Here is a 72,089-nt window from a genome sequence, read left to right as displayed (position 1 = left end):
AGTTGGAGGCTAATTACTCTACAATATTGTAGTGGTTTTTGCAATACATTGACATGAATCAGCCATGGATTTACATGTGTTCCCCATCCCAATCCCCCCTCCCATCTTCCTCCCCATCTGATCCTTCTGGGTCTTCCCAGTGCACCAGCCCTGAGCACTTGTCTCATGCATCCAACCTGGGCTGGTGATCTGTTTCACCCTAGATAGTATACTTGTTTCAATGTTATTCTCTCAGAACATCCCACCCTCGCCTTCTCCCACAGAGTCCAAAAGTCTGTTCTGTACATCTGTGTCTCTTTTCCTGTTTTGCATATAGGGTTATGGTTACCATCTTTTTAAATTCCATATATATTCATTAGTATACTGTATTGGTCTTTATCTTTCTGACTTACTTCACTCTATATAATGGGCTCCAGTTTCATCCATCTCATTAGAACTGATTCAAATGAATTCTTTTGAATGGCTGAGTAATATTCCATGGTGTATATGTACCACAGCTTCCTTATCCATTCGTCTGCTGATGGGCATCTAGGTTGCTCCCATGTCCTGGCAATTATAAATAGTGCCCAATGAACATTGGGGTGCACGTGTCTCTTTCAGATCTGGTTTCCTCGGTGTGTATGCCCAAGAGTGGGATTGCTGGGTCATATGGCAGTTCTATTTCCAGTTTTTTAAGGAATCTCCATACTGTTCTCCATAGTGGCTGTACTAGTCTGCATTCCCACCAACAGTGTAAGAGGGTTCCCTTTTCTCCACACCCACTCCAGCATTACTATAAAACTCCTAGAGAAGAACATAGGCAAAACACTCTCCGACATAAATCATAGCAAGATCCTCTATGACCCACCTCCCAGAATATTGGAAATAAAAGCAAAAATAAACAAATGGGACCTAATGAAACTTAAAAGCTTTTGCACAACAAAGGAAACTATAAGCAAGGTGAAAAGACCGCCCTCAAAATGGGAGAAAATAATAGCAAACAAAGCAACAGACAAAGGATTAATCTCAAAAATATACAAGCAACTCCTGCAGCCCAATTCCAGAAAAATAAACAACCCAATCAAAAAATGGGCCAAAGAGCTAAACAGACATTTCTCCAAACAAGACATACAGATGGCTAACAAACATATGAAAAGACTCTCAACATCACTCATTATCAGAGAAATGCAAGTCAAAACCACAACGAGGTACCATTACACGCCAGTCAGGATGGCTGCTATTCAAAAGTCAGGCTGTAATTTCTACAGCTGCTCATTTAAAGTTATCATCCATTACTGTTGATGCAAGTGTAGTAGCACTATATTTATTCATGATAATGAAGATTAATTATCCCTAGTGTGATAGAAACTTGTTTCTTTGTCTGATGACCTACTAACACAAGAAAATCAAAATGACCAGAGAACTACCAAAATTTTAGGTTTATTGGAATGCTTACTCTATCCTCAGAAGGAGCACTTTCCCAACCCCATAGAGGTCAAAGTTGTAGGTCCAGAGAGCTCAAGTGCTCCAATGAAGTGATGGTGAATGAAGCCACTCACCATTTACCCTTGGCTCCCAAACCTATGCACTCTGGGGCACAATACTTTATAATATCTAATGGTTGAAAGTTAAAACACAGAGTGCCATTTCCAAACTGGGACTAACTTGCATCTTAATCTATACCTTTAAAAAGCTATTCCCACATTCTATGAGCTGACAACTCCTGTTCACTGAAGCACCAGTGGATCACTTGATTGTGTGCTCGTCTCTACTTTCTTTCTTGTCAACGTATTCCTTTGTCCTAAGCAATGTCATGAAGGACATTAAGCATTCTATGTGTGTTCGGATCACCTAATGGCCAAGGTACTGCTGTAAGAGTAGTCAAAGCCATACCTGGAAAATAAATGCATCCCAGAAAAACAATCTGTTGTTCTTCCAACATGGAAGGGATTCAATGTAAATAACTTGCCATTAAGTTGCTGATAAAATGACTAAATAGATGGAACCACTTCAAGCATTGAGCATTCATCCATGTGCTTCTGAAAGGTCAAACATTTAAAGGTGGCTATAGCTAGAACTAGCTTTCTGAGAAGCAACCATGCTGAAAGAACTCAGAAAGACTTCATTCTCACCATTTATAACTATTTCATTCATGGGCCCATTGTACAAGAAAAAAACCACAGAAAGACTTCATCCTTGTCTTTTAAAACTTCTTCATTCATGGGCCATTATGTAAGCACTGGAGTGCCTAATCCAGGTTGCCAACTCTGCTATTTAACACTATTCTTGGGCTACAATAAGATAAGGAACATAAAATAAGATGTATACAAGTCTTTCTTCCTGTCTTCTGGCTAAAGGAGAAATTATATCACATCTCAATATGGCCCAAGTATAACTATCACTATCCATTTTAAGTGACAATGTCACAGTTATACAGAAATGATAAAATTGACTCACACTTCTGAGGATAAATATTATAGACAAGAATCACTTGACAATTTCTAGCAAAGTGCTAGGTTGACTCCTATTTTTGCTTTCCCTAAACACACAAAATAGAAAGATTCAGTTCAGTTCAGTCACTCAGTCATGTCCGACTCTTTGCAATCCCAGGGACTGCAGCACACCAGGCCTCCCTGTCCACCAACTCCTGGTGTTTACCCAAACTCATGTCCATTGAGTCGGTGATGACATCCAACCATCTCATCCCCTGTTATCCCCTTATCCTCCGGCCTTTAACCTTTCCCAGCATCAGGGTCTTTTCCAATGAGTCAGGTCTTTGCATGAGGTGGCCAAGGTATTGAAGTTTCAGCTTCAGCATCAGTCCTTCCAATGAATATTCAGGACTGATTTCCTTTAGGATGGACTGGTTGGGTCTCCTTGCAGTCCAAGGGACTCTCAAGAGTCTTCTCCAACACCACAGTTCAAAAGCATCAATTATTCGGTTCTCAGCTTTCTTTAAGTCCAACTTTCACATCCATACACGACTACTGGAAAAACCATAGCCTTGACTAGACAGACCTTTGTTGGCAAAGTAATGTCTCTGCTTTTTAATATGCTGTCTAGGTTGGTCATAACTTTCCTTCCAAGGAGTAAGCATCTTTTAATTCAAGGCTGCAATCCCCATCTGCAGTGACTTTGGAGCCCAAAAAATAAAGTCTGCTATTGCTACCACTGTTTCCCCATCTATTTGTCATGAAGTGATGGGACCAGATGCCATGATCTCAGTTTTCTGAATATTGAGCTCTAAGCCAACTTTTTCACTCTCCTCTTTCACTTTCATCAAGAGGCTCTTTAGTTCTTCTTCACTTTCTGCCATCAAGCTGGTGTCATCTGCATATCTGAGGTTATTGATATTTCTCCCAGCAATCTTGATTCCAGCATGTGCTTCTTCCAGCCCAGCGTTTCTCATGATGTACTCTGCATATAAGTTAAATAAGCAGGGTGACAATATACAGCCTTGACGTACTCCTTTTCCTATTTGGAACCAGTCTGTTGTTCCATGTCCAGTTCTAACTGTTGCTTCCTGACCTGCATACAGGTTTCTCAAGAGGCAGGTCAGGTAGTCTGGTATTCCCATCTGTTTAAGAATTTTCCACAGCTTATTGTGATCCACACAGTCAAAGGCTTTGACATAGTCAATAAAGCAGAAATAGATGTTTTTCTGAAACTCTCTTGCTTTTTCGATGATCCAGAGAATGTTGGCAATTAGATCTCTGGTTCCTCTGTCTTTTCTAAAACCAGTTTGAACATCTGGAAGTTCATGGTTCACGTATTGTTGAAGCCTGGCATGGAGAATTTTGAGCATTACCTTACTAGCGTGTGAGATGACTCAATTGTGTGGTAGTTTGAGCATTCTTTGGCATTGCCTTTCTTTGGGATTGGAATGAAAACTGACCTTTTCCAGTCCTGTGGCCACTGCTGAGTTTTCCAAATTTGCTGGCATATTGAGTGCACCACTTTCACAGCATCATCTTTGAGGATTTGAAATAGCTCAACAAGAATCCCATCACCTTCACTAGCTTTGTTCATGGGATGCTTCCCAAGGCCCACTTGACTTCACATTCCAGGATGTCTGGCTCTAGGTGAGTGATCACACCATCATGATTATCTGGGTCATGAAGATCTTTTTTTGTACAGTTCTTCTGTGTGTTCTTGCCACCTCTTCTTAATATCTTCTGCTTCTGTTAGGTCCATACCATTTCTGTCCTTTATTGAGCCCATCTTTGCATGAAATGTTCCCTTAGTATCTAATTTTCTTGAAACGATCTCTAGTCTTTCCCTTCTATTGTTTTCTTCTATTTCTTTGCACTGATCACTGAGCAAGGCTTTCTTATCTCTCCTTGCTAGTCTTTGGAACTCTGCATTCAAATGGGTATATCTCTCCTTTTCTCCTTTGCCTTTAGCTTCTCTTCTTTTCACAGCTATTTGTAAGGCCTCCTAAGACAGCCATTTTGCTTTTTTGCATTTCTTTTCCTCGGGGATGATCTTGATCCCTGTCTCCTGTACAATGTCATGAACTTCGGTCCATAGTTCATCAGGCACTCTGTTTATCAGATCTAGTCCCTTAAATCTTTTTCTCACTTCCACTGTATAATCAAAAGGGATTTGATTTAGGTCATACCTGAATGATCTAGTGGTTCTCCCTACTTTGTTCAGTGTCAGGAAGCATTTAACAAAAGGCTTCCTGTGTGCTGTTTTGGATCTGTCAGGAACCCTCTGGCCCTTATTGATTCCTGAATATTCAGGAATTAAGAGGAGAGGCACGCCTTTCCCGGGGCTGAGGAATCCAGGCATTTCTCATTACAGTGATAAGTACCCTCTTCCTTTTTATGAGCCATACGGTAAAAGTTGATTGTTTGCAGCTCTCACTTTGATAGGGATCATCTTATGTTTTGTAAGTCTGGAATTTTAATCTTTATCTTTGCTGAGAATAACTACAGTATATATGCCCACACCATGTTGATTAAAACACCTTTGCTCCATCAGAGCTTTGGTCCCCTTGTCTGTCTGCCTGTCTTTCTTTCTTTCTTTCTTTCTATTCCTTCTCTCTTTCTCCCTCTCTCTATCTCTGGCTAATTTCTTGGAGCGCGGAGGCCCGCTGAGCTCACTTTCTTGCCCAGGGTTCTAAGACCCTCTGGAGAAGGCGCACTGTGCCTTCACCCACTTGAGAGGGCGCCTGGTGCCTACGTGCAGCAGCGCGAGCCCTAAGAACAGGGCTGGATTGGCTTTCCGCGTAAACCAGGGGATATCAGCCTCTTTCTCTCTCTTACTCTCCGGACCGCCAGGTTCCGGTCCATTAAAGGACCATCAAGCGCTATCAGCCTCTTTCTCTCTCTTACTTTCTTATCGTCGACTCCGGACCACCAGGTTCCGGTCCATTAAAGGACCAAAAGTTCAATTTAAGTCTGAATTTGGCAATAAGGAAGAAAATAATGAGATGGAGGAAATAAATGGAATATCAGTTCCAGAAACAAGAAAGAAAGAAAGAAAGCGCTAAGTCAAGTCCAACTCTTTTGATCCCATGAACTGTAACCTGCCAGGCTCCTCTGTCCATGTGATTCTCCAGGCAAATACTGGAGTGGGTTGCCATTTTCTTCTCCAGGGAATCTTCTTGACCCAGGAATTGAACCCAGGTCTCCCGCATTGCAAGCTAATGCTTTACCAACTGAGCTACATAGGAAGCTCCAAAAGAAAGTCTTCCCTGACCAGGAATTGAACCCCATCCATGGCAGTGAGAGCACCGAATCCTAACCACTAGACCACCAGTGACAGTTATACAGAAATGATAAAACAGACTCACACTTCTGAGGACAAATACTATTGACAAGAGTCATTTGACAATTCCCAGCAAAGTGCTAGATTGATTGCTATATTTGCTTTCCCTAAACACATAAAACAGAAAGATTAACCAATATGATATGAGATGGAGGAAATAAATGAAATATCAGTTCCAGAAACAAACAAATTAGCAATTCCCTAGTGGCTCAGACTAGGAAATTTCCTAGTGGCTCAGACTAGGTAAAGAATCTGCCTGCAATGCAGGAGAACTGGGTTCAATCCCTGTGTCAGTAAGATCCCCTGGAGAAGGGAATGGCAACCCACTCCAGTATTCTTGCCTGGAGAATTCCATGAACAGAGGAGCCTGGTGGGCTAGAGTCAATGCGGTCGCCAAGAGTCGAACATGACTGAGCACTAACACTTTCATTAGGTAGGAAATCTGTGCTGTTGAATATATATTCATGATAATAAAGATACAGTCATTATAATATTTTTTAAAGCCTCAAAGGGATCTAACTTTTATCCCATAATAAAGCTGGATTCTCAAAACAAAGATGGATAAATACATATAATTACAAATAGTTAAACATTTGAACAAGCAAGAAAGTTTGGTTTTTCACCTCACAATCAAAATTACATACATATACAGTATTTCAAACTAATTTGTATCAAAATATTTTAAAATTACCTTATAAATCAACTTTTTAAATGGAGGTGAAATTCATATAACTGTAGCATTTATATGAAATTACTTCATTTTAGCAACAAGTAAAAAATAGAACAGATTGCAAAATAGTTTTTCTTGGATCCATAAGAGAGGGGAGGACAAAGGGAAAATCACTATTCTTAAGATTAGAGATAAGGAAAAATATAAGTTATCACAGTTTATTGGAGCACAGAAAAACAGAAACTGCTGCAGAAATCAGTGCCAGGGTAGGAAAACCTGAACCATAATGGATGAATTGCTGGAGGCTCAGTGTAGACAACTTTGAGAGTTAAAAATTGTCTGGGAGACCCAGCCATACAAGATCCCAACAATATTTAGTTTGAGGAGTTTGAACATATTCCCACAGAAAATATTTTAGAAAAATACCCTCAGATTTCTAGCAGAGGGAGGGGATAGGAACCATTTTGAAATATATCAGCACACTCTGTTGTGTGTGTGTGTGTGTGTGTGTGTGTGTGTGTGTGTGTGTGTGTGTGTGTTTAACAAGCCCTTCCCTCAACAGAAAACAGTTAACTAAAACCTAAGCTATTGAAGTATTATCTGAGCCTAACTGATCTGGGAAAGAGAAATACCCAGCTCCAGCCCACTCTAGCCAATTTGTTTCATCAAAGGAAGGAGAAACAAAACTGAGAAACACTTGTGAAGCTTACAGTCCAGAGGCATGGGGACACTAAAAGACTAAGACCTAATCATAGGACTATTGAACACTTCCCCTTTGCCCACACCTCATCACCAATTAACCAACGCCCTATTTACTGCAGTTTCTTTTCCCCAGTACATCATGTCTAGCCATCAGAGAAAAATTATAAGGCATACCCAATGTAAAAAACATAATTTGAAGAGGTAGAGAAAGCATTAGAACTAGACACTGCAGGGACATCAGAATTATCAGGACTCCACAATGAATAAAGTGAAGGAGAAATAGAGACTTTCTCAGACAAAAAAGTAAAGGAATTTGTTGCATTAGATATGCCATGAAAAATGTTAAAAGGCGTTCTTCAAAGAAAAAGAAAATAATGTAGGTCAGAAACTCAGATCAACATACCAAAATGAAGAGCAGAGAAGAAAGAGGTAAAGGTAAAATAAAATCTTGCATTTTCCTTATTCTTAATTAATCTAATAGATAACAGCTTAAAATGATAGCAACAATGTATTCAATTACATATATGTTTATATGCTTATATCTTATGTTTATATCTTATGCTTATATGTATGCTTACATATAAGAATAATGATTGACAACAATGAGACAAGAAGTGAGAGGAAGGAATTGGGATTATTTGTTATTAATATTATAAGGTATTCACACTATCCACAAGTGATATAATGTTATTTGAAAGTGGACTTAGATTAATTATAAATGTATATTCCAAACTTTAACAATCAAAAAAAGTAAAAGAGAAAAGAAGTATAAATGATATACTAAGAAAGAAGGAGAAGGGGATGACAGAGGATGAGATGGTTGGATGACATCACCAACTCAATGGACATGGGTTTGGGTAGACTCCAGCAGTTGGTGATGGATAGGGAGGCCTGGCATGCTGCGGTTCATGGGGTCACAAAGAGTCAGACAGGACTGAGCGACTGAACTGAGTTGAAGAAAGAAGAGAAAATGGAATCAAGTAAAATGCTCAATTAAAACCACAGAAGGTAGAAACAAGGGTGGAAGACAAAAGTAAAAACAAGGAATCAGGACAAAAAATAGAAAACTATAATAAATATGGTAGATATTAATCCAAATTTTAAATAATCACTTTGAATGTCAGTAGTCTAAGTGTACCAATTAAAAGACAGAGATTATCAAAGTGGATCAAAAAACACAATCCAACTACATGTTGTCTATAAGAAATCCACTTTAAATATAAAAACATCCACTTAAAAGTAAATGGATGGAGGAAAACATACTATGATAACATACATCAAAAGAAAACAGAATGGCTATATTAATTTCATAAAGAACAAACTTCAAAGTAAGGAAAATTATCAGGGATAAAGAAGGATATTACATAATGATTAAGAGGTTCATTCTCAAAGATTACATAGCAATTTTTAAAATATGTTTAACTAAAAACAGAGCATTAAACTACATGAGGCAAAAACTGATAGAACTACAAGGAGGAATAGTGAAATAACAGAGAAGGGCAAATACCATATGATTTCACTCATATGTAGAATATATAAAAAATAAATAAATAAATGAACAAAGCAAACTGAATAAAAACAAACACCCAAAGACAGAGAACAAAATAGTGATTACCAAAAAGGAAGGGCCAGTGGGGAGGGCAAAATGGGTAAATAGGATCAACTTTATGGTAATGGATGAAAACTAAATTTTTAGTAGTTAGCATGCTGCAGGGTATACAAAAGTAGAAACACAATTTATCCACATGAAATTTACATGATGTTATAAACCAACACTGTCTGAATAAAAAATAAAATATACATATCACTAAAATTAAAAATACAATAGATCTTCCAGTTTTATGGAGAAATAAGCATCACTAAGCATAGCATGATGATGTGATTTACTTATATTGTGGAATGATTACCACAATAGGTTTAGTTTCTATCATTTCATATAGATACAATAAAAAGAAAAAAGTAATTTCTCCTTGAACTCAGGATTTATTCTTAATGACTTTTCTATGCACCTTTTAACCATCTTCCTCCAATTCCCCCACCTCCCTAATACCTAGTAACTACAAATATGATTATCTTTTACTATTAATCCAGTGTTTGTTAGATTCCATATATAAGTGAGATGACACAGTGTTTTTCTCTGACTTATTTCACTCAGCATCATGTCTTTAAAGTCCACCCACGTGTGTTTGCGTGTGTATTACACTGGAGTACAGCTGACTGATGATGCTGTGTTACTCTCAGGTGTACAACAAAATGATTCAGTCACAAATACACATTTATCTATTCTTTTTTAAAGTCTTTTCCCATGTAGGTTGGGAATATTGAGCAAATTCCCATGTCCTACACAGTAGTACAGGAAAATCTTTGTTGGTTTCCAGGTTGGTTATTCATTTTAAATACAGTAGTATGTATCTGCCAATCACAAACTTCCAATTTATCCCTCCCCACCACTTTTTTTCATTGGTAACCATAAGTATGGGCTTCCCTGGTGGCTCAATGGTAAAAATCTGCCAGCCAATGCAGGCCCCACAGGAGATCTGAATTTGATCCTTGGATCAGGAAGATCCTCTGTCTGGAGGAGGAAATGGTAATCTGCTAGACTATTCTTGCTGGGATAATTGTATGGACAGAAGAGCCAGGTGGGCTATCCAAGAATGCTCAAATTCCTTATACAAAATGGTGTAGTTTTGCATATAACTTACACATATCCTTCCACATACTTTGAATCTTCTAGATTTAAATTTTCTAGATTTTTTTATCATACCTAATAGAATATATATGCTATGTAAATAGAGGACAGCATGTGGCAAATTGGAAGTTTTGCTTTATGGAACTTTCTGGAATTTTTTTCAATATTTTTGATCCATTGTTTGTTGAATCTTCAGATGAGGAAACATAGATGTGGAAGGCCAATTGTATGTACGACATCTTCTATATCCATTCATCCTTCAGTGCACACTTAGTAACTTAGTCCATGTCTTGACTACTGTAAAAAATTCTGCCATGAACTTGAGGGTGCATATATCGTTTTTGAATTAGTATTTTTGTTTACTTTGTTATATCCCCCAAAATTAAATTTATGGATTATATGATAGTTCTTGGTTATTTTTTTGAGGAACCTCTATAATGTTGCATAGGGGTTCCACCAATTTATATTTCTACAAAACAGTTCCCAAGGTTTTCCTTTCCTCCACATTCATTTCAAAACATGCTATGGAATGCTTTTTGATGATAGCCATTCTGACAGGTGCAAGGTGATGTCTTTGTGATTTTGATTTGCAATTCCCTGATGATTAGTGATAGTGAGTATCTTTTCAGGTTATTGTTGGCCATCTACATGTCAGTTAATAGATTAAAAGTACTAAATGGGAATAAATCAAGAATGGTTATGGGGAGACTCCCCTTACATAAAGCCTTTTGCTTGTTTCTGGAAAAAAATATTGATACATAGGGCTCATTCTCTCCCATTCCATGAATAAGAGCACCAGCAAGAACTGTATATGACTTCTCACTCTTTCCCACCTCAGTAACTCTAAGTGAGTTCATGATTCTACATTTTTTGTTTTAAATGGTACTTAAGTCTCACCTACCCAGTACATTATCTTTCTCAATATTGAAGATATTCTTACATTTTCTTTCTTTTCTCATTTCTCATCACCAAGTATCTCTTCTGATTTTTTTTCTCTTGGGAAAATCAACATGACTTATAGACCTGGTTCCCAGGGGAAATCAATAAAATGTTTGTTGTTAGGGATCTCAGAAGTGTCATTGGGTCACCAATACTTAGTGTTACTAATTAACTGTATTCCCACTGGGGAAAAATTATATATATATTTTTCCTGGAGGTGATTACACTACAAAGCAGAAATCAAAATTACTAAATTTCTACAAATGCTGCTGTGCAACCTAGAACAGAAGAGGTAGGTCATTAAAATGCTCCTAATATTGAGCAATACCACAGCAATCTCTCTCTCATATTTCTCTTCCCCTTTCTGTCTTTATTTCCTCCTGTCTCCAGTTATTCCAATCCTTTGGACACTATTTCACTAAATTATGCAATGCCTGAAGAAGGGACTGACATTTATGATGCCTCTCTTTGGTGATGAGATACTATAATTTAAGGTTATAATTTGGGGTTATAATTTGTCTTTGCTCCTTATGCTAAGTCACTTCAGTCGTGTCTGACTCTCCGCAACCCCCGGGATTGCAGCCCACCAGCCTCCTCTGTCCATGGGATTCTCCAGGCAAGAAAACTGGAGTGGGTTGCCAGTTCCTTCTCTGTGCTCCTTACAGGAGAGGGAATTTTCAGTCACTAAAGTCTGAATACCAACATTCTGATTTTTCGCTTGAAAAAAATCTACTTTAAAATGTTCCTGTGATCAGAATGTTAAAGCCAAAATATCCAGCAGAGATAGCAACCAACTCTTATGAGAGTCTTCCTCTGGAGATTTCTGAGTCTTTAATGTTTTATAAAAAAGCAAAAGAACTAAATATTTTTAACTGGTTAGAATACAGTCTTTCCTCATGTGCTAAGCAAGAATTCAGTATTTCATGATTAACTAACTAAACACTAGAATTGCTGATAACTTCTGAACAGAAGATGTTTTAAAGTTTTAAATAGATTAATCAGTACAACATAGTGTATGCAGTTATAAGTAAGTCTGATTTCACTATATATTTTTAGCATTTCTTTTTAGATATATTTCTTCAGTCAGTCTTATCTGTTTTAGAAAATAATAAGAGTCTATTAGAAAGAATAAAATAAATTGACAAGATAAAGTACAGGAGTTATTAGTGCTTTCCCTCTGTTTTTAGTGTATGATTTATCTATTCCAAATAATGGACATACCAGGATTCTATAATGTGTCATATACATGAACATTTCTCTAGAAAAGGAAGCATGTACATATCTGGGCCAAATTTGACATAAAACATCCAGGGTTTTCATCATAGTATACTCAGTAATTGTCAATCACCAACCAAGAAATGGTGGTTTAACCAAGGCTAATAAAACTAGTAAACTAGTGCCAAAAATCATAGTAACACTCTACCTCTAATATCACATATATGCATAGTCCATTCCCTCCATAAATCTGTGTTCTTGTTCATTTTCTTGGCCCTCTTTCTCCTCTGTTGCTCTCCCTTCATTTTCTTTTCATCTTGATTGCAAACATGTGGCCAATTTAGAAAAATATAAAATATCTTCAAAATTTTAATATTAAAATTACATTCATTATCCAAAGTTATCAAGAGACGTTATTGTATATGTGAACATATTTTTGCAATGTAAATATATCAAGAGCACATTACAAAAAACACTCATTTGTAACCAATTTTTGTCACAATAATTTAGTGGACATGACAACAAAACTATATTTGCATCTGTGATAATGGTCATATTTATTTTGGTACCAATCTTATCAACTTCCTCTTTCTGTATACCTTTTTGTAACTTATCTCTTTTTAATATACTTCTATTTTTTCTCTATAGATTGGATAATGAATGAATTCAAATATGTCTTATAGATAGACATCTTTGATCATTCTGTTTATACGAAGTGATGATAGATACTCTCCTTTATTTAAAAGTTGTTGGTAGCAATTTCACTTACCTTCAAACAGCATTTTAGCAGAACAAACCTTCAAATACTTGAAGACAATCTGTCATGACCTTTATGGTCTGTAGTTTTTACATTTTCTTAGTTTATCATGACTAAATATTTTGTTTCAGTGAAGACATCATTATTTCTCAGTTTCATATTTGAATTGCCAGTCATTAATCCTATCACACAATGCTCAAAGCACAAAATCTCTCTCAATCCTAATAAAGTACTGAAATATTCTCTTTTTGAGTCTTTTGAAAATCCTTCTTTGCAGTTTGGAATTTCCCTTGACTTAAAGTGTGTTGTAATTCTCCAAGTGTCAGAAACAATCAGAGAAGTAAACCTTTTAATTTCATGCTACCATCCTATGTGCAACATTCATGCCCTCATTAGTTAGTAACTATTCTATGTATGATTAAAGCCTGAGATTCCTCAAGTGTGAAGTAAAAGAAAAATGGAGATTACATTCCCCTAGAGTGTGTGTGAACAAATATGATTCACTTGAACACTAAAAATATACCTGATTATTCATGATATGTAAGATGCTATGTTAAATAAACATGAATAACATGGAAGAAGTCAGAATTATTGCACAATAAGATTGGTAAAGTAGCTCTCTGCTAGGAATATGTTACCCATTGTTCCTAATTCCTCCACCTTACCTTCCATGTTTCCACATAATTTCTTTCTTTGTTGCCCTGGCCTAACTTTTGATTATCTCATTTCTCCTATTCAGTTATCATCATTCTTTCATCTCCCCTATCTGTAAGCCTTCTCACTTCATATTTTGGTATTTACAATATGTTTTCCACAGATTCATTGATGAACAAATAATGTATTAATTTTGGTACTCACATTTCTCATTTCTTATTTTCTACCTTCAGAATATTTTAGCTTCTTCTCTACTGATTGAGTCAATGGATGGAGTAAATGACTCTGTGGTATCTGAATTTGTACTAATCGGACTTTCAAATTCATGGAAAATGCATCTTTTTCTTTTTTGGTTCTTCTTTGTGTTCTACATGGGAATTATTCTGGGAAACTTCTTTGTTGTGTTCACAGTAATTATTGACTCTCATTTACACTCCCCCATGTACTTCCTGTTGGCCAATCTCTCCCTACTTGATCTAGGTCTTTCCTCTACCACAGTACCCAAAATGATCTCTGATCTTTTCACTAACTGCAACATCATTTCTTTTCCAAAATGTATGACACAGATATTTTTCATTCATGTCATGGGTGGAGTTGAGATGGTACTGCTCATAGCCATGGCATTTGACAGGTATACTGCAATCTGTAAGCCTCTCCACTACCTGACAATTATGAGCTCCAAAATGTGTGTTTCCTTTGTAGTGGTTGCCTGGATAGTGGGGATAATCCATGCTGTATCTCAGTTTGTTTTTGTCATAAACTTGCCCTTTTGTGGTCCCAATAAAGTAGACAGCTTTTACTGTGACTTTCCTCGGGTCATGAAACTTGCTTGTGTAGACACTTACAAGCTAGAGTTTGTAATTATTGCTAACAGTGGATTTATATCCATGGCTACCTTCTTCTCTTTAATTATATCCTACATTTTCATTTTGGTCACTGTCTGGAAACGTTCTTCAGGAGATTTATCCAAAGCGTTTGTCACACTGTCGGCTCACATCACTGTAGTAATTTTGTTTTTTATGCCATGTATGTTTCTCTATGTGTGGCCTTTCCCTACAACATCACCGGATAAGTATTTGTTTATTGCTGTCTTTGCCATCACCCCTATCTTGAATCCTACCATCTATACATTGAGAAACAAAGACATGAGAATTGCCATGAGAAGACTGGGCAAACAGATTGTAGGGTCTAGTGGGATCTCATAATGAATGGAGCAGATCTAGAGCAGAAGATGCTTCAGGCTCACCAAAAACACTGCGAGTCTTTGAAATGATAGTTCAACAAAGGTACACCTGCAGAAATTGATGTGTCAAGTCAGAGTTGACTTTATTTTGCCAATCACAGGGAATAAATTGACTGTATCTACTTTCATGGAGAAGAGAGATGAGAAGAGAAAAGTGAGCTGATTTCCAGGTGTAAACTTAATATTTAAATACCACTTTCTGTGTGACATTTCTTAGGTCTTTCTTCACTAGGTGTGATTACTGTCAATTACAAATAAATATCTCAAAAAGTGCTAGAAATTTCTCATAGCAATATAATGGATTAAATAGATAAAAGGTAAGTTTAATTATGGGGAAATAATAGAAACAGCGACAGGAGTTGTGATTGACAGGGAAGCCTGGCATGCTGCAGTCCACAGGGTCACAAAGAGTTGGACACAACTGAGTGACTGAACTTAACTGAAGTTTAATTATAAATAAAGTATATTTTTAAAATTTTCTATCTCAATTTTAGTTTGATTTAAAATAAGAATAAAATCAGCTACGTATTTCCTGTGTTAAGCCTTGAACTCAACACTTGACTATAGTTTGAGCTTTTTTAGTTTAGGATGTTATTTCAGTTTTGAGTTGAGATTTGAATGACTGCAGGTAGAAAATTTTTTTAAAACTATGAATACTTTAGATAAATACAGACCAAAGATTTTTGGACTCTTACTTTTCTGCCATTCTGAAAATGACTGTCTTCTAATATTCAATCAGCTTAGTTTATTCTTTTTAAAAAGCAAAGCCATAATAGCTGTTTGACAAGATAATAATCACCCAAAGATGGCATTTAGAGGTCCTGGTTTCCTTGAATATGTTTTCTTATCTATCAGACTATCCCTTCCCACAAGAGTTTATGCATCTGAGTTTGATAACCTTGGATAAATGGAAAGCCAAAACTGTTGAGGCATAAGCAATTTAAATGAGGATTTCTACATCTGGAATATAAAGGCTTTGTTGAAGGTACACATAACTTTTTTTTCATTTGTTTCTATTGCTCTGGAAATAAAATCTGCTCAATTAAAAGAATCAAAAGCTTATCTTTTGTCCTGTGTTTTTTCAGGAATCTACAATTACATCTCTGACTTTCTCTGTATAAATAGATCAATAATACTTCTTTTTAATTTTTTCTTATTCATCTGGACAGGAATTTTTTTTTTTACTTAATTATTGCTGACAACTCCTTCCTTTAAATACTCTACTGGGCCTCTGAAACACTACAATCTCCTGGTTTTCCTCCTACACCTTGGGTAATTCCTTCCCAGTATCTGTTTGTTGTGTTTACCTCACCTGCTCAACCAACAAACTTCGGATTCCTCAGAATTGCATCTTTGGCCTATTCTCACTTTGTATTCTGTCCCTAGATGACATCCATTCCCACAGTTTTAATTACTGTGCCTAGCTTTTAGCTTAGGGCTCTCAAAGTCAGGTTACTAGTTCTTGAATTCCTAATACACAAATCTACCTTCTTACTTGGATGCTTCACAGGCAATGCCCACTCAGCAGGTCTATAACTAAACTGTCTCCTTTTTCTCATACCCCTTCTTCTTTCAAAGTCACAGTAAATGGGTCAAACACCCAGTTGCTCAACTCAAAATTTGGTGTAATAATGGACAGTCTATAAAAGAGACATGTGGACTCACTTATAGAAGAAAGCAAAGTGGTTTAAGAGGCTTTACAAATAGCTGAGGAAAGAAGAGAATCAAAAGGCAAGGCAGAAAGGCAAAGATAAACCCAACTGAATGTAGATTTCCAGAGAATGGCAAGGAGAGATAAGAAGGCCTTCTTAAGTGAAGATTGCAAATAAATAGAGGAAAACTGTAGAATAGGAAAGAGTAGAGATCTCTGTAAGAAAACTAGAATATCAAAGGGAACATTTCATGCAAGGATGTATATAATATAGGACAGAAACAGTAAGGACTTAACAGAAGCAGAAGAGATTAAGAAGAGGTGCCAAGTATACACAGAAAAACTAGATAAGAAAGATCTTAATGACCCAGATAAGTATGAAAATGTGGTCACTCACCTATAGCCAGACATCCTAGAGTATGAAGTCAAGTGGGCCTTAGGAAGCATCACTATGAACAAAGCTAGTGGAGGTGACAGAATTCCAGCTGAGCTATTTCAAATCCTAAAAGATGATGATGTTAAAGTGCTGCACTCAATATGCCAGCCAGTTTGGAAAACTCAGTAGTGGACATAGGGCTGAAAAAGGTCAGTTTTCAATCCAATCTCAAAGAAGGGCAATGCCAAAGAATGTCCAAACTACCATACAATTGCACTTATATCACATGCTAGCAAAGTAATGTTCAAAATCTTTCAAACTAGACTTCAGCATTATGTGAACTGAGGTGCACAAGCTGGGTTTTGAAGAGACAGAGGAATCAAAAATCAAATTGCCAATATTTCTTGGATCATGACAAAATCAAGGGAGTTCCAGAAAAGCATCTACTTCTGCTTCATTGACCACAGCCTTTGACCCTGTGGATCACAACAAACTGAAAAATGCTTAAAGAGATAGAGTACCAGACCACCTTACCTGTCTCCTGAGGAACCTGTATGAAGGTCAAGAAACAAGTGTTAGAACCAGACATGGAACAATGAACAGGTTCCAAATTGGGATAGGAGTATATAGTCACCTTTTAGTCCCAAATTGGGACAAGACTGTATATTGTCATCCTATTTATTTAACTTACATTCAGAATAAATCATGTGAAATACCAGCCTGGGTGAATCACAAGCTGGAATAAAGATTACCAGGAGAAATATCAACAACATCAGATATACAGATGATACACTCTAATGACAGAAAGTGAAGAGGAAGTGAAGACCCTCCTGATGAGGGTGAAAGAGGAGAGTGAAAAAGTTGGCCTAAAACTCAACATTGAAAAGACTCAGATCATGGCATCCAGTCCCATCACTTCATGGCAAACAGAAGAGGGGAAAGTGGAAGCAGTAACAGATTTTATTTCTTGGGTTCAAAAATCACTATGGACAGAGACTGCAGACATGAAATTAAAAGATGTCATGTCTTCTTAGAAGAAAAGCTATGACAAACATAGACAGTGTTTTAAAAAGTAGAGACATCACTGAGCCAACAGAGGTCCATATAGTCAAAACCATGGCTTTTCTAGTAGTCATGCATAGTGTGTGAGTTGGATCATGAAGAAGGTTGAACACCAAAGAAAAGATGTTTTTGAACTGTAGTGCTAGAGAAGGCACTTGAGTGTCCCTTGGACTTCAAGGAGATCAAACCAGTCAATCCTAAAGAAAATCAACACTGAATATTCGTTAAAATAACTTCAGCTGAGGTTGAAGCTCCAGTACTTTCACCACCTGATACGAAGATCTAATTCATTGGAAAAGACCATGATGCTAGGAAAGACTGAAGACAAAAGAAGGGGGAAACAGAGGATGAGATGATTAGATAGCATCACCAACTCAAAGAACATGAATTTGAGCAGACACCGGGCAATAGTGGAGGGCAGAGGAGCCTGATGTGCTACAGGCCATGGGGATGCAGTCAGACATGACTTAGTGACTCAACAACAGCCTTGTAATCCACAGTGTCCAGGATTCCCCCACAGATAAAAAAACCTGAAGATGCTCAAATTCCTTAAATAAAGTCATATAGTTGTTTAAGGGATTTGCATACAACCTACACAAGTGTGGGAAAGCCTTCTGAGATAAGAAAAGTATCCTATGACATCACATCATCCACATGGGAGAGAAGCCCTTAGAGTGCATGGAATGTGGGAAAGCCTTCCACCGCAGGTCACAGCTCATGACACACCAGTGGATACATACCGGTAAGAAGCCCTATGAGGGCAGCGAGTATGGGAAGGCCTTCCAACACAAGACAGGTTTCCTGTGACACCACATCATCCACATGGGAGAGAAGCCCTTTGAGTGCATGGAGTATGGGAAGGTCTTCCACCACAGGTCACAGCTCACGACGCACCAGCAGATCCACACCAGGGAGAGGCAAGTGTGGGAAGGGCTTCTGTCACAGCACCAGACTCATTCAACACTCCATCATCCATACCGGGGAGAAGCCCTACAAGTGCCTCAAGTGTGGGAAGGTCTTCTACCACAAGCCATACTTCAACAAGCACCAGCGGATCCACAGAGGGGAGAAGCCCTGTGTATGCATTGAGTGTGGAAAGGCCTTCATCTACTGCTCCACTTTTATCTTACATAAAAGGGCCCACACTGGAGAGAAACCCTAGGAATGCAAAGAATGTGGGAAGGCCTTTAGCAATCAGTCAGGACTCAGTTGGCGCTTCACCATCCACAGTGAAGAGAAGCCCTACCAGGGCACAGAATGTGGGAAAGCCTTCAACCGCAGGTCACACCTCACCAGCCACCAGCAGATTCACAGTGGAGAGAAGCCCTACAAATGCGTGGAGTGTGGGAAGGTCTTCTAGTGGAGCACAAGCCATATTCAACACTCCATCAGCCACACCAGCGAGAAGCTCTATGAGTGTAATGAGTGTGGAAAGGCCTTCAGTTGCAGCTCATCCCTTACTGAGAATCAAAGGGTTCATAATGGGAGAAACCCTGTCAATGTGACAGATGTGGGTTGACTCAGAAAACTTACGTAGTTCCACACTTAAGAGTTCAACCTCTAAGAACTCCTTCTGGGGAAAGACTTCTGCATGTAACCCCTGAGGAAAATCTTCTGCGGAGGAAACAGCTTACTCAGAATCTGATCATTCATACCCAAAAGAAATCCCCTCATTTTTCTTCCCTGTGAAAAAACCTATTGCAGGATATCAGTTTTCATCTAGAGTCATGTTAGAAATGGACTCAGTCCAGAAACTTATTCTGTATCTGAAAACTCACACAGGAGACTGGTCCAATCTTTATTGTGCATTTAGCAGAGACTTCAGGCACATCTTCCTCCTCAGTTTACACTGCAAAATTATCTCAGGGATATTTAAACAAAAGAGGGGGAGACACAGAAGAGAAAAGAGAGAAATACAAAGAGCTTTCAGACTTCCATGATGAGCCTATGGCAACTTGTCATCCCTTAGTTTATCTGCAGTAAGAGGAGTGTTGTTGCAGAGATCAGAGGACCTTGTTCCTTTTATTTATCTTATATATATGTGCGTTGTTGTCCATTGCCAGGAGAGTTAAACAGTTGAGGGTATATCTGAAAAGATTTACTGAAAGCTACCTTTGCTTCCTAGCAGCTCAGATGGTAAAGCATCTGCCTGCAATGCAGGAGACCAGGGTTCTGTCCTTGGGTCAGGAAGATCCTCTGGAGCAGGAAATGACAACTCACTCCAGTATTCTTGCCTGGAGAATTTCATGGAAAGAGGAGCCTTGTGGGCTACAGCCCATGGGGTCGCAGGAGTCAGACACAACTGAGTGACTAACAAATACACTACATACACTCTTCCTTATACTTGAAATCTTCTAGACTACTTATAACATCTAATAGAATATAAATGCTATGTAAATATATGCCTGCATTTGGAAAATTAAAATTTTGCTTAATTGAACTTTCTGGAAATTTTTTCAACATTTTTGATCTGTAGTTGGTTGAACCTTCACATATGGAACTGGAGATATGGAGGGCCAGCTGTGTGTACCACAATTTCTTTATCTACCCATCCATCAGTGGACATTTAAGTTGTTTCCATATCTTGACTATCGTGAAAACTTCGGCTATGCACATGAAGGTGCAGATATCGTTTTCATTAGTGTTTTTGTTTCTTCTGGTTTTGATTTATCATTGTATTTGAAGTCATATATGGATTATATGACAGTTTTAATTTTTAGGAACCTCTATAGAGTTTGCATAATTTACATTCCCACAAAAGAGTACACATGGGTTCCCTTTTCTTCAAATTAATGTCATCACTTTTTTATTTCATATCTTTATAATAATAGTCATTCTGACAGATGTGAGGTGATACCATTGTGGTTTTGATTCACATTTCCTTAGTGATGGCTAACATCTTTTCATGTATCTGTTGGACAATGATATGTCAGTTAATAGACAAAAAGCACTGAATGGGAATAAATCAGGAATGGTTATGAGAATATGCCCCATGCATAAAGCCTAAGGCTTGTCTCTTGAAAAAAATATTGATAAATGAACCTCATTCTCTCCCGGTCAATGAACAAGAGTGTCAGGAAGAATTGTGAATGACTTCTTACCCTTCCCCATCTCAGTAACTGTAAGTGAGTTTGTGGTTTCACATTTTCTGTTCTAAATGGTACTTATTTCTTAGCCATTCAGCATATTATATCTCTCAATATGAGGGAAATATTCTTATATCTTTTTTCTTTTCTTACTTCTCATCACCAAGTAACACTTCTGATATTTTTTCTCTTGGGAAAATTAACATCACTTGCAGGCCTGGTTCCCAGGAGAAATCAATAAAACACTGGTTACTAGGGATCTCAGAATGTCAATGGGTCCCCAAAACCTAGTGCTACTAATTAACTATAATCTCATTGGGAAAAAACATATATTTTTGTCCTAGAGGTGATTATACTACAAAGCAGAAATCAAAATTATTGTGTTTCAACAAGCGCATCTGTACATCCTAGAAAAGAAGAGGTAGGTCATAAAAATTTACCTAATACTGAACCATATCACAGCAATCTCATATTTCTCTAGCACTTTCTTTCTTTTCTCCAGTTCCAATTATTCCCAATCCTTTCGACACCATTCTTCACTAGATTATATTATGCCTGAAGAAGGGACCAATATTTATGATGGCTCTTTGGTGAGTTAGTATCTCAAGGTTCTTGTATCTCTCAAGATCTTCTTCATCATCTTATATGATGAAGTCCCCACGTTTCCCATTGTGGAGGCTGAAAATGCCCATATCTTGCCCATTCCATTCCCGTCCATGCTTCAAACAGATTACACCATTTGAAGTGAATATTTGCCCTCATATGAAAAAGTTGATTCAGTGAGTTCCCTCCATTTGGCATATTTGATAAACCACTCAATGATATTAGTGATGAGTGGATTACGAATTAGAGAAAGAATGATAAGAATGAACATGGCTTTATAGAACTTGTGTCCATTAGTTCTTTAAGTATTCTATAACCAGTGAGCTAAGGTGGTTAAGGGTAGAAATTAAAAGAAAAAATAATCAATATGGTATATCAGTGAAGAACTGAGTTCTGAACAGCTTTCCTTCTTTATCTTCTCAGTCTTAAGGTGGTTATAATTTCTCTTGGCTCCTTAGAGGAGAGGGAATTTTTAATTACTAAAGTCAGAATACCTACATTCTACCTGACTTTTTGCTTGAAAAAAATATTTTGAAAAGGTTTCCATGTACTAAATGTTAAAGCCAAAATATCCAACAGAGATTGCAACCAACTCATGAGACGCTGCCTCTGGAGAAGTTCTGAGTCTTTAACGCTTTCTAAGAAAGCAAAAGAAATAAATATTTTTAAACTTGTTTGGATATACTCTTCCCTATAAGCAAGAACTCAGTATTTCAGAATTAAATAGCTAAATGTTAGAACCAATTGCTGATAAGTTTTAAACAGATAAATCAATATAGCATAGTATATGTAGAGTTATGAGAAAGTTTGATTTCACTATGCACTTTGCCTTTTTACCTTTTCTTTTTAGACATATTTCTTCACTCAATCTTATCTGCTCTGGAAAATATAAGGGACTATTGCAAAGAATAAATTTTAATTGACAAGCAAAAGTGGGAGAGTTATTAGTGCTGTCCCACTGTTTTCAGTGCATGACTTATCTATTCCAAATAATGAACAAACCAGGATTCTATAGAATGTCACATATATTAGCATTTCTCTAGAGAAGCAATCATGTTCATATCTGGTCCAAATTTGACACAGAACATCCAGAGTTTTCTTCATGTACTTCCAGTAATTGTCATTCACCAACCAAGAAATGGTGGTTTAACCAAGGCTAATAAAACTATAAAACTAGTGTCAAAAATCATAATAATACTCTAACCACCACATATAGGCACACTTCACTACCTCCATAAATCTCAGTGTTCTTCTTTTTCATTTTATTGCCCCTCTTCCTCCCCTGTTGCTTTCATTTTCTTTTCATTTTTTACCACAATTAGAAAAATATAAAATATAGATATTCAAATTTTTAAAATTACCTGAAGTGTCATTATCCAAAGTTATCTTCTTGAGACATTATTGTATATGTGAACATATGTCTGTAATGTATAATATTAATAGCACATCACATAAGACACTCATTTGTAACCATTTTTTGTCAATAATTTAGTGGACATAACAAAAAATAATTTTTCATCATTTATAATGGCCACATTCATTTTGGTAACAGTCTTATCAATTTCCTGTTTCTGTATGCCTTTTCATAGCTTCAGTTCAGTTTAGTTGTTCAGTCATGTCCAACTCTTTGAGACCCCATGGACTGCAGCTCTCCAGGCCTCCCTGTCCATCACCAACTCCTGGAGTTTACTCATACTCATGTCCATTGAGTTGGTGATGCCATCCTACCATCTCACCCTCTGTTATCCCCTTCTCCTCCTGCCTTCAATCTTTACCAGCATCAGGGTCTTCTCAAATGAGTCAGTTTTTCGCATCAGGTGGTCAAAGTATTGGAGTTTCAGCTTCAACATCCATCCTTCCAATGAATATTCAGGACTGATTTCCTTTAGAATGGACTGGTTGGATCTCCTTGTAGTCCAAGGGACTCTCAACAGTCTTCTCCAACACCACAGTTCAAAAGCATCAATTCTCCGGCACTCAGTTTTCTTTGTAGTCCAACTCTTACATCCATACACGACTACTGGAAAAACAATAGCTTTGACTAGACGGACCTTTGTCAGCAAAGTAATGCCTCTGCTTTTTAATATGCTGTCTAGTTTGGTCATAACTTTTCTTCCAAGGAGCAAGTGTCTTTTAATTTCATGGCTGCAGTCACCATCTGCAGTGATTTGGAGCCAAAAAGAATTAATCTGTTTCCCCTGTTTCATAGCTTATCTCCTTTAATATACTTCTATTTTGTCTCTTTAGATTGGATAATAAATGGATTTAAATATGTGTTATACATGGATGTCATCAATGTTTCCATTTATTTGTAGTGATAATAGATATTTTCTATTAAAAAGTTGTTGGTAACAGTTTCATTCACCTTCAGATAGCATTTTAGCAGACCTAAGCTTCAAATACTTGAAAGACAAGCTATTGTTACCTTCATGGTCTGCAGTTTTTACATTTTCTTAGTGTATCATGACTAAATATTTTGTTTCAGTGAAGACATCATTGTTTCTCAGTTTCACATGTGAATTGCCAATCACTACCGTCTGAGTCACCAGGGAAAACCAATCCTAGAGCACAACTCTCAAAGCACAAAATCTCTCTCAAGCTTATCAACGTACTCAAAAGCCCTCTTTTGGGGTTTTTAGACACTCCTTCTTTGGAGTTTCCTTTGATTTAAACTGTACCTTAATTCTCCAAGTGTAAATGATTAGGGAAGTAAACCTTTTCATTTTATGCTACCATCTTAAGTTCAACATTGATGCCCTCATTGGTTGGTAACTATTCTGTGTGTGATTAATGCCCGTGTGGACAAATGTGATTAAGAGTTTGCACACTTCAGATATGCTGATTATTCATGACATGGAAGATGTTATGCTAAATATGTATGAACAAGACTGAAGAAGCCAGAACTGGGTTTCCCTGGTAGATTAGATGGTAAAGAATCTGCCTGCAATGCAGGAGACCTAGATTCAATGCCTGGGTTGGGAAGATTCTCTGGAGGAGGGCATGACAACTCACTCCAGTGTTCTTGCCTGGAGAATCCCCATGGACAGAGGAGGCTGGCGGGCTACAGTCCATGGGGTCACAAAGAGTTGGACACGACTGAGCAACTAAGCACAGCACAAGCTTGGGAAAGCTCTGCCCTATGAAAATGTTACTCTTTATTCCTAATTCCTCCATTTTACCTGTCATATTCCCACATGATTTCTTTCCTTGTCTTTATGGTCTTACTTTTGTTATCTCTTTTCCCCTATTCATATTCAATTATCTTCCTTTAACCGGCCCCTCTCTGTATTTCTTCTCACTTCATATTTTGGCATTTACAACATGTTTTCCACATAATCATTGATGGATAAATAAGGCATTAATCTTTGGTACCCATGTTTCTCAATTCTTTCTTATTTTCTACCTTCAGAATACTTCAGCTTCTTCCCTGATTGAGTCAATGGATGGAGTAAATGACTCTGTGGTATCTGAATTTGTACTAATCGGACTTTCAAATTCATGGAAAATGCATCTTTTTCTTTTTTGGTTCTTCTTTGTGTTCTACATGGGAATTATCCTGGGAAACCTCTTCATTGTGTTCACAGTAATTATTGACTCTCATTTACACTCCCCCATGTACTTCCTGTTGGCCAATCTCTCCCTACTTGATCTAGGTCTTTCCTCTACCACGGTGCCCAAAATGATCTCCGATCTTTTCACTAACTGCAACATCATTTCTTTTCCAAAATGTATGACACAGATATTTTTCATTCATGTCATGGGTGGAGTTGAGATGGTACTGCTCATAGCCATGGCATTTGACAGGTATACTGCAATCTGTAAGCCTCTCCACTACCTGACAATTATGAGCTCCAAAATGTGTGTTTCCTTTGTAGTGGTTGCCTGGATAGTGGGGATAATCCATGCTGTATCTCAGTTTGTTTTTGTCATAAACTTGCCCTTTTGTGGTCCCAATAAAGTAGACAGCTTTTACTGTGACTTTCCTCGGGTCATGAAACTTGCTTGTGTAGACACTTACAAGCTAGAGTTTGTAATTATTGCTAACAGTGGATTTATATCCATGGCTACCTTCTTCTCTTTAATTATATCCTACATTTTCATTTTGGTCACTGTCTGGAAACGTTCTTCAGGAGATTTATCCAAAGCGTTTGTCACACTGTCGGCTCACATCACTGTAGTAATTTTGTTTTTTATGCCATGTATGTTTCTCTATGTGTGGCCTTTCCCTACAACATCACTGGATAAGTATTTGTTTATTGCTGTCTTTGCCATCACCCCTATCTTGAATCCTGCCATTTATACACTGAGAAACAAAGACATGAGAATTGCCATGAGGAGACTGGGCAAACGGATTGTAGGTTCCAGTAGGATCTCATAATGAATGGAGCAGATCTAGAGCACAAGATGCTTCAAGCTCACCAAAAACAGAATCATGTGACTATCATCATTACTATGGTTAAGAATTATTATTTTGAATGACAGTTCAACAAAGATGCACCTGTAGAAATTGACTGTCAAGTTTGAGTTGACTTTATTTTGCCAATCACAGGGAATAAGTTGACTGTATCTACTTTCATGGAGAAGAGAGATAAGAAGAGAAAACTAAGCTGACCTCCAGGTTTAAACTTAACTTTCAAATACCATTTTCTGGTGCCATTTCCTAGTACTTGCTGGGTATAATTACTCTCAAATATAAATAAATACCTCAAAAATTGACAAATATATCTCATGGTAAGCTAATAGATTAAGTATCTAAAATGTATGTTTGGGTAAATTATAAAGTATATACTTTTAATTTTCTATTTTAATTTTATCTTAATTTACAGTAAGAATAAAATCAACTGTTATTATTTATGTTTAGCCCTGAATTCAAGACTTGACTATACCATGAGTTTTTTCAGTTTAGGATGCCATTTCAATTTTCTGTTTAGATTTCAGTGATTGCATGTACAGAATTTCCTTAACACTATCAATATTTTAGATGAATTCAGACCAAATATTTTTACACTATTTTTCTGCTTCTCTGTTATTCTGAATATGAAGACGTTCTAATATTCAACCAGTTCAGTTTATTCTTTCAAAAAGACATATAATTAATAGTTGCTTCACAGGATAACAATCACCCAAGAATGTGTATTTAGAGGTCCTTGAATATGGTTTCCTGATCTGTCAAACCACCACCCCACCACCACCACAAGCGCCGTCCCCCCCTCCACCCCACGGCCCCATGCAAGAGTTTATGTATCTGTGTTTGATAGCCTTGAAATAATAGAAAGCCAAAAAGTTTGAGGCATAATCAATTTAATTGAGGATTTCTACACCCAGAATAAAGACTTTGTTAAAGTTACAGGAATGGACAGTAACATCTCTGTCTCCTCTGTATAAATAAGACAATAATACTTCTTTTAAATATTTTCTTATTCATCTGGACAGGAATTTATTTTTAACTTAATTATTACTGATAACTCCTTCCTTCAAATATCCTACTGGGCCTCTAAATCACTATAATCTCCTGGTTTTCCTCCTACCTCTTGGGTAATTTCTTCCCAGCATCTGTTTGCTGAATTTCCCTCATTTGTTCAACCGACAAACTTAAGATTCCTCAGAACTGCATCTTTAACCTGTTCTCACTTTATATTCTGTCCCTAGGTTGCATCCATTCCCATGGCTCCACCTCAAATCTCCTGTTCTTTCAAAGTCACAATAAATGGCTCAAACACTTGCCCAGTAGCAATAACGAACTCCTCCTTCACTCTGATCCTCAATATTCAATAAATCAACAAGTCTATAAATTCCACCTTATAAACATTTTTATATACCTCCCCTTATTTTCTTCTACAATGTCACCATTCTTGTTGAAACCATCACATATTATTTTTTAGAATAGAATTTTAAGTCAACTATGTGGTCTTCATGCTTCAAATCTATCCCATTATCTTCATTTCAGTAGAGAGATTTTTAAAAATATAAATCTAAGCATGTAGTTGTTTTGCTCAATGACTTTAACATAACTGTCACAGAACTTAAATTAAAACATCACCTCTCTTTCAAAGTTTATCAGGCCACCAGAGACCTGGTTCCCACCATGTCTCCTGCCTCTGAGAACAACATGCTCTTTCCCTTTAATTTCAGAGCCAATTTGGTGGTTTTTTTAACTTGCCTGGAAATGTCAAACTCTCTCATCTCTGAGGCTTTGCACTGATGAATCATACTATCTGAAACACTTGTCTTTCATGCTTCACCTAGTAACATCTACTTATTCTTCAAATCTCAGTTTCAGCAACATTTTACCAGGGAATAATTCCCAGGACCTGGGTCCAAGAACTCTCTTCTCATTATGTATTATTATAGCGCTCCCTATTACCACTTTTGTAACATTAGCGACACTCATGATTTCTTATTCAATGTAAGTCTTCCTCATTACACTTAAGTTTCATGAGAGGAGGAGCTATTTAATGCTGCCATCATATTCACTGCCAAACATCAGTATCAGTAGCAGCAGTATAGAAAACAATCAATAAACACTTGTCATTAAATACAGAGTGAGGTTAGAATGAGAAAAACAAAAATCCTATATTAACGCATATATGTGGAATTTACTGAGCATGGCCTCACCCATCAGAAGTCTCTCCCATCAGAAAGATTCCATAAACCTCTTATCCTTATCCCTCAGAGGGGAGACAGAATGAAAACGATAGTCACAGAAAACTAATCAAACTGATCACATGGACCACAGCCTTGCCTAACTCAATGAAACTATGAGCCATGCCATGTAGGACCACCCAAGACAGACGGGTCATGGTGGAGAGTTTTGACAAAACATGGTCCACTGAAGAAGGGAATGGCAAGCCACTTCAGTTTTCTTGCCTTGAGAACCCCATAAACAGTATGAAAAGGCAAAAAGATAGGACACTGAAAGATGAACTCCCAGGTCGGTAGGTTCCCAATATGCTACTGGAGAAGAGTGGAGAAATAACTCCAAAAAGAATGAAGAGACGGAGCCAAAGCAAACACAACACGCAGTTGTGGATGTGACTGGTAATGGAAGTAAAGTCTGATGCGGTAAAGAGCAACATTGCATGGGAACCTGGGTTAGTTAGGTCTTTGAATCAAGGTAAATTAGAAGTGGTCAAACAAGAGATGGCAAGAGTGAACATTGACATTTTAGGAATCAGTGAAATAAAATGGACTGGAATGGGCGAATTTAATTCAGATGACCACTGTATCTACTACTGTAGGTAAGAATCCCTTACAAGAAAAGGAGTAACCATCCATAGTCAACAGAAGAGTCCAAAATGCAGTACTTGGGTGCAATTTTAAAAACAACAGAATGATCTCTGTTCGTTTCCAAGGCAAACCATTCAATATCACAATAATCCAAGTCTATGCCCCAACCAGTAATGCTAAAGAAGCTGGAATTGAATGGTTCTATGAAGACCTACAAGACCTTCTAGAACTAACACCCAAAAAAAGATGTCCTTTTCATTATAGGGGACTGGAATGCAAAAGTAGGAAGTCAAGAGATACCTGAAGTAACAGGTAAATTTGACCTTGGAGTACAAAATGAAGAAGGACAAAGCCTAACAAAGTTTTGCCAAGAGAACGCACTGGTCACAGCAAATACCCTCTTCCAACAACACAAAAGAGAACTCTACACATGGACATCACCAGCTGGCCAACACTGAAATCAGATTGATTATATTATTTGCAGCCAAAGATGGAGAAGCTCTGTACACAGCCAGCCAAAACAAGACTGGGAGCTGACTATGGCTCAGATCATGAACTTTTTGTTGCCAAATTCAGACTTAAACTGAAGAAAGTAGGGGAAACCACTAGACTATTCAGGTATGACCTAAATCAAACCCCTTTTGATTATACAGTGGAAGTGACAAATAGATTCAAGAGACTAGATCTGATATACAGAGTGCCTGAAGAACTATGGACAGAGGTTCATGACATTGTACAGGAGACAAGAATCAAAATCATCCCCAAGAAAAAGAAATGCAAAAAGGCAAAATGGTTTTCTGAGAAGGCCTTACAGATAGCTGAGAAAAGAAGAGAAGCTAAAGGCAAAGGAGAAAAGGAAAGATATACCCATTTGAATGCAGAGTTCTGAAGGATAGCAAAGAGAAATAAGAAAACCTTCTTCAGTGATCAACGCAAAGAAATAAAGAAAATAATAGAATGGGAAAGACTAGAGATCTCTTCAAGAAAATCAGAGATATCAAGGGAAAATTTCAAGCAAAGATGGGCTCAATAAAGGACAGAAATGGTATGGACCTAACAGAAGCAGAAGATATTAAGAAGAGATGGCAAGAATGCAGAGAAGAACTATACCAAAAAAATCTTAATGACCCTGATAATCACGATGCTGTGATCAGTCACCTAGAATCCGACACCTTGGAATGCAAAGTCAAGTGGGCTTTAGGAAGCATCACCATGAACAAAGCTAGTGGAGGTGATAGAATTCCAGTTGAGCTATTTCAGATCCTACAAGATGATGCCGTGAACGTGCTGCACTCAAAAGGCAGCAAATTTGGAAAACTCAGCAGTGGCCACAGGACTGGAAAAGGTGAGTTTTCATTCCAATCCCAAAGAAGGGCAATGCCAAAGAATGTTCAAACTACCATACAATTGCACATATCTCACACACTAGCAAAGTAATGCTCAAGATTCTCCAAGCTAGGCTTCAACAGTATGTGATCTGAGAACTTCCAGATGTTGAAGTTGGATTTAGAAAAGGCAGAGGAACCAGAGATCAAATTGCCAACATCTTTTGGATCATCAAAAAAGCAAGAGAGTTCCAAGAAAACATCTACTTCGGCTTTACTGATTACACCAAAGCCTTTGACTGTGTGGATCACAACAAACTGTGGAAAATTCTTAAACAGATGGGAATACCATACAACCCACCTTACCTACCTCCTGAGAAATCTGTATATAGATCAAGAAGCAACAGTTAGAACCAGACATGGAACAACAGACTGGTCCCAAATTGGAAAGGAGTATGTCAAGGCTATATACTGTCACCCTGCACATATTATTTAATTTTTATGCAGAGTACATCATGCAAAATGCCAGCCTGGATGAAGCATAAACTGGAATCAAGATTTCCAGGAAATATATCAATAACCTCAGATATTCAGATGACACCACCATATGGCAGAAAGTGAAGAAGGACTTAATAGCCTCTTGAGGAAAGTGAAAGAGGAGAGTGAAAAAGCTGGCTTAAAACTCAACATTCAAAAAACAAAGATCATGGCATCTGGTTCCATCACTCCATGGCAAATAGATGGAGAAACAATGGAAACAGTAAGAGACTTTATTTTCTTGGGCTCCTAAATCACTGCAAATGGTGACTGCAGCCATGAAATTAAAAGATGCTTGCTCCTTGGAAGAAAAGCTATGACCAACCTAGACAGCATATTAAAAAGCAGAGACATTACTTTGCCAAAAAAGGCCCATCTAGTCAAAAGCTATGGTTTTCCCAGTTCATGTATGGATGTGAGAGTTGGACTACAAAGCAAGCTGAGTGCCGAGGAATTGATGCTTTTGAACTGTGGTGTTGGAGGAGACTGTTGAGAGTCCCTTAGACTGCAAGGAGATCAAATCCTAAAGGAAATCAGTCCTGAATATTCATTCAAAGGACTGATGCTGAAGCTGAAGCTCCAATACTTTGGCCACCTGACGCGAAGTATTAGCTCATTTGAAAAGTCTGACTTGTCTCATGCATCCGGAGGTGAATTACTTTACAATATTGTAGTGGTTTAATATTGTAAAGTAATTAGCCTCCAAATACTAAAAAAAAATGGAAAAAAAAAAGAAAAATCTGACTTCAGGCTCTACAACAAAACCACAGTCATCAAGACAGTATGGTACTGGCACAAAGACAGAAATATAGATCAATGGAACAGAATAGAAAGCCCAGAGATAAATCCACGTCCCTATGGACACCTTATCTTCGACAAAGGAGGCAAGGATATACAATGGAAAAAAGACAACCTGTTTAAAAAGTGGTGCTGGGCTATGACTGATTCATATCAATGTATGACAAAACCCACTGAAATGTTGTGAAGTAATTAGCCTCCAACTAATAAAAAAAAAAAAAAAGTGGTGCTGGGAAAACTGGTCCACCACTTGCAAAAGAATGAAACTAGAACACTTTCTAACACCATACACAAAAATAAACTCAAAATGGATTAAAGATCTAAATGTAAGACCAGAAACTACAAAACTCCTAGAGGAGAACATAGGCAAAACACTCTCCGACATAAATCACAGCAGGATCCTCTATGACACACCTCCCAGAATATTGGAAACAAAAGCAAAACTAAACAAATGGGACCTAATGACACTTAAAAGCTTTTGCACTACAAAGGAAACTATAAGCAAGGTGAAAAGACAGCCTTCAGAATGGGAGAAAATAATAGAAAACGAAGCAACAGACAAAGGATTAATCTCAAAAATATACAAGCAACTCCTGCAGCTCAATTCCAGAAAAATAAATGACCCAATCAAAAAATGGACCAAAGAACTAAACAGACATTTCTCCAAAGAAGACATACAGATGGCTAACAAACACATGAAAAGATGCTCAACATCACTCATTATCAGAGAAATGCAAATCCAAACCACAACGAGGTACCATTACATGCCAGTCAGGATGGCTCCTATCCAAAAGTCTATAAGCAATAAATGCTGGAGAGGGTGTGGACAAAAGGGAACCCTCTTACACTGTTGGTGGGAATGCAAACTAGTAGAGCCACTATGGAGAATCTATGGCTGATTCATATCAATGTATGACAAAACCCACTGAAATGTTGTGAAGTAATTAGCCTCCAACTAATAAAAAAAAATAAAAATAAAAATAAAAATAAAATAAAATAAAAAAGTAAAAAAAAAAAAAAAAAAAACGAAATAGAACTGCCATATGACCCAAAAATCCCACTCTTGGGCATACACACCGAGGAAACCAGAACTGAAAGAGACACGTGCACCCCAATGTTCATCACAGCACTGTTTATAATAGCCAGGACATGGAAGCAACCTAGATGCCCATCAGCAGACGAATGGATAAGGAAGGTGTAGTACATAGACACCATGGAATATTACTCAGCCATTAAAAAGAATACATTTGAATCAGTTCTAATGAGATGGATAAAACTGGAGCCCATTATACAGAGTGAAGTAAGCCAGAAAGATAAAGACCAATACAGTATACTAATGCATATATATGGAATTTTAAAAGATGGTAACGATAACCCTATATGCAAAACAGAAAAAGAGACACAGATGTACAGAACAGACTTTTGGACTCTGTGGGAGAAGGTGAGGGTGGGATGTTCTGAGAGAACAGCATTGAAATAAGTATACTCTCAAGGGTGAAACAGATCACCAGCCCAGGTTGGATGCATGAGACAAGTGCTCAGGGCTGGTGCACTGGGAAGACCCAGAGGGATGGGGTGGGGAGGGTGGTGGGAGCAGGAATTGGGATGGGGAACACATGTAAATCCATGGCTGATTCATGTCAATGTATGGCAAAAACCAGTACAGTATTGTAGAGTAATTAGCCTCCAACTAATAAAAATAAATGAAAATAAATAAAGAAAGAAAAAAGAAAAAGAAAAGAAAAGACTCTGATGCTGGGAAAGATTTAAGGCAGGAGGAAAAGGTGATGACAGAGGATGAGATGGTTAGATAGCATCACTGACTCTGTGGACGTGAGTTTTAGCAAGCTTTGGGAGTTGGCGATGGACAGGGAAAGTCTGGCGTGCTGCAGTCCATGGGGTCACAAAGAGTCGGACACAACTGTGTGACTGAACTGAACTATGGAATCTAAACAAAATGGTACAGGTGAACCTATTAGCAAAGCAGAAACAGAGACGCAGACATATAAAACAAATGTATGGAAACGAAGGGGGCAAGGAGGGTGGGATGAATTGGGAGATTGGGAATGACATATATACATTACTATGTATAACATAGATAACTAATGAGAGCCTACTATATAGCACAAGGAACTCAACTCAGTGCTCTGTGTTGATACAAATGAGAAGGGAATCCAAAAAAGAGGGGATATATGCATATGGATAGCTGATTCACTTCACTGTACAGTAGAAACTAACACAAGATTATACAGCAACTATACTACAAAAAAAATTTATTTAAAAAATAAAAATTAATTAATTTATAAACCCCAACAAAGAATAAAAATTAACAACGTGAATAATTTGTTGCATAGCAATTGGGATTTCTTTTTACTTTTGGTCAAAGATCACAGATTTAAAGAAATCCTCCCCCTTTTTTTTTTTCACTCTTCTCTCCTTAATTAATTTTTTTCTGCCTCTATCTCCTGAAGTAGAACTGAAATCTATTGTGAAACATACCACTGAGTTCTTTTTACAGGCTTGGTCGAGTCAAATCTTGAGCCAATCTCAGCCTGTGAATCACTGGTCTCAGGCCTCTCTGATACTCCCAGGTCTCAAGAACTCTACATTAACAATTTCCGATCTTCTACTGGGACTGAGGTTTCTCCACTGCCAACTAACCTGCGATGCATGCCCCAGGAGAGAACCTCACATAGCCCCAAGAGATGCTCTGTGCCTAGCTGCCAGCTCCCTAGGACTCTGTTCTGCCTATATTCTCCCTCATTCATCTTAATATGCTGTTTTCCCTGGCACCCCAATCTCCTCCCTTAGAACAAAAGCACAGTCGTTCCAGGGGCATGGTAGAAAGATTTAATTTATGGAGTTCTACACTGCTCACAGCGCTTCTCTGGAGGCTCAGATGGTAAAGAATCCGCCTGCAGTGCAGAGAGACCCGGGTTCGATCCCTGGGTTGGGAAGGTCGCCTGAAGGAGGGCATGGTAACCCCCTCCAGTATTCTTGCCTGGAGAATCCCCACGGACAGAGGAGCCTGGCGGGCTACAGTCCATGGGGTCGCAGAGTCAGACACGACTGAGCAAGCAGGCACAGCACACACACATACTGCTCACAGTGTTACCGGCAAGCCCTGGGTGTGGGGGGAGATCAGGAGAAATTTTCCACTAATTTGAAATGTCACTATTTTACAGAAATTAATTTAGACAAGCCATAACTCTGCTGCTCTTCTAAAGTATACAGTTTCTGAGCAGGAGAAAATGATATACAACTCAAAACAAAAATAGAGCTTTGAAACCTTGAGGCCACCATGGTAACCTGGAGATCAAATTTTTTCAGTACATATCAAAGATAAAGTCAGTCTTTTTCAGAGAAATCTGCTAGGCTAATCTTGATGATTGTTACAGGTCGTCTGAATAATTATCTCCTTCTCAGGTAAACATGCTCCTCTTACAGACAACTCAGAATAACTCCCTACATTTTTTTCTCTTCAGACATTGATCCAACAAACCCAAAATTTACTTGTATCCAGTCAAGTCAGGAAAAATAAAGTTTAAAACCATTTAAGACCTTCATCCCCAGTAGTCTGCAGTTCATGAGCACAAGCAGAGTCACAGGTAAACATCTGCCATAATTAAAAATAGGAAAATTATTCTATTATGAATTATGAGAATTATCTTTACCTATCAAGGGTTTAGATTTATTTCTTCAAGTCTGGTGCTATGAATATCTCGTTTCTCAGGATATATTTTCACACCTTCATCTCAGTCACTCAAAGCAAGACCATCCACCATAAAGAGGAATTTTTTTACACAATCCAATATGTTATATCAAAACCTTCCTGTAAAACAGGTTCACTGTGCTGTACAGCTGAAACTAATATAACACTGTAACTCAACTATATCCCAATAATATTTTTTTTTAAAAATCTTTCTTCTTTCCCTCTGTTTCATCACCAGAAAACTTTTTCAATATTTCTCTCTTGGGGAAACCAATGTGACTCAAAGATTTAGTTCCCAAGAGAATCTAATAATGGGCTGAGTATTGGCCATCTTTGCAGCAGCAGCGGGTCACTCTCTTATGCAGCTAATTAGGTTATTTCTCATTATGGAGAAACTTATATATAGCTTTGTCTTTGAGTGGGGTGGGAGTGCTTATTTACAGATAAAGAGTACACTCTCTGACTTTCTCTTCTCCTAAAAATATCCACCCTGTGACTGAACAGGCAAGTAAGAAAGACACTTTTAAATTACAAAACTGCCCCTGTCACTGTTGCTTCCCTCTCCCGATAACCATCAACGTTCCTTCCATTTCTGCTCCCCTGTAAAATATTGTGTCATTTTCTCCTTTGAAATGTGTTTGTCCTTTCATCCTATACCTTCTCTTTTCTATGATCAAATTTCAATCATTGAATTGCATTGTCTTGTAAAATTAATTACACACACACATATACCTTTTGATATTTTTAACTCCTCTTCTTAATGTGAAGATTTTTCAAGATTCACGTTTCTGGCTTTTGTGCTTTCCAATTCATTTTAAACTTCTTTTTCCATTGTGCAAGACAGACTTCTGGACTCACGTATTCCTACCCTATTTAAGGACCAAATTCTGTTTTTAAACAAAAGGAAATCTCAGTCCTCAGCCTCCAGGATTCTACTGTGATTCCCTCTCCTTCATTATTACTTTCCTCTGAATTTGAAGGCTCCAGCCAATGCGTAGGCTGAGAGCATATGCTCAGATTCAAAGAAGATTCTGGTGTTGTGCCAGAGGATGGTACAGAGGAGATGCTGGTTGCAAATTCTGAAAGAGAACTGTTCAAGAACTGGCCACGTTGTTTGAAGAAATAGGAGAGGGGATAAGGAAGAGCAATACCCAACAGGGTAAAAAAAAATAGTCTTTCAGAAAGGGATGGCTCAATTTATTTTAAAAGGAAAGAAAACTCAGGGATGAATAGGACCCTTCCAATTTGGTGTGATACTATCAAATATAAACAGTCTAGCTTTTTAATGACTTTTTCTACAAGCAGGTGTAGATCGTAACTGAGGAGGTCATTGGACTGAGTTAGGCTGACTTCTAGTGCTGGCTCTGAATGTATTGCTGCAAATACACTGGGCATTTAACCTCACTGGGTTGTTTTCCATCTGTAGAATGAAATAACTGGGCAAAATAATCTCAGAGTTCTTTCCCACTTTTATAAAGATGTATCATTCTAATAATCTTCTTTTGTTTAAAGATTTGTCCCTCCAGGCATTGGATAACTGATAAATTTTAAATCTCTAATAGGAGAGATAGCAAGTTCTAAGGGGACTTGGCTTCTGAAGAACTCCTGGGAACTTCACACAGTCACCAGTGTTTCCTAAGAAGGCAGAGAAACCAAGTATGTGGTCTTTTTCTCCAAACAAGCATTCTCAGGTCATCAGGATTTCTGGAATAATGAAACATGTTAATTCTAGATGCTTATAACAGAATGGGTGGGCCCTTCTTCACTTATCTTAAATAATCCTGATTTTATATACACACACACACACACACACACACACACATATATATATATATATAAAATTAGGTTATCATTAGGAAGCACAAACTTGTGGAGAAGGTATTGTTAAGTTCAATTTCTCTATATATTTGTGAGGACTTCTATTTTGTTTCTAACATGATCTGCTGCTGCTGCTAAGTCGCTTCAGTCGTGTCCGACCCTGTGCGACCCCATAGACAGCAGCCCACCAGGCTCCCCCATCCCTGGGATTCTCCAGGCAAGAACACTGGAGTGGGTTGCCATTTCCTTCTCCAATGCATGAAAATGAATAGTGAAAGTGAAGTCGCTCAGTCGTGTCCAACTCCTAACGACCCCATGGACTGCAGTCTGCCAGGCTCCTCCGTCCATGGGATTTTCCAGGCAAGAGTACTGGAGTAGGGTGCCATTGCCTTCTCCCCTTACATGAGCAATTCAGTGACTACTTCTGGACAATTTACTCTTCAAATATTCTTTGAGATTTTTATATGTGCCAGCCTGTTTTAGTCAAGTGACACAGTGTTAGACAAAGCAGAAAGTGTACCTACGTAATGAACTTTAATTTTTACATTTTACAAAAAGCTATAAATATTATAAATAAGAAAAGCAAAATACTGACTGGAGGTTAAACGGGTGTTTTTAATCAGTTACTTCCTAATTTTTCAGAGGTGGACCTGTCAGCTGAACCACCATGCCAAAACTATACCCACTCCATACTGTCAAACCCCTCTGCCACATCCATTATTTATTTGCCTAAAGTCAACTTTTCTTCATATCAGTGACTATTTTCCCTAAAATTTTATTATTACTTTCCATCCTTTCAGGGAAAAAGTACTAAAATAGTGAATGGAAATGCAAATAAAGCTCACACTCTTAGGTGTTCATAATGTATTGATGTGTGTTAATGTAAACAATGACAGGCAATTTAAGCAAAGATGTGCAACATTGCACCAATGTCTCTTTTAATTATCATTTTATCCTCTTTATTTGTCCTTTAGAATTCTTATTATTCTTATTATTCCATCCACTGCCTTCCTTCACTCCCTTTCTAATCTATTTTCATTCTTCCTCTTCTTTAGATCTTCTTTCCTGCCTATTCCTTAGACATATTACTGACTGACTTCACCACACTACTATGCTTATAGCTCTTGTTTTATATTGTAACTATACCATTTTAGCATAATTAAAGATTGTCAATAAATTTAATTACACTTTTAAATGGAATCTTGTAGTCTTTAGGCTAATAGACTCAAAGAGTATTGTATTTTCCTCTTTAAAAAACTTAATTATCACTCACACTCCAAGACAAGCACCATTTCAGCAGTACTAAGCTAATACAGGTGGAAATTTTCAAATATGACAAATCAATTTAGAGAAAACTTCAATTGTTTTTATAAGATGAAGCACCCACTTTAACAATGATGGAATCTTAAAGAATTGAGTTTATATGTTTTATGTTAGTTTTATAGGATAAAATCTTTGATCATAAGCAGTCAACATGATTCTTAAGCTTCAGCTTTATTACTCCAAGACAGTGAATTGAATGGTGAGATCAGGAAGTCAACAAACACCTTCTGCTCAGCAGAATAGAGGGTATTGCCATGAAATCTTCTAGGGATGACTTTCTGAACTCTATAATGCTTCCCAGATTCCATTCCACTCCCCAAATTCTTTGTCCTTACACCCCTGTGACCTGGGTGATTTAAATATGAAGTCCATTGATAATTGAATGAATAAATTTAAAATGGTTAAACAGAAAATGCTAGGAAGGGTGTTTAGAACATCTAGGTGAGAGAAGGTAGAAGTCAATAGAAAAATTAATCAAGAGGCAACAGAAAGAATAGTATATTGCTGAAATAGGAAGTTAATCAAAACTTCCCTATTTCCACCATCAAAATCCAGATCCATCAGGACACTATACTTACTTAGCTATATTCTGCCCTAATACTATCATCTATTAATCAATTCTGAAGTTTATGAAAATATCTAATTGGATGAGAGAAGTATTAAAGTCCTTTACTTCTCCAGCTAGTCTTCTATTAATTACAAGTTAATCTTTGCTTTTAAACCTTCTTAATAAATCATCCTTGAGCTCTCTGTGCTCTTGGATGTTTTTATCAAAAAATCTAATATAAATATGATAGCTATACTGAAAGATAATTAAAATCTAAAGGATTTTTCAAGTTCTAAAAAATAAAAGTCAACTACTGTACTATGCAATCTGTGTACTTTTCTTGCACTTAATATTATAAATAAAATTCTTACTAGTGCTATTATAAATTTCTATTAACACTTATTTTGATAACTATAATATTTTCCTTCATAACAGAATTAAACCTAATGTTTGACATCTAAATTGTTCAAAGTTTTTTCAACTGTAAAGTATGAAAAACATATTTGTGCAAAAATCTTTTTCGATACAAATAGAATTCCACAAGGAGTACTACTGCACCAGGTGGTACAGATTCAAGCTTCTTGGCACATGATTTCAAAATATTTTATTTAATAATCTTTAGTTTCTTTTTAAATTGGTGGAAAATTGCTTTATCCTGTTGTGTTGGTTTCTGCCATACTCATGCACGCTCTTGACCTCCCTCCACTCCCCCGAACCCTCACCTCTAGGTCATCAAGGAGCACCAGGCTGCGGTTCCTGTGTTATATAGCAACATCGCACTATCTAATTTACACGTGACAGTGTATATATGTCCATGCTACTTTCTCAACTCGTCCTACCCTCACCTTCCCTCTGTGTGTCAAGTCCCTTCTCTGTTCATCAATACCATTTCAAAATATTTTCTTAATTTTAGATTAGTCTATATTTCTATCAGTGGTGTATGAATGTGCCTATTTCAATGAGTGTTGGTTTTGACAAGAATAACTATAAAATGTTTTTAACTTAATAGAAAAATAATAGCTTTATATTTTATTTTATTTCTGAGAAAGATATATATATATATATATATATGCAAAAATACATAAATAGTTTACTTTTCTGAATTATCTCTTCATATCATTTTCCCATTTATCTATTAGGCCTCAGAGGTTTTATTAAACAATTTTCACTTTTTATAAATATTATGAAGATACCAATCTTTTATCTGTCTATGGTACTTCAAATTCACATAAGATTTTTAAGGTAGATTGTTTTTAAGTACATGTTGGAAATAACCTTCAGAGGTATCTTAACAGTTATTTTGCATGTCTATACTCATTTCTGTGTGGTGGCTCAGATGGTAAAGAATCTGCCTGCAATACAGGAGATCCAGGTTCAATCCCTGGATCAGGGAGATCCTCTGGAGAAGAAAATGTCAACCCACTCCAGTATTCTTGCCTGGGGGATTTCATGCACAGAGGAGCCTGGTGGGCTGCAGAGGTCACCAAGAGTTGAACATAACTGAGTAACTAACACTTTTCATATTCATTTCTAAGTTCAATTTAACTTTATTTTTCATGATTATATTGATTAAAAGGTTATCTATTTTTTTAATCATTTTATATGCTCTTATACCCTCTTCCAATTTTCTGGGATTCAGTATTTTTGTTTTTAACTTTTATTATTTTACTTCATCTGTATTCCTTGAGTTTATGCTATACATTCTCTTCTAACACCATAAATTGTCTGACTGCTCACATATTTAAATAAATATGATCATTTAAAGCGAAAGATTGTCTCTGAGCGCAGCTTTGTTGTACTCAATATTTTATGCCCTGGTTCCCATTATTTTGTAAGTAGTCTATTATCAATTAAGCTAAAGGACAAATTTTATATTATTAACATTTAACACAACATTTAAGTTGTATTAAGTTGATCCCACCTTTCTTTTGTTGCAGGTCACTTGACAGTCCTCTCTTCTTTATGATTCAATGGACCAAGTAAATGGCTCTGTGGTAACTGAATTTGTGTTTCCTTAGGGATGCAGTTTTTACTTTTTCTCTTCTTCTCTGTGTTGTATTTGGGGATTATCCTGGGAAACATCTTCATTGTGTTCACAGTGATTTTTGATTCCCACTTACATACACCCATGTATGTTCTGTTGGCCAACCTATCACTCATTGACCTAGCCCTTTCATCCACCACAGTTCCTAGGATGATCTCTGATCTTTTCAGTGACTGTCAAATCATTTCCTTCCACAACTGCATGCTACAAATGTTCCTTATCCATGTCACAGGAGGAGTGGAGATGATGCTGCTCATAGCCATGGCATATGACAGGTACATAGCAATCTGCAAGCCTCTCCATTATGTAACTATTATGAATCCCAAAATGTGCATGTTTTTAGTAGTTGCTGCTTGGATAACTGGAGTGACTCATGCTGTGTCTCAGTTTGTCTTTGTCATAAATTTACCCTTCTGTGGACCTAATAATGTGGGGAGCTTTTATTGTGATTTTCCTCGGGTTATTAAGCTTGCATGCATAGATACTTACAAACTAGAATTTGTAGTCACTGCCAACAGTGGCTTCATATCTATGGGCACCTTCTTTCTATTACTTATATCATACATCTTTATTCTGATCACTGTCCGACAACATTCTTCAAAGCATTTATCCAAGGCGTTCTTCACTCTGTCAGCTCACATCACTGTAGTGTTTTTGTTTTTCCTTCCATGCATGTTTCTCTATGTATGGCCTTTCCCTACAAAGTCACTGGATACATTTTTTGCCATTGTGGACTTTGTTGTCACCCCCGTCTTAAATCCTGCCATATATACTTTAAGGAACAGAGATATGAAGGTGGTAATGACAAGGCTAAGTCAACGCCTTGTAATTTTTAGGGAAGTGACATGAGAGATTTCATTGATGAGAGCACAAGATGAATGTCATGGATCATCAAGACCCTTGTGGTCACCATGAACACTATAGAATGTGCTCATTTTCATTATTGCTTTTAAAAACTGAGAAGTTGGTGCTTCACTAGTGGTTCAGTAGTAAAGAGTCCACCTGCCAATGCGGGGGACATGGGTTTGATCCCTGATCCAGGAGGATCCCACATGCTGCAGAGCAACTAAGCTCATTGACCACAACTGCTGAGGCTGTGCTCTAGAGCCCACATGCTGCAACTGCTGAAGCCTGCATGCCCTAGAGCCTGTGCTCTGCAACAAGAGAAGCCACAGCAATGAGAAGCCCATGAACCACAACTGGAGAGTAGCCCCGGATTGCCTCAACTAGAGAAAAGTCCACACAGCAACGAAGACCAAGCACAACCAAAAATAAACAAATAAAATTATAAAAAAAAATTAAAAAAAACTGAAAATACAAAAAATACATAAAATAGATAAGATACATAAAAAAAACAAAAAAGAAGGTATTGAATCAAGGAATTTCATTTACATAGAGTTGTAGCTTATATTTCTATCTAAACTCCAAACCTGAACTGTAGTTACCACTAATGACTGCATTCAATATTCATGTGGATATTTTACATCTACATATAGATATGTACATGTGTATATGTACATGTATATATACACATGTGTCTATATGTATATACATATATACTTACATACATATACATATATATACACACATACATATATATATATACACATACACATATACATACATATAGGGCTTCCCTGGTGGCTCAGAGGTTAAAGCATCTGCCTGCAATGCAGGAGACCTGGGTTCAATCCCTGGGTCGAGAAGATCCCCTGGAGAAGGAAATGGCAACCCACTCCAGTACTCTTGCCTGGAGAATCCCATGGACGGAGGAGCCTGGTGGGCTACAGTCCAAGGGGTCACAAAGAGTTGGACAAGACTGAGTGACTTAACTAACTAATACATACATATATACATATGTATATTTGTACATATGGATATACATATACACATATGTACATACATATATACATATGTGTGTATATGTGTGTGTGTATTACACATACATATATACATATGTGTATATATATATATATACACCTATACATGCAATTTAACTTCATCAGTATCTTCCATTTGATAACAAGCATCGTTGGAAATCAATTAATATTTCTTATGGAAATTATGTAGATCCAAAGATAAAATATAGGTTTATGTAAACCAGTAGACATTAAAATTGAGGAAGAAGCAATTCTCATCATAATTGTATTTTAATTAGATAAATAGGAAGGTCAACACTATGACACTATATTAAGACTTAAAATTGCTTTTAGACTTTGATAATGTATTTCATACAATATTGTTTTAGAAATAGACTCTAGTATTTTATATTATGCAAAATTTTGCCTATTTTCCAGTTTTTTTTCAATATTTGTTTTCAAAGCATACCTTGATTCATTCTTTAAAAGTATCTACACTTCTGTAAGTATTTGAAGGGACTTATTTACTAGAGGAGGATACTCCATTCAGATCTCAGCTTCTTTAATGTGTTCATTTTTAAGTAAGGGCTCTTAGGACAAAGATGATTGGCAACATTCAGGTAAAATCTGGAAAGTCTGATGGTCATGGAGCACAGCTGAGAGAGCATTTGGATTCTTTCTATGACTAATTTAAGGAACATTAACTGTAATAAGTCAGTTCAGTTTTAACCACTGTATGATAATTAAAGCTACTCAATAAAAATGATAAATAATAAGAACTTAGACTTATTATTTGTCAAGGTATTTTTCCTATATTTTATCCACAAATTTTAAGCTATCTGCTTTCTATAAAATCTAAAACACTATTATTTGCTTCCTTCTTAACATGTCTGAATTTTAACTGCACAATTTTATGAATTTGTTTTACTACGCTTCTTTAAAAATTTACCTTTAAATTCAGTGAGAGTCATAGAAGTACCTGAGTTAGCCAAGAAACTGTGACATTAGCCCTTAAATCAAGAAGATTTTGTGTATCTCCTCAGGGGAAAGCTTGTGAGACTATAAGAGTTAGTCTCAATACCCAAAGTTCAGGATGACTACTTTCAGATCTCTTCATCTGCCTCTGGTCACTTCCATAAATGGTTCTTAATTAATGAAGTCATTTGCTAAAGAGGATAGTTTATATCAATTTTCTTCTCTTGGAAACTGTATACTTCATGAGAAAGTGCAAATAAAAGAAAAGTCTACACACCTTGCTCTGAAAATTGCTGTAGTGTCTTCCAGTTATGAAGGAGGTAGGTAGAATGTGAAAGTGAAATATATTAGCAGAATTAACCAAACTGTAGCATTTGTATTGACAATAAAATGCTTCTATTAGTAATAACCCATTCTACAGAATTCAATTTTATGTGCATTTTTCAGGAAAAATGGAAGAATCCTGAGGTTGGTGAAAATAAAAATTCATTTTGCTGAAGAACAGTATATTTGAATTCTTACTTGTTACCATGGTAGAAAATCTTTTCACCGCAAATAACACTTTGGTAAACCTATACTGACATAACTATCCAGTTTGTCCTCTTTTCTCAGTGAAATGACTCCACATCAGTGAATATCCAAAGAAAATACTAAATCACATTCCTTGACTTTAAAGAAACATCCAAATCAACCAGTCATGTCAGAAATGATCTCACAATAGGAATCTCATCCTCTTTATTGTCAATGACAAGTATGATTATATTTGTGCTAAGCAGAAGGGGACTAAAATGACTATTTATGACTTGTTTTACTACTAGGCATCTCTTTATATTTGGAAGTAAATTATAATTGCCAAATATTTATAGGATTTTAAAAACAGTAATATGGAGCTTGAGAATAGGGCTATGGAATGGATAATGAAGAAAAAAAAAAATGCAATTTCCAGGGACTGTGGAATAACTGATTAAGGAGAGAAAACATAATACTACTCCCCCAAAAAATTTGATGAGCCATACCCTATCCTTTCATGACTCCTTGAGACCCGCCAATTTCCTCTCCTCTCTTTTATAGCTTCCCCTTCAAGCTACCATTCCATTTTCTACTTCACTTACTGCAAAACTTCTGGACTCCCCAATATATATATGAAATGACTTTCGCAACTTACATCCAAAGACCACTCTTCAGGCTCTTAGCTCTCAGGTAGCAACTTACAAAGATATTCCATCAATACCTCTACATTTTATTATCATCATCCTTTACTTCCTTCCAAATGTATTACTTCCTCTAAAAATGACCTATATGGTATACATTGCTATGCTAGATCTTATTATAGCTATTATCAGAGTTAAAGCTGTGACAGTGTTCACAATTACTCAGAATAAAAAAATTAGCATCATTTTTTTTATCTTACACATGTGTTGACACATGTCCTGTTATTACTACTTTTTATAATGGCTATTATTAACTGCTTACCATTTGTTAGAAATTGATTAAACAATTGCTCATAATTCTGCAACAGTTTTTCATGTCAACATAATTAAACAAGAATCCCATAGTAAGCATTCTAGAATCCTTTTCCAATTTCATTTCCTATTAAAATTTCTTCACATTTTATCTCAACAAATATTTTCCTCACTTTCAAATTTTTATTTTTTTAAATTTTGTTTTGTTTTTTAAACTTTTTTGGCCACCCCACACAGCATGTGAAATCTTAAGTTCCGCCATCAGGAATCAAACTCGCATCCTCTGCAGTGACATTCTCTTACTTTTAACTTCTTTCTCTCATTTTTAAACCTTATTTTTGTGTTGTTATTCTTTTCTTCTATTTTTCATCTTTAATTTTATTTTGGCATAACTCTTTCTTCTAAGCATTTTCATATTACCAAATGTTAAATATCAATTCTATCCTCTATAAATTCTTATAATTCCTAGTTTCTCTTTCAGAATTCTCATAAATGTAATGTTTCCATAAGACTGAATCTCTACATCTGTCTTAGTTTTCATATTGCTATCCAAGTTCCTGAGAGATTATGACAATTATTTTTAAATTATGTCCCTCCCTCAATCCTTATAGAGTATTGGATTAGTGGGGATTTAGAAAAATATTGATCCAATGCACTCATTTAAAAGATAGGGAAACTAAATCTTGCTATGATAATTATTTTTAGAATACAAATATACTTTTAAATGATTATTGAGGAGCCAGGGTTTTTCTATGAATCAGAGGTGATAACTCTCACTACTAATAATCATCTAAATCTATTGTGTAATTACCAAATACAAAAACTGCAAAATATTTTATATTTAGTATTTCAGTTGAAATTCATAATAACCATAAAAAAGAATATACTTAGTATTTGCATTTACAAAATGACAAAAGAAATCTTAAAGAGGATGAATTCAAGATCCACAGATGCACACAAAACCCATACACTATGATTGCCTCACAATTAAATTGTGAATGAGGATTTGTTTTAGTTTAATAGAAAAGTTTCCAATAACTGTATACAAGATTATTGTGATGAACTATTGGGCTACTAAAAATACCTTCTCAAAAATGCATGTCATGAAAAGCCTTTGTAGATGTGACAATCATAGAGTTTTGTATGTTTCTAAGAGCTACGATATGGTCCAGAGAATATGAACTGTTTTGGAGTTCAGTGAAAGAGGACATAAATGCATGGTCAGGGTATAAATTTAATCTGGCAGAGAGGGTAACATGAAAAAAGCATTTTATTAGGAATAAGCCTAACATAAGTGAAAACACTAAAGCTTCGTCAACTGGACTATAAAGCGTATTCAGGCAAAGAGTGTGTGATAAAATTGAGTTTAGATTGTAGGCATTTTAAATTCCTTTATGTAACAAAGCACAGAATGTCATCATGAGTGTGAACATAATAACACAAATTGGGGCTCTGAATTTGAATATAATATTTCTGACTTTCTTCTCACTCCATTCAAGGTAACTACAGAGGATATTTCCTGGAATGAATCAATAAGTGAAACAAATCACTCCACGGTGACTGAGTTCATTTTTCTGGGACTCTCCAATTCTCAGGAACTCCAGATTTTCCTATTTGTGTTCTTTTTTGTATTCTATGTAGGAATTGTGTTTGGAAACCTTCTTATTGTCATAACTGTGACTTCTGATTCCCACCTTCATTCCCCCATGTACTTCCTGCTCGCCAACCTCTCACTCATTGACCTGTGTCTGTCTTCAGTCACAGCCCCCAAGATGATTGCTGATTTTTTCAGTAAATGTAAGGTCATCTCATTCAAGGGCTGCCTTGCTCAGATATTTCTGCTTCATTTCTTTGGTGGGAGTGAGCTGGTGATCCTTATAGCCATGGCCTTTGACAGATACGTAGCAATCTGTAAACCCCTTTGCTACACTACAATTATGCGTGGCAATGTATGTGTTGGCTTTGTGGCTGCTGCGTGGGGAACTGGCTTTCTCCACTCAGTGAGCCAGTTGGCCTTTGCAGTGAACTTACCTTTCTGTGGTCCCAATGAGGTAGACAGCTTTTATTGCGACCTTCCTAGGGTCATCAAACTTGCCTGCACAGATAGCTATAGGTTGGATATCATGGTCATTGCTAACAGTGGTGTGCTCACCGTGTGTTCTTTTTTCCTCCTAATCATCTCATACACTGTCATCTTAGTGACCATCCAGCATCTCCCTTCAGAGAGGTCATCCAAGGCTCTGTCTACTTTAACTGCCCATATCACAGTAGTTCTTTTGTTCTTCGGACCATGTATCTTCACTTATGCCTGGCCATTCCCCATCAAGTCACTAGACAAATTCCTTGCTGTCTTTTATTCTGTGGTCACTCCTTTCTTGAACCCAATTATATACACACTGAGGAACAAAGACATGAAGATTGCAATGAGACGGCTGAGAAAATGGAGTATCAATTCTAGGATAAAGTCTTAGATCTCTTATAAAATTAATCTGTAAGATTAATCTGTAATAATGACATATTATATAGCATCAGTAAGTTATTTAGAAAATCTAATGAAAAATGATATCTTCCATTTCATTCCTTATCAACTGTCAAAGAATATTTACATAAAAAGCCTCATTTTATTCTTTGACAATCTTGTTATGTTTTTGAATACAGAGGCAAACTTAACATTTTACTTTGAAAATATGACTTCACTAATTCTCCTAACAATTAAAGGCATAAAAATGTTAGCATTTGTACACTCCTGTGCCTTCTTGGATGGTCTTGAGGGTAAAGGGGAGAAAGATAGAAACTAGGTTGACTTAGGATTTTTTTAAAATTTCTATTTGGCTCATTTTCTCTAAAAACATCAAGAGGCAACTGCTATACACCTAATTCAAAAAAATAATATGCTTAGTGATAATGATATATATGTCAACTTTTAAGAGGTTTAAAAAAGAAACTCCTCCCATTATAACAGTTTAACTACTATCATTGTAACAACACATAATCCATGAATGTATTATTAAAAAGACAGGAAGAGGGGCTTCCTGTCAATGGTGAGGAGTCCGTCTGTCAATGCAGTGGACGTAGGTTCTATTCTTGGTCCGGGAGGATCCCATATGCCATGGGACAGCTAAGCCCAAGTTCCACAGCTACTGAGCCTGTGCTCTAGAGCCCATGATCTGCAACTGCTGAGCCCACGGGCTACAAGTACTGAAGCTCGTGACTAAAGCCCATGATCCATTGCCAGAGAAACCACTCCAATGAGAAGCCTGCTCACAGCAGGGGATAGAGAGTAGCCCCTGCTCACCACAACTAGAGAAAACCCAGATGCAGCAACAAAAGTCCAGCACAGTCATAAATAAATAAATAAATCTTATTTTTTAAAAAAAGAATAATAGCAAAAGCGAGTCAAATATAAAATTTGTCTTGTAGGCACATGACATCCTGTGGTATACAACAGCCCATAGCAATAAAAGCATTTAGAGAGATTCAAGTCTCTCAACATGTTGGCATACTGTGTATCATTTGGATTCATCCTTGTCACTTTTCATGGTTAGCTTTCACAAGCACAGACTTTGAAGTCAAAAAGAGATGGATTCAACTCTACCTATCCCATGCTAATCATGACTTTAAGCATTAGCCCAGTTGGTAAAGAATTCACCCGCAATGCAGGAGACCCTGGTTCAATTCCTTGGTCAGGAAGATCTGCTGGAGAAAGAATAGGCTACACTCCAGTATTCTTGGGCTTCCCTTGTGACTCAGCTGGTAAACAATCCACCTGCAATGAAGGAGACCTGGGTTCAATCCATGGGTTGGGAAGATCTCCTGGAGAAGGGGATGGCTACCCATTCCAATATTCTGGCTTAGAGAATTCCACTTACTATACATACCCATAGGGTCACAAAAGAGTTGGACACAACTGAGTGACTTTCACTTTCAAGTTTGTTTCCCATGGATTAATATCCAGAAGAATTGCCGGGTCACATGGTAGATAAATGTTTAATCTTGGAAAAACTTCCATGCTATTTTCTATAATGTCTATACCAACTCACATACCCATCAACAGTGTAACAGGATTTCCTTTTCTTCACATCCTTTACACTTTCTTCACTAATCATACACCTGCTGGCTATTTGTAGATCTGCTTTGGAGAAATATCTATTCAGGTCTTCGCCCAATTTTAATCAGGTTTTTTTTTTTTTCTGTTTTGTTTTGTTTTTAGCTATTGAGTTGAATGATTTTAACTCCTTATCAGAAATATGCTATAAAAATATTTTCTCCCATCCTTTCACTCTTTGCCTATTTTCCTTATTATGCATAAGCTTTTTAGTTTTATGTGCTGTTGATTTCAGTTAGCTAATTTTTGTTGAGAATTTTTGCATTTATATGTCTTCAGTAATATTGTTCTGTGGCTTTTGTTTCTTGCAGTGTCCTTATCCACCTTTAGTATCAGGGTAATTTCGATCTATAAGTTTAGGAGCATTCACTCCCTCTTCATTTTTTTGAAAAAGTTTAAGAAGATTGGCATTAATTCTTTAAATTTGGGTAGAATTTACCAATGAAAACAATCTAACCCTGGAGTTTTTATTAAAATGCAGTAAAACTAGAAGCTGGAAATAAAGTTGAGAAATGAAGAAAAATCTTGAAATTTAGAAACTTGCACTTAAAAAATACTAGGATGAAAGTGTAAATACAGATAAAAAAGCAAATTTTCTAAATAGTGATAATAAAGCAGTACATACAAGGATAAATGAGATATAGTTAAAGCAGTGATAAGAGAAAACTCACATATATATGAGAAAACTCATATGTATATGAGAAAAATTCATATACATGCATCATGTATATGATAAGAGTCATATACACACACATTGATGAAAAATGAAAGAAATAAATGAGCTAAATTGCCACCTCAAATTAAAATCAAAGGAGAAACAAAAAGAAAACATAAGAAAGAAAACAAAGTAAAAATCAAAATAAAGAACCAAAAATGTATCAAATTTGTAAATCAAAAATCTTGTTTTAAACAAATATACAAATTAGACAATCCATTAGATAGCTTCATAAAAGATAAGAATAAAGCACAAAAGTAGTTAATAAATAGTAAGAGAAAATAATGATCAAAAATCAGCAAATAAAGGTCACTAAAAACAATGTTGTACACATCTATATAAATAAATTTGAAAGCTTTATGAAATGGATAAATATTTCAGGATAATACTTTACTACCGACTGCAGTATAAATATAATACTTAAAAGTGCTAATTTTTTTAAAAAAAGGGCTAATTTCCATAGAAATAACACAGAAATTTATCAGCGAATTGTAACACACAAATATCACACACACACACACACGCATATACACACACATCAGGTTTAGGTGGTTCCACCGAGAATTCTACAAAACATTTAGAAATCAGATGTGCTGTCTTGTGCTTAGTCACTCAGTCGAATCCAACTCTTTGTGAACCCAGGACCGTAAGACCGCCAGGTTTTTCTGTCCGTGGGACTCTCCAGGCAAGAATACTGGAGTGGGTTGCCATGCCTTCCTCGAGGGGATCTTCCCAACCCAGGGATCAAACCCAGGTCTCCCACATTGCAGACAGATTCTTTAGCATCTGAGCCACCAGGGAAGGCCATGAATCCCAGAACAGGTAGCCTATCCCTTCTCCAGGTGATGTTCCCAATCCAGGAATCAAACCAGGGTCTCCTGGATTGCAAGCAGATTCAGATAGTCTCACTGAAAACAAATTGTTCCAAAGAATAGAAAAATGAAAATTGCTTCCAATATTTTTCATGAAACAGCAAAAGTTGTACCCAAATTAAATAAAAATAGTACAAGAGCAAACATTATCAACCAGTTTACTCATGAATATCACAGTCAAAATTCTGTATATAGAATTAGTACAGTAGGCTTCCTTTCTCAAACCATACACAAGAATTAACTGCTAATAGATCTGAAATACAAATGCAAAACATGAAGTACAAAATATGAGTAAATTCCTAAAAGTCCTAAATATAATGGAAATCTTTCTATGACACTAAATACAGATGTGATTTTTAATGATAGATTACAATAACAAAGTCTGCAATTCGAAATATTTTTTAAAAACAAATGTAAATTCAGAATACAGAAGACAAACTGGGAGTAAACATTACAATATATATCACAGATAATGAACCAATATTACCAAATGCAGAAATAACTCTTAAAATTGAAAGAGGAAGACCAGACATCTGATAGATTAAGAAGAAGGGGAGAGGGGAGTGACTTCAGAGTAAATGGCAGAAGAGACAACTCCAGAGACATATTACTCTATAGCAACACTGACATTTTAAGCAAAAAATTATTAGAATCAACATTTTCAGAATTCTGGAAAGTAGTCAGAAGCTCATAGCCAATAAGTAAACACTGAATAAAGAAAAAAGCAACTTAAAAATGATAGAATATATTTGTGGCATTTTTATTTGCCCTTTCATCATACCCTTTCCCGGAGAAGGTAATGGCACCCCACTCCAGTACTCTTGCCTGGAAAATCCCATGGATGGAGGAGCCTGGTGGGCTGCAGTCCATGGGGTTGCTACGAGTGTGACAGAACTGAGTGACTTCACTTTCACTTTTCACTTTCATGCATTGAAGAAGGAAATGGCAACCCACTCGAGTGTTCTTGCCTGGAGAATCCCAGGGACGGGGAGCCTGGTGGGCTGCCGTCTGTGGGGTCGCACAGAGTCAGATACGACTGACGTAATGCAGCAGCAGCAGCAGCATACTCTTTCCTAGCTTAACATTTTTTGTGAAGATGATGGCCCATAGCTGAATGAGACTACAGTCTCTGACTCCAGAGGGAGCAGAACAGACCTTAATTTCAAAGAACTGTGTCTTCTTTTTCTAACCTGTCTGAAAGCCACCTAAAAAAATTATGTAAACCTTTTAAATTTGTTTCACCTGATTCAGAAGTCACTCAAGGTGAAAGAGGGGCAGGGATTCTTCAAAAACATTGTAAGGCAAACGAAAAACCCACAGCCATCTGGGACAATTGAGCCCACCCCTAAAAGCCTGGAAGGAAAAAGGAGGAGCTGGGTTTTTTGGAAATGAAGGTAGTCAAAACAACACCTTTATATTGGGGAATTCAGAAAGCCTGATGGCTCAGATGGTAAAGAATCCACCTGCAATGCAGGAGACCTGGGTTTGATCCTGGGTTGGGCAGATCCCCTGGAGAAGGGAAGTATACCCACTCAAGTATTTTTGCCTGGAGAATTCCATGGATATAGGAGCCTGGCAGGATACAACCCATGGAGTCACAAAGAGTCAGACATGACTGAATGACTAACACTTTATACATGTCAGAGCAAAATACATATTCAGAAAATACCTGGAAGATTCTTAGATTTTAGCTCTGGCTACTTTCTCATGCAAACAGAAATGAAGGGTAAGGCAGAGTTTTATATAGCCCAAATATTGAAGGAATGCCTCAGCAAACAATCAACCAGGAAAGACTGGAAGTGTTTTCATGTTTCTTACTTTTCTTATTTTCTGTTGTTTTTTCTTAATTTTTTTCTTGGCTCTTGGTGTTCAAAATATCACTAGCTGAAAATAAGCTAGAGATATAGACACTTCAGAGAACAAACGTAACAAAGACTACAGAAGGTACAAAATAGTCTAGAAGTCACTGAACAACAAACAAACAAACAATCTCAGATGAATCCTACAGAAATTGACAAAAATAAACCTTGAAGAGGGGAAAGAATCTGATTTCCAAGTTACTGAATTATAATATCCAGAAGCTCTAATTTAAAAAATAAGAAGCCTACAAATAAAAAAGTATGTTCCATGTATGATGAAATAAATAGACACTATCTCTGAGAAAACAAAACATTTGACTTACTAGATTAAGACTTTAAACAAATGGTTTTAAATGAAAACTAAGAGAATAATAGGTCACATCAAGATTATCAGTAAAGATATAGAAATTATAAAAAAGGAGCCAAAAAGTATAATGGAGCTTCCCAGGTGGCACTAGTGGTAAAGAATCTGCCTGCCAATGCAGGAGATGCAAGAGACACAAGTTTGGCCCCTGGGTTGGGAAGACTCCCTAGAGTAGGGAATAGCTACCCACTCCAGTATCCTTGCCTGGAGAATTTCATGGACAGAGGAGCCTGGAGGGCTACAGTCCATGGGGTAACAAAGAGTCGGACATGACTGAGCACACACACAAAAAGTACAATAACTGAAACAAAAGGTGCTGGGACAACTGGATGTTCAACTGCCAAGAAAAATGAAGTTGAATGCCTACCTCACAAATGCAAAATTTAATTCAAATTGTATCAATGGCTTAAATATAAGACTAAAACCATACAACTCCTAGAAGAGAATATAGGAATAAATCATGGCCATGTACAGGCAATGACTTCCTAGATATGAAAGGGAAAGCAAAAGAAAAAAAAGAAAGCAAAGAAAAGAAAAAAGAGATTTGACTTCAAAATTATAAACTTTTTATAAGAACATCATCAATTAAATTGACAGCTTAGGACAGAGGGAAAGTACTTATCTCTGATAAAGCTCTGGTATCCAAAATATATAAAAGAACTTACAATGCAGCAACAGAAAGATAAATAAAAATTAGAAAATCAACAAAGAACTTGAATAGGCATTTCTTCAGAGGAGATAAACAATGGCCAGGAAACACATGAAAAGATGCTCAACATCAATAGTTATCAGGAAAATTCACATTAAAACCACAGATGCCACTTTACACCCACAATGAGTCCATAATCAAAAAAAAAAAAAAAAAAGAGAGGTAAAAAAGCCAGAAAATATGAAGGATGTGAAGTAACTGGAACCTTCATACACTACTCATGAAGATGTAAAATGGTGAAGCTACTTTGAAAAGTATTTTGCAGTTTCTCTCTTTTTTTTTTTTTTTTAATTTTTTTATTAGTTGGAGGCTAATTACTTCACAACATTTCAGTGGGTTTTGTCATACATTGATATGAATCAGCCATAGATTTACACGTATTCCCCATCCCGATCCCCCCTCCCACCTCCCTCTCCACCCGATTCCTCTGGGTCTTCCCAGTGCACCAGGCCCGAGCACTTGTCTCATGCATCCCACCTGGGCTGGTGATCTGTTTCACCATAGATAGTATACATGCTGTTCTTTTGAAACATCCCACCCTCACCTTCTCCCACAGAGTTCAAAAGTCTGTTCTGTATTTCTGTGTCTCTTTTTCTGTTTTGCATATAGGGTTATCATTACCATCTTTCTAAATTCCATATATATGTGTTAGTATGCTGTAATGTTCTTTATCTTTCTGGCTTACTTCACTCTGTATAATGGGCTCCAGTTTCATCCATCTCATTAGGACTGATTCAAATGAATTCTTTTTAATGGCTGAGTAATATTCCATGGTGTATATGTACCACAGTTTCCTTATCCATTCATCTGCTGATGGGCATCTAGGTTGCTTCCATGTCCTGGCTATTATAAACAGTGCTTCGATGAACACTGGGGTGCACGTGTCTCTTTCAGATCTGGATTCCTCAGTGTGTATGCCCAGAAGTGGGATTGCTGGGTCATATGGCAGTTCTATTTCCAGTTTTTTAAGGAATCTCCACGCTGTTTTCCATAGTGGCTGTACTAGTTTGCATTCCCACCAACAGTGTAAGAGGGTTCCCTTTTCTCCACACCCTCTCCAGCATTTATTGCTTGTAGACTTTTGGATAGCAGCCATCCTGACTGGCTCAAATGTTAAAAATAGAGTTAGCATATGACCCAGTAATTCCACTCAAAGATATATACCCATAAGAAGTGAAAACATATACTCAGACAAAAATTCACACACAAATACACACACACTCATAGCAGCACTATCATCAATAGCCAAAAGATAGAAATTATCCAAATATCCATTAGCAGATGAATAGATAAATAAATTGTGATATACCCATACAATAGAATATTACTCAACCATAAAAGGAGAAGGCAATGGCAACCCACTCCAGTACTCTTGCCTGGAAAATCCCATGGACAGAGAAGCCTGGTAGGCTGCAGTCGGTCTCTAACGGTCGCTAACAGTCGGTCTCGACTGAGTGGCTTCACTTTCACTTTTCACTTTCATGCATTGGAGAAGGAAATGGCAACCCACTCCAGGGTTCTTGCCTGGAGAATCCCAGGGATGGGGGAGCCTGGTGGGCTGCTGTCTATGGGGTCACACAGAGTAGGACACAACTGAAGTGACTTAGCAGCAGCAGCAGCAACCATAAAAAGGAATAAGGTAGTGATAAGTGCTACATGTGAATGAACCTCAAATAATATGGAGAGTGAAAGAAGCCGTATATGAAAGATTACATACTGAAGGAAGATGGCCAAAATGGCAGAATAGGAAGACCCTGAGCTTACCTCTTCCTAGGAGCACAGCAAAAGTACAACTATTTATAGAATTGCTATGGATGAGAATGATCTGAAGACTAGCAGAAAAGATTTTTTTCCACATCTAAATAAAGATTAAACCACAATGAGACAGGAGAGGCAGAGATACAGTAGAATGAAGACCCACACATCCAGGTAGGCAGCCCACAAATGAAAGGGTAACCATAACTGCAGAGGTTCTCCCAAATAATGAGACATCTGAGCCTCATATCAAACTGCCCATTCAGGGGGTACTACACCACAAAGATGAGCTCCCAGATCATCAGGCTTTGAAGGTGGGTAGGGTATAAACATGGGAAAGCCAAAGGGCTGTGGGAAACTGAGGTCCAGTTCTTAAAGGGCACATGCAAAACTATCATATGCTCTGAGTAGAAGCAACGATTGAAAAGCAACCTGAGTCAGATTCCACTGCCTGATCTCGTAGAAGTCTCCCAGAGAGACAGAAAACTGATGGGACTCCCCCTAGATGCACAGATGCTGGTGACAGCCATTTCTGGGAGCTTATTTTATCATAAGGACACTGGTGCTGGGAAGCACTATTTTGGAGCCCTCCATCTAGACTACCTCCCACCAACACATTAGCACACTAGCACTAGCCCTGGGACACTCCAGATAGTAAATTATGCCAGGAAACCACCTTTTCCCCCAAGTCCCTGCACAAGGCAGAATTGAGTAACCATCCCAGGGACCAGTCCTAGTCACCAGTGCACGCACAGTATTAGCCCCACCACAACAGTAAGGCCTGCTTACTCAGCACACATAGTTGAGATTATATGACTCTGGTGACCAGAGGGATGCTATGAGCACCACAGGATATCTCCTACACAAGGCCACTTCTCCAAGATGCTACCTAATATATACAAATAAGCACAGAGAATTAGGTAAAATGAGGTGACAAAAAATATGTCCCAAATGAAGGAACAACATAAAACTACAGAGGAAAACTAATTGAAGTAGAGATAAGCAATCTCTCAATAAAGATTACAAGGTAAAGACCACAAGATACTCAACAAAAATGGTTGAAGAAGGGATAAACACAGGGGAAAGGTTAACAAAGAATTAGAATATATAAAGAATCCAACACAGAAGAGAGCTGGCTGCCTTCCAGCAGAGCTGGGGTGACCACAGCAGACAGGGTGTCCCCTCTCCATGGAGCTTCTTCAGCAGGAGTTGACACCTCAGAGACTTCTCCTAAAGCCCCTAGAGGAGGTTTGGCTAAAGACAGTGGACTACAGGGCAAGGGTCCAGCAGGGGAGCTGCAGACGAAGGCCACAGAAGCTACAGTATGTGCCAACAACAGCAAGGTCAGCTCCACTGGGGAAAAGGTGGTCCTGTGGACGAGGGAAGCTGACCGGGTGATCCTGACCATGTGCCAGGAGCAAGGAGCACAGCCGCAGACTTTCAGTGTCATCTCCCAGCAGCTGGGAAATAAGACCCCTACTGAGGTTTCCCATCGTTTTCGAGAACTCATGCAGCTCTTCCACACAGCCTGTGAGGCCAGCTCTGAGGACGAGGACGACGCGACCAGTACCAGCAATACAGACCAGCTGTCTGACCACGGGGACCTTCTGTCTGAGGAAGAGCTGGATGAGTGAGACCTGGAGTGTGAGGGTGTCATCTGAGCATTGAGCCCACCAGGCACCCTGGTGATCAGGGAGAGGGTGGGGTGCTGCACCTCGCTTCTGCAGCTGTTGAGTTCAGTATGCGGAGCTGGAGGAACAGGGGCCAGGGACAGTGACAAAGGCAGGCTGGGGGTTGGACGGTCCTGCCACCCTGTGAATCTTTTACGAAGACCTTAGAAATAGTTGTAAAGAGCATTGAGGGAGAGTGGGGCGCAGTTCCTTTTCTGTATTGTACTTTTTTCTGTCTGATGGTACATATTTATTGTTGTGTGATCTGATCACAGTGTTTCTAAATGTAATAAATGCGTGTGTTGGTGTAGCCAGTCCCAAAAAAAAAAAGAATCCAAATGAGCTAAATAGAATAATCCAAGTAAAAAAAATACACAAGAAGGAATAAACTGTAGATTATAGATAATACAGAGGAACAGAACTGGAAGACAGAATAGTGAGGGGAAAAAAAAAAAAAAACTCAATCTAAACAGGGAAAAAAGCTTTTTAAAACTGGAGACAGTTTAAGACACTTCCGGGACAACACCAGGCATACTAACATTTGCACTAAAGAGGTCCTAGAAGGAGAAGAGAGAGAGAAAGAAAGGGGCAGGGAACTTATTTGATAATACCTGAAAGCTTCCCTAACATGAGAAAGGAAGCAGTCATCCAAATTCAGAGAGTCCCAAGCAAGTACAACCCAAAAAGAACCAAATCAATACACATTGCAATTTAAATGGTAAAATAAAAGTTGAAGGAAGAATAGTAAAAACAGTAAGGAAAATGCAACTCTTTATGTATTCAATATAACAGAACTCTCATAAGACTGTCAGCCTATTTTTCAGCAGAAACTTTGCAGTTCAGGAGGAAATGCAGAATATATTTAAAGTGATGAAAGGAAAAAATCTGCAGTCTATAGTCTACACAGAAAGACTATCATTTGGATTTGAAGGATAGTTTTACAGACAGACAAAAGCCAAAAGAGGTAACCATCACTAAACCAACTTCACAAGGTTAAAGGGACTTCTTTAAGTGGAAGATAGCACAATTAGAAATATGAAATTTTACAAAGGAAAAAGCTCATTGGTAAAAGCAAACATACAGAAAAAGTGGTAGATCAAACACTTATAAAGGTAGTATGAAAGGTAAAAAATAGTAGAGAAAGCACTTTCATCCACAATAAGAAGTTAAAGAATGCACCAAACAAAGAGATATAAAATACAGTATCAAAAACATTAATGTCAGAGAAGGAGTTAGAGTGCTTTTGAACTTCAGTGGTCAGGAACTTTACTATATAAAGTCTTATATATAAATATTCATATTTATATATATTAAAACATGTAACTACTTAAAGTTATACAAAACTTTCTGGTAACAATTAGCCAAAGATCTGTAACAGATAAACACATAAAAAAGCAGAAGGGAATCCAAATATATTAAAGGTAGTTATCAAAGCACAATGGGAAAAAGCAAAAGAAGAGAACATAAAAGAAGTGAAAAGCAACCCCAAAAGAATTTTTTTTAATGGCAATAAATACACACCTATCCATAATTCTATAAATGTATACAGACTAGACGCTCTAATCAAAAGATAATGGCTGAATGGATAAAAAAAAAAATCAAGACACATACGTAATGCTCACAAGGCATTCACTTCAAATCTCAAGACACATACAAACTGAAAGTGAGGTGATGGATAAGGGATTCCATGCAAATGGAAATGAAAAGAAACCTGGGATAGCAACCCTTATCAGACAAAATACACTTTAAAACAGGAAACAAAAAAAGACATTACATAATGATGGGGGTCAATCTAACTAGTTAAAAAACAAAGGGACTTCCTTGACAATCCAGTGGTTAAGACTTTGCCTCACAATGCAGGGGGTGCCTGTTCAGTCTCTGGGTTGAGGAGCTAAGATCCCTCATGCCTCTCAGCCAAAATCCAAAACATAAAACAGAAGCAACATTGTAACAAATTCAAAAAGACTTTTAAAATAGTCCACATCAAAAAAACTTAAATTTAAAAGAAAATTTTTTAAGTTTAATAATAACAATAATAATCATAAATATATATGCACCCAACATAGGAGCACCTAACTGCATAAGCAAACATTAAAGAACATGAAGGTAGAAACTGATAGTAACAAAATAATTGTAGGAGACTTCAGTGTCCCATTTACATCATTGAACAGATCATCCAGACAGAAAATCAATAAGGAAACACTAATCCTTAAAGACAAGTTTGCTCAGTTGAACTTAACAGATATATAGCAAGCATTCTTACATATCAGCTGAATGTATATTATTTTCAAGGGTGTAGGGAACATTCTTCATGACAGAACACATGCTAGGCCACAAAACAAGTTTCAGTAAATTTAAGAAGATTAAAAGCATATCAAGCATCTTTCTCATCACAATGCCACAAGAATAGAAATCAACAAGAGAAAAACTTCAACAAGAAAAAAATACAAACACATGGAGGCTAAACAATATGCTACTAAACAACCAATAGGTCACCAAAGATATCAGAGAGGAAATAAGAAAATACTTTGAGAAAATTAAAAATGGTTAAAACAATGATGCAAAATCTATGGGACACAGCAAAATCAGTTCAAAGAAGGAAGTTTATATTAACACAAATCTACTTCAGGAGACAAGAAAAAAATAATCAGCCCAACCTTAAACCTAAAGGGCCTAAAAAAAGAAAACAAAGCACAAAGTTAGCAGGAGAAAGAAAATAAAGATCAAAGTGGAAATAAATAGAGACTTTAAAAAAAAATCAATGAATTTAAGAGCAGGGTTTTTTTTAAGATAATAAAATTGATAACCCTTTAGCTAGACCAATCAAGAAACAAAAGAGAAAAATAAAAGAGAAATTACAACTGACACCACAAAATACAAAGTTTCATATGAAGTACTGTGAACAACTATATGCCAATAAAATAGACAACTTAGAATAACCTGATAAATTACTAGAAATGTACAATTTCCCAGTACTGAATTCAGGAGGAAATACAAAATATGAATGTTTCAGTTGCCAGTAATGAAATTGGTTCAGTTAAAGAAATAAACTCAAAAGTCCAGGATCAGATCTTCACAGGTAATTCTACCTGACATTTAAAGAAGAAATAATGCCTATCCTTCTTTCGCCATTCCAAAAAATTGAATATGAAAGAAGGCTTTGGGACTCATTCTAAGGGGTCAGCACCACCCTGATACCAAAACCAAACAAAGATAATATAAAAAGAGAAAATGCAAGCCAACATCTCTCATGAAAATAGATGTAAAACTCCTCAGCAAACTGAGAATATTAGCAAACTGAATTCTACAAAAATTAAAAGGATCATATGCCATAGCCATGTGGGCTTACTCCACAGATGCAAGAATGAATCATTACTTACAAATTAGTATGACACGCCACATTAAGAAGCTGAAGGATAAAAATCATGAATATCCCGATAGAGACAGACAAAAGTTTTGACAAAATTCAACATATAGTATAATAAAAATCTCTCAATGAAGTATGTAATGAGGTAACACATTTCAACATAATAAAGGCCATATATGACAAACCATGGGCTTCCCTGGTAGCTCAGCTGGTAAAGAATCTGCCTGCAATGCAGGAGACACTGGTTCAATTCCTGAGTCAGGAATATACCCTGGAGAAGGTACAGGCTACCCACTTCAGTATTCTTGGGCTTCCCTGGTGGCTCAGATGGTAAAGAATCTGCCTGCACTGTGGGAGACCTGGGTTCTATCCCTGGGTTGGAAAGATCCCCTGAAGGAGGGCATGGCCACCCACTCCAGTATTCTTGCCTGGAGAATCCCCATGGACAGAGAAGCCTGGCAGGCTACAGTCCATGGGATCACAAAGAGTTGGACACAACTAAGCGACTATGCACAGTACAGAACATGACAAACCTACAGCCAACATCATACTCAATGATAAAAAACTGAAAGTATTTCCTCTAAGATCAGGATCTAGGCAAGAATACCAATTCTCACCACTTTTATTCAATATAATATTGGAAGTCCTAGCCACGGCAATTAGAAAACAAATAAGAGGTGTCCAAATTGGAAAGGAAAAGTTAAACTTTGCAGATATCATACTATATATATAAAACACAAAGTCTCCACCAAAAACCTATTAGACCTAATAAATAAATTCAGAAAGTTTTCAGGATACAAGATTAATATACAGAAATCTGTTGCTTTCCTATACACTAATTATGAACTATCAGAAAGAGAAAACAAAAATAATCCCATTTTATATTGCATCAAAAAGAATAACATACCTAGGAATAAACTTAACCAAGGCAGTGAAAGATCTATACTCTGAAAACTATAAAACACTAATGGTATTGAAAATGATACCAAAAAATGGAAAAATACCCCATGCTCTTGGACTGAAAGAATAAGATTGTTGAAAGTCCATACTATGAAAAGAAATCTACAGATTTAATGCAATCCCTATCAAAATACCCAAGACATTTTTCACTGAATTAGAATAAATAATTCTTAAATTTACATGGAATCACAAAATACCCCAATTGTCAAAGCAATCTTGAGGGGAAAAAAACTGGAGGTATCACACTCTTGACTTCAAGCTATACTACAAATTTACAGTCATCAAAACAACATGGTTATCAGTACAAAAACAGACACACAGATCAATGAAATAGCATAGAGGGCTCAGAAATAAACCTATGTGCCTATGATCAATTAACTGATAACAAATGAGGCACAGAATGCAGTAAATTATGTGTCAGAAAGGTCAAGTATTTCATCAAATAAAGCATAAGGAAGAGGAAAAGATTGGTGGGCAATCTATTAGAAGATATTAGGAACACATGTCAAGTGACATGTCAAGTGAAAAAACCTGGGCAACACAAATAGAACGCGAGCACATTTCAAAGATAAAGCTATAAAAAATGTATGGGAGCCTAACATTACCATGGTTCCTTTTGAGGGGAAAGATGGTTGTAATTTTTATGAGTCATAGAGAAGATTTCTGAGATGGGGTAGCTGAGAGTTCTATATTCTGACTTGAGTGATGATTACTTTATAAAAATTGATTAAGCAATAAACTTGTTTTGTGCCATTCTCTGCATTGCTTTATTTTGAAACTCATAGTAAATAAAATCAAAAATTGAAGCAAGGTGAATGAGTGACAGCACAAAACCTAACCAACTTTGTCTGGAGACCTATCTTCAACTACCATTGACTCTAGTGAGTTTATGTATATTTTTAATACTGAATCACAATAAGCATGGGAAATTTTTTTCCGCTGTTGCAGTTCATAAGGCAACTTTATCTTCAGGGAGTCAGAACTACTCAGAAAGCTGTTGCATAATTCTCCCCTGTGCAAAGAGTGACATAAAGTGCTACCATGGTAAAGGCAGCTAATTAAAGCATAATTGTGCTTGGGAAGTGACCAAGTAGAACTTCAGAGATTTGGTATTGCCGTCCAGAAATCAGTCTATTATGAGAACTGTCTCCCAGAATCATTTTGGTTTTCCCAGGGTAATTAAGGAAAAAAGTGGTTAATGGGTCACTTGGGATTGACATCTCTTTCTGTAAATTACTATTCCCTTCCCTTACTAGGATTTTTTTTTCTTCTGGTCATGGAGCCAAAGACAGCCCTTGAACAGTAATTGAATAAAAACAATAGGGAAGGAAAATTGCATCAACAATTACATCACTAATCCTAAACCTTTGGATGCCTTTGTTTACAGTAAGCTAAGGAGGTTTCATGGGGCCGCAAAGAGTCGGACACGACTGAGCGACTGAACTGAACTGAACTGAAGGAGGTTTTGGCAGGTCAACCTCATTTTGCTAGAGTTGAGTCTAAGTTTGTGGTCAATCAAATAAAGTAAACTATTACAGTGATCTTCAGCCATCTGAACTAACTCTTTGAATACAGAATCATCACATAGTGCAGTAATGTCACTAAATGTAACCTGATTCAAAATTATATTACTTTCATCCTGTTCCAACACCCTTAGGATCCATTCTCATACATATGATCCAGTTTCTATTGATATACATATGGTAAAGACTGCAAGAACTTAAGAATTCAGTTTTCCTATTATTGGGAAATTTATTTATTTATTTTATTGGGATTTACCAATATCTCCCATCTTGATTTTCAAGACTTTACCTCTTCCCAGTTGACTCCATAACCTTAATAAGAGACAGTATGAGGTTGTGAATTCATTTGCTTTTAAGTCAAATTTTTCCCTTAGATGACATGAAAATGCAGCTACAAAAGATAAGTTTATTTTAGATCAGTCATAGAGACTTTCTGGGACTTCCCAGGTGGCTCAGGGGTAAAGAATCTGCTGCTAATGCAGGAGATGCAGCTTTGATCCCTGGGTCAGAAAGATCCTCTGAAGGAAGAAATGGCAACCCACCCCATACTGTTGCCAGGATAATCCCAAGGACAGAAGAGCCTGGTGAGCTACAATCCATGGGGTTGCAAAAAGTCAGACATGACTGAAGTGACTGAGCAGAGGCTTTCTGGTTCTTTACTTGGTCTTGAGATGGGAATTTAAAGCCTTAAACTCATTATTTTCTTTCCCCAAGATATCCAGTACACTTAAAAATTCATTATGCTCCTTATTGTTACTAAACTATTCTGCAACAGCAATTAGTTGATCATCCAAAGCCTTGTTCTCAATGCACACCTGACTGCAAGTGACTACATGTGAAAATTGATGTAACTCTTTTGCCACTGTATGCTAAGGACTATCAGTATCCCCTTTAACTGCTGACAACAGGTTCAGTAATACTTTTAAATCTAATCTAATCAGAAAACTAATTTCAGATAACACAAAACCAATATAGATAATACATTCTTCTTTAAGATATAACAGACATATAACATTCTATTAGTCTCAGGTACAGAACATGATGATTCCATATTTGCATATACTGCAAAATGATCACCACAATACACTTTAACATCCACCACTATGTACTTTTCTTCTTTTTTTAAAATTTTTATTTATTTATTTACAGCTGCACTGGGCTTTCATTGCCACACAAAGGCTTTCTCTAGCAGTGGTGTGTGGGCTTCTCACTGCAGTGGGTTTTCTTCACTGCTCTGCAGTGGCAGAGCACGGACTCCAGGGTGTGTGGGCTTCTGTAGCTACGGCACCCAGCCTCAGTGGTTGCTTTGCATGGGCTCTAGAGTGAGTAGGTTTCAGCAGCTGCGGCTCAGTAGCACGGGCTTAGTTGCTCTGCAGTGTGTGAAATTCTCCCAGACCAGGGATCGAACCCATGTCCCCATGGGCAGGAGAATACTTAACCACTGGACCACCAGGGAAGTCCACAATTTTTTTCTTCTGAGAACTTTTGAGGTCTACTCTCTTAGCAACTTACAATTATACAACATCATTAACTATAGTCACCATGCTATTCTTCATATTTTTTTATTTTATGCATTTACTCAAGTTATGTAACATAACTTGATACAAACACAGATGACATTCTAAGACCTTTTGCCAGACCTGTTCAAGTACAGCATCATTTGAGACAGTGGAAGGTGACTTAGAAACACTTGGGTTGAGTATTTCTATCCATGCCTTAAATCCTAAAAACCTTGCAGTTTTTATAGTCCTTTTGGGAAAGACAGGAACTACTTTAACACTTGTTAGTGTATCAGTTAATGCATTTCTGCAAAAGACTTTGTAAAAATTTTGAAAATTAGAAAGTTCATATTTTTGATGACTGTCACCCATTTTGCCTACTCTCTGCCTCTGGGAATCAGCAATTTGTTTTCTGTATCTATGAGTTTGTTCTGGGTTTAGATTTTGTTCTTGCTGTTGTTTGGGGGTGTTGGTTTTAGATCCCACATATAAGTGAGATTATATTGTGTTTCACTGTCTTAGTTCTTTCATTCTCTTTCATTGTCTTAGTTCACCTAGCATAATGTCCTCAAGGTCCATCCAAGTTATCACAAATGGCAAGATTTCCTTTTTATGGCTGAATAACTTTCCATTGTGTGTGTGTATGCCATATTTTCTTTATCCAGACATCTATCAGTGGATACTTAGGTTGCTTTAATATCTTAGCTACTGTAAATTGTGCACATATCTTTTTAAATTATTTTAAAGTTTTTATTTCCTTTGAATAAATACCCAGAAGTAGAATTGCTGGATTACATGATAGTTCTATTTTAAAGCTTCTAAGGAACCTCTACACTGCTTTCTACAGTGGCTGAACCAATTTACTTTCCCACCAAAAATACACAAACATTCCCATTTATCCACATTTCCACCATCTCTTGACTTTTTGATGATAGCTACTCTAACAGATGTAAGGTAATCTCATTATGGGTTGATTTGCTTTTCCTTGATTACTGATGCTGAGCACATTTTCAAGTATTTATTAGCCATCTGGGTGTCTCCTTTGGAAAAATGTCTGTTCAGATCCTCTGCTCAGTTTTAATTAGATTGTTTGGGTTTTGCTACTGAATTTTGTGAGTTCTTTACATATTTAAGACATTAACATCTTGTCAGTTACATAAATTACAAACATTTTCTCCCATTCCAGAGTTTATTTCTTCAATGCTTTTCTTTTCCTGTAAAGAAGATTTTTAGTTTGATGTAGTTCCATTTAATTTTGCTTTTGTTGCTTGTATTGTTTGTGTCATATCCAGAAAACTGCTGCCAAGACCAATGTCAAGAATCTTCTACTCTTTGTTCTCTTCTAATAATTTTATAGTTTAAGTCTTTAATTTTGAGCTAATTTCAGTAAGTGGTATAAGACAGGGGTCCAATATCATATTTCTGCATATTTTTGAATGGTTCTCCAGTTTTTCCAGTATCATTTGTTAAAGAGACTTTAAATGGTTTTCTTTATTTAGTTTACCCAAAGCTACCATATATAGAATAGGGTTGATCAGCAGAAACTTTTTAGTTTACTATAAAAGAAGGTATTCAGAGTCTGACAGAGATTACAATGCTGCTCACTCATCTCCAACCATGTTCCCCATAAGAACCCAGATGAAATGCCCTTTATCAAGGCTGTTAAGAAATAAATTTGTGAAAGGAGTCCTAGCATTTTGGAAAAGCTCTATGACTACTATTTGCTGTAGGCTAGGAAGGATAATGCTGCCTTTGAACGTCAGTCCCTGAATTCAATGTGGATGATGAGGTACTATGGGGACAGTGGCCATAAATGCCAGACATAAAGTGTGTATAAGGACTGAAATAGGCAACAGAATAAAAGCAGAAATTAAAATAGTATGACCTGACAAAACCTTTGGCATTGGATAATTAACCATGGTGTCTCTAGAGCTTAAATAGGTAAGTAGCCTATTAAAGTCTTACTTGATTTGTATGAGCAGAAAATCTGTAAGTCAGATGAACATAAATTTGACTCAAATGAGAACAATAGAGACAGAGATTCACAGCATTTCAACAAGTTTTCTGACAAGCCAGTTACAAAAACAAAGCCCACTGAATAAAGAGCAGACTGGGTCTCCTTAAACAAGAAGCTTAGTACTGGGGGTGAGGGGGGAGTATACTATAAATATTTCTCATAGCTTTCTTTGAAGTTACAATCATTTACCAAGATGATTGTATACCGAGGAAGGAAAAATAACCAGATTTTTAGAGAATTACTGGACACTGGCTTTGGATTTACACTAATTCTTGAAGACTACTACTATGGTACACCAGTCAGAGAAGGGCCTGATAGAGATCAAATGGTGAACAAAAGTTTGCTCAGATCTGTCTCAGAATTGACTCAGTGGTTCCCACCTCATTCTGTGGTTATTTCAAGAGCTCAAGAGTTCATCATTGAAAGAACATACTCAACAAATGGAAGAATCTTTATGTTGTTTCTCCACTACATGGGATATGAGCTATTATAGTATCAGTGACCTAATATAAGCCACTAGAACTATCTCTACATACCAAAAGATTAAAGTAGAAACATTAGCAAATTCCTAGAGCAAATTTTGAGATGACACCATCACAGACTTGAAAGAAGGCAGAGATGGTGATTTCTATAATATTCTTACTCAGATCACCCATTTGCCCTGGAAGAAGACAAGAGGATCTTGGAGAAAGACATTAATCAAGTGATGACTTAATTACAGCGTCTGTTCCAATTGCATTTAACTGCCTTGATCTAGTATGCAGCCATTAATCCAGCAATTTTTTTTCTATACCTTTTTAGCAAAATCATCATAACCAATTTGCTTTTAACAGCCAGAGCCAAATAAACCTTCACTATCCTATTTCAAGGTATACCAACAATCCAAGTCCTATGTTATTATCTAATCCACAAGGAGCTTCATTGCTTTTCTATTCCAAAAACCATCACAATACCTCATTATATTGTTAATATGTCAATTGAACTTGCTAAGCAGAAAGTTTCAATAGTAACTACTCTAGATACCTTGGTAAGAAATATATGTAAGTCATAGTGAAGTGAAAGTCGCTCAGTCGTGTCTGATTCTTTGCAACTCCATAAACTATACAGTCCATGGAATTCTCCAGGCCAGAATACTAGAGTGGGTAGCCTTTCCCTTCTCCAGGGGATGTTCCCAACTGAGGGATCAAACCCAGGTCTCCCACATTGCAGGCAGATTCTTTACCAACTGAGCTATCAGGGAAGCCCGTAAGTCATGGGTGGAAAAGAAATCTCAAAAATATTCAGGGAGCTGACACTTCAGTAGTTTCTAAAGGTAGAGTGGTCTGGGCAGGTCAAGATATACAAAGTGGACAATTTGCCACATTTTGTACTATTGTGTCTACCACTAGGAACTAGACACAATTTTCTGTGTCACTTAATATTTTGGAGGTAACATATACCTCATTTTGGCATGATATTCCATTCTAAGAATTAAGTAACCCAAAACATCTCCAGCTTGAATAAGGCCTAGATCACAGATGCTTCTATAACTGCTCCAATTTGCTTTAAAAGCTCCTCTGACAATGATCCAGAAAATATTATAAACCATCTATTATATATAGGAACACTAAAGAATACATTTGGTAGGTTCTTAAAGGTGAAATCACAATCCCATATCTTTAGGCTTTGGGAGCACACATATGCTATATTCTGTAGACACTAAATCTACTTTCAAGTAAGAACTTCTGGCTTTCTTCTGGGCCTCAGTAGAAACTGCACACTTGAACAAGTGTAACCAAGATGCTATGTAATCTGAGCTTCCCCTCATGAACTCGGCAGTGCAACCCGCCAAGCTATAGAGCTGGATGCGCACAGCAGCATCCATTCAAGACTACGGCTGAACACATCTTGAAAACATAGGTTCCTGAGAAAATTATCTAAATGCCCAGGACACAAACTCCTACCACATTACTTTCTCTCTGTCACCACACCTAAAACTTTACAGAGAGTTTTCTCTGAAGCAGCTGATAGAGAAAGGAAAAATAAATGGGACTTTTTTGTAGATGATTCATCATAGTTAGTAAGTACTTGGGCATTTACTGCACAATGACTTCTTTGTTTCATTGAACTGTCCCTTTTATCCCCCATCAAAATATCTAACATCTCTTGGTCTCAGTACAAATACCAGTAGTATTTGTTGGTTGTCATTCTTACAACTGAAAACATCTTGACAACTGAAAACAAATTTAAGAAAGATTATATCCTAATAAAACAATATTAGCTCTTTCACTAACCATATTTGTTAGTGTCCCACTAACTTTTTTTTTCCCCACCAGGCAAAGTCTAACAGAGGTTATGTACTCTCACAAAGCATTCTTTACATACCACTGAAAGACACTGGCACTGGCATTATCCTACAAGATCCCAGTCCTAGTGTTAGAATAATCAAGCACCCATACGCCACCACCAGGGGGCAGACTACACTTCTCAGAGTTACCCAGTCAAGTTATTGAGGTTTGCTGATTCCCTGCTGGCTCAGACAGTAAAGCGTCTGCCCGCAATGAGGGAGACCCTGGTTCGATCCCCGGGTCGGGAAGATCCCCTGGAGAAGGAAATGGCAACCACTCCAGTACTCTTGCCTAGAAAATTCCATGGACGGAGGAACCTGGTGGGCTACAGTCCATGGGGTCACAAAGGGTCGGACACGACTGGGTGACTTCACTTTCACTTTCACTTAGGGTCACTGGGGGATTCCCGGGTACCTCAGCTGGTAAAGAATCTGCCTGCAAAGCAGGAGACCCAGACTCAATTCCTGGCTCAGGAAGATCCACTGGAGAAAGGATAGGCTACCCACTCCAGTATTCTTGGGCTTCCTTGGTGGCTTAGCGGGTTAAGAATCTGCCCAGAATGCAGGAGACCTGGGTTTGATCTATGGGTTGGGAAGATCCCCTTGAGAAGGGAAAGACTGACCACTTCAGTATTCTGGCCTGGAGAATACCATGGACTGTATAGTCATAAAGAGTCAGACACAACTGAGCGAATTTCACTTAATGGTCATTGGAAGGACTGATGCTGATACTGAAGCTGAAGCTCCAATACTTTGGCTACCCAATGTGAAGAGGCGACTCATTAGAAAAGACCCTGATGCTGCGAAAGACGCTGGGAAAGAAGGCGGGAGGAGAAGGGGACGACAGAGAACGAGATGGTTGGATGGCATCACTGACTCAATGCACATGAGTTTGAACATGCTCCGGGAGATGGTGAAGGACAGGGAAGCCTGGCATGCTGCAGTCCATGGGGTTGCAAAGAGCCAGACATGACTGAGAGACTGAACAACAAGAAGTGGTCGTAAGCGTGCATGCTCAGTAGCTTAGTCATGTTTGCCTCCTTCCCTGGTGGCTCAGTGGTAAAGAACCCGCCTGCCAATGCAGAAGATGCACGTTTAATGCCTTGGTCAGGAAGACCCCCTGGAGAAGGAAATGGCAACTAACTCCAATATGCTTGCCTGGGAAATTCCATGAAGAGGAGAGTCTGGCAGCCTATAGTCCATGGGGTCACAAAGAGTCGGAAATGACTAAACTACTGAGCAATGGTAACAAGCAAATATATAGCTATATATTTAAGTACTCTCTCCAAATAAATATTCAGTTCAGTCGCCCAGTTGTGTCCGACTCTTTGCGACCCCATGAACTGCAGGACACCAGGTCTCCCTGTCCATCACCAACTCGCAGAGTTCACCCAAACCCATGTCCATCGAGCTGGTGATGCCATCCAGCCATCTCATCCTCTGTCATCCCCTTCTCCTACTTCTAGTGAAATATGGCTAAATTCTGGGCCGTCTTATTTTGAAACCTAACCAGAAAGTCCTTTTCATTGGTCACCTGTAGAACAAGAACAATGCAAGACACAGTTTAGGTCATGCTTGAACTGCCTCTGTGTATCTGTCCAAACATCTAGTGATACTTCCTACCATGAGCTTGAGCATTGTTTACCAACTGAGTTACTGGTTTCTATTTTTTTAATCAATAGACTTTATGTTTTTACACTTTTAGATCACATCAAAAGTGGGCAGAAAGTAGTTTCCACAAACTCCTAAATACACACACACACATTTCCCAAGCATTCACATCTTTGTGCTATGCTTTGTTGCAGTCAGTGAAGAACACTAACACCATTATGAACCAAAGTGCATAGGTTATATTTAGGTTTACTCCTGGGGTTGTACATTCTATGGGCTAACATGTATTAATATAATGATCTTTATAGTATCATACAGAATAGTTTCACTGCCTTAAAAATCCCCTTAACTTGTTGAGAGTTTTTATCAGGAAAGGATATTATATTATGTCAAATGCTTTTTGTTTCTAAGGTGAGCATGTTGTTTTTATCCTTCATTCTGTTATTGTAATAGGTCACATTTATTAACTGTGTGTTGAACCACCCATCCATTAACACCCAGTAACACTGCCCTCATAAAATAATTCTAGGAGTGTTTACCCATCTTCAGTTTTTTGGAGAAGTTTGAGAAGGGTTGATATTAATCCTTCTTTATTATTTTTAATTTTTAATGCTTCTAGCTACTAGTATTTCTAATTCTCCCATATTTTTCATTATAATCATCTACTTATGATGCTCTTTCTTTTTTTCCTTCATTAAATGTTTAGTATAATTGAATGGCTCAAGAAGTTTTCAATCCTGGGTTTCTCTTTATTCAAAAATTTTTAATTGTTGATTTAATCTTCTGACTCATTATTAACCTGTTCAGATTTTTATTCTTCACGATTCATTCTTGATAGGTCATGTTTCTAGGAATTTATCCATTTCTTGTAGGTTATGCAATTTGTTGGCCTATATTTTATCATAGTAATAACTAAGATCCTTTGTATTTCTGTGGTATCATTTGTAATGTCTGTTTTTCATTGATAATTTTATTTGAGCCCCCTCTCTTTTTCTTGGTAATTCTAGCTAAAAGCCAGCTTTGTTCATCTTTTTTTAAAAAGAACTAGCTCTTAATTTGTTTGATTTTTTGTCTATTATTTTTCTGTTCTCTCTATTTCCAATCATCTTTGTTATTTCCTCCTTTGTGCTAACTTTGCACTCTGTTCTTTTTTTACAATTCCTCAAGGTGTAAAGTTAAATTGTGATTTGAGATCTTTCTTTTTTCAAGGTAGGCGTTTATCATATAAATTCCTTCTTAGAACTGCTTATGTTGCAATTTATAAGTTTTGGCCTGTTGAATGTCTTTTTCCTTTTTCTTTGGTCTCAGCTTATGATTTTATTTCCCTTTTGATTATTTTTTTGACCCATTGGTTGTTTAGGAATGTGTTGTTTAATTGCCATATATTTGTGGGAATTTTCCTTCTTTTATTCAAAGTTTCATACTATTTTTGTCAGAAAGCATACTTGAAACAAATTCAATATTATTAAATTTTCTAAGAATTGTTTTGAAGGTTAATGTATGATCTTGTCCTGGAGAATGTCCTGTTTGCACTTGAGAAGAATGTATACTCTGCTATTGTTGAATGAAATTCTCTGTATATGTCTGTTAAGCCCATTTGTTCCATGGTATTGTGCAACTCCTTTATTTCCTTATTGATTTATATCTGAATGATCCATCCATTGTTGAGAGTGGGATATTGAAGACCCCTACTACTATTCTATTGTTC

The 72,089-nt window shown here is 37.1% G+C and overlaps 3 protein-coding genes and 1 pseudogene across 3 annotated transcripts; all 4 read left to right on the top strand.

The window, feature by feature from the left end:
• The first annotated feature begins 13,637 nt into the window (after positions 1 to 13,637).
• Positions 13,638 to 14,585, top strand: LOC122705332 (olfactory receptor 4F21-like). The gene has a single exon (XM_043920626.1). It carries the CDS (start codon positions 13,647 to 13,649, stop codon positions 14,583 to 14,585), a length of 939 nt encoding a protein of 312 aa, XP_043776561.1. The 5' UTR covers positions 13,638 to 13,646.
• A 10,255-nt stretch (positions 14,586 to 24,840) lies between these two features.
• On the top strand, positions 24,841 to 25,779 carry LOC122705372 (olfactory receptor 4F15-like). The gene has a single exon (XM_043920710.1). The coding sequence runs from the start codon at positions 24,841 to 24,843 to the stop codon at positions 25,777 to 25,779; it is 939 nt and encodes a 312-aa protein (XP_043776645.1).
• A 14,879-nt stretch (positions 25,780 to 40,658) lies between these two features.
• On the top strand, positions 40,659 to 41,581 carry LOC122705527 (annotated as a pseudogene).
• Positions 41,582 to 43,193: 1,612 nt separating this feature from the next.
• LOC122705664 (olfactory receptor 4F4) lies at positions 43,194 to 47,597 on the top strand. Its single transcript, XM_043921083.1, has 2 exons — positions 43,194 to 43,211; positions 46,529 to 47,597. The coding sequence occupies exons 1-2, from the start codon at positions 43,194 to 43,196 to the stop codon at positions 47,498 to 47,500; spliced, it is 990 nt and encodes a 329-aa protein (XP_043777018.1). The 3' UTR covers positions 47,501 to 47,597.
• The last annotated feature ends 24,492 nt before the right edge of the window (positions 47,598 to 72,089 follow it).

The sequence above is a fragment of the Cervus elaphus genome, chromosome 12, assembly GCF_910594005.1.
Source record: "Cervus elaphus chromosome 12, mCerEla1.1, whole genome shotgun sequence".
In the NCBI taxonomy this organism is placed as follows: domain Eukaryota; kingdom Metazoa; phylum Chordata; class Mammalia; order Artiodactyla; family Cervidae; genus Cervus; species Cervus elaphus.
The sequence above is the reverse complement of the archived record's forward strand: the minus strand, read 5'-3'. Positions and strand labels throughout refer to the sequence as shown.

Coding starts and splice junctions, on each gene's coding strand:
- LOC122705332 (XM_043920626.1), top strand. CDS start 13,647: ATGGATGGAGTAAATGACTCTGTGGTATCTGAATTTGTACTAATCGGA.
- LOC122705372 (XM_043920710.1), top strand. CDS start 24,841: ATGGATGGAGTAAATGACTCTGTGGTATCTGAATTTGTACTAATCGGA.